Below are 61,085 nucleotides of genomic sequence, written 5' to 3'. Positions count from 1 at the left end.
ATCAGAAGAACTCTGCACTGTACATCCTAGTGGAATGGAACCTAAATATGAAAAGGACATCCATGCCAAGTTGATGTGCATTCAGAAAAAAGACTTTTACCATGCAAAGTTCCACATTGCCAGTTATTGGAGGGAGGTATCCATTTATGCTTTCTCACACAATTCCAATTTGCTCAGTTGGAAGCTCAATAATGCACAAAGGATATGCTATTGTTTTCATCCTTTGCAAAATAAAAAGAGATGGTCATCTTTTAATGAGAATTGACCTGTTCGGTTTGTGCTTAAATGTAACACATGAAAGCCGTACCAATATCGCTGATACTGAACTTTGGTTTCAAACCTAGGTGGCCAAATAAGTGCTGCCTTACCAAGATTTTCTCACTGAAACAAAGGTGACCAAATCTGATCAAAGTTGTCAAATTTTGTAAGGAAAGATATACAACTCTTGGGCATCAAACCAAATTGGCCATAGCTAGGGATAAAGAAAAGTTTTTATACCCTTGCGATTTTTTTGCGATGTGATAAACTACCCACTTCTAAATTTATTCCTATTTTTCTCAAAATATGTATTTAATTTACAAAAGTCTAAAGGATGATGGCATTGGTCCATGGCATCAGATCGGAGGCCTGCCATAATCTATAGGCCTTCTAGAAGCAGGAGAAGTGGATCTTCATCCAGAGATACTTATGGTGAAAGGTCGGTGATCTTGTATGGGTACAGAACTGAAGATGCAGTGCCTGAAAATCCATGAAGGCACAAGATGTACGCACTATTTGTAGAAATAAAATGTGTAGTCTCTTTCCTCCCATTTGTCCTATATCTTTATTTCTTTCGTTTGTTCATTCTTTATTTATTTATTTAGATGTTATAATCATGTGAACCATGCTAATTCTACAGTACTTTAATTTACACACTCTGAACCTCTAAGTTATCAGAGGCCAATGATTTTGAGTTCATATAAAAGATTTGAAGTGACACTGCTTGACTGAAAATCAGTTGAGAATGACTTGGTGACAGTTAGAAAGCTCCATTATATATGAATGGTTAGGCAATAGAGAGCAACCTTGTGTAATGGTAGGCTTGATAAGCATCAAGGCAACACCCGGCATGGTAGGTTGGGTGGTAGGGGATGAAAGGCAAGGCATATGCCATGCTCATTCAATAATTGAGCTCAACTCATGGCCCTGTATGAACTGAATGTAACTGTTTTGGGGGAACATCGCTTGATTGGCTTAGGTGGCATGACATTGCATGAACAGATGCAGATGCAGATGCTGGTGCCTAATTTATTTATTAATATCACTTTTTTGAGGAAATTTATCACTTTTGCTGGTCTTGTTTTTTCTGCCGGCCGGTGCCTAATTATTAGTGGTCGTTAAACCACTATTTATCACAATTGTTTGTGGTAGTTAAACAATTGCATGTTCTGGAGAATCTGATTTATCTGAAAAGTTGCAAGGTTTTGTGTTGGATTTATTATGACAAAATCCCATCATCAATCTAAGCGGTGCTAGGTATTCTTGATTGGACAAATCATATATCTATAATAAAGTTGGGTACAAAAGATGGCACTAGAAAGCGCCACATCATCATACCTTTTCATTCAGTGGACATAAGTATGATGAAGAAAAATACATGAAAGATTATTTAGCTAATTTGTACATTGCTAATCGTAAGCATTTCCGTCAATCGTAATGATACAAAATTTCCATTTCCATACTAGGCTCTAAGAATAGAATAGAAGTTTATGTGACAAACAATTGGTTCAATGCTACGTTCCTTGAAATTTCAAGTTAATTCCGATATTCAAGTGTGTATAGTTCACAAGGTAATCTTAGGCCATCTCAAGGAGTTCAGCTCCTTTCGATATTGCATTTGCTTTATTCTAATTCTAAATACGCTTACTATACGAAATAGTTTTCAAAACCAATAAAACTTTTTTATAAAAAGAGAGAATAGATTATCTTCTTTTTTTAGATTTCACAATGCAATTATACAAGTTGTAATAGAAGCATAGACACATGCCTAAATTTAGGAAACTTATCTTTCTTTCTTTTTCCCCTCGCAACAAGCATATACACTTTGTCAATTCGTCAGACAAGAAGGCGAGCATCTGAGTGAATCAGTCCCTATCGTCTCGTAGGTCAAAGATGATGACGACATATGTCAAGAGTTTCAAAGTCATTTCGATATCGCTGCCTTTTGAATTCAAAGATCAACACATCGTGTAGTGAGGATGTGGATAGGTGCTACGTTTTTTCTCCATCTCTACAATCGTATAGAAGAGTTGAGAAGGATCTTTGATAGCTGCACGGCCGAGATCATGTATGAAAAATTCTATGTAGGTTCCATGCAAAAAACAAATAAAAAAAATCTATGTAGGCAGACAAACGCCCGAGCACACAACACAACTAGCTTTATTTTTTTAATAATGGAATTCTTTATTCCGGTCTTTGCATAAGTCATGCACTCACTCAACCATACTACCATAGTAACCATGCACGTGTAAAGCTAAAGTGTGCCTGTCATCGTACCGTCATCGACAAAATGCATTGTTGCCGGTATGAGCTCATCCCAGCCAGCATCCGCTCACCCCCGTCTGTTAGTACTCTCTCTGATCCACCACAAGGACGCTGAGGTCACTTAGTTCATTCTCTAGCGTGGCGCATGTTAGGTTCAGTTTGTTGAATAGCCTCAAATGCTAAACGAGAAGTTTTATAGGGCTACTGATAGAAGCAAATACATGGCACAATAAACACGTACGAGTTATGACCACTCTTTAAGATTCTGGTTGTCATTCTTCATATCAAAATCCTCCGACCTTCCACCTTTTTCTACAAATGAACATAATCAATTGGGAGAGGCTACAGAAAACCATCTGGGGATGTAAAAGAATTATGGCACGGATGCTTTGTTTACATACTACAACAAAAACCTCTAAAAAGTGAAAGAAGAGGAAATCACGAACTCACCTGATGTAAGAACTTGGTTCTTTATGACCAGCGCTCAACTTTGTTCAGCTAATCTGCCTGAATTAAAATAGAAGTATACTGTAGCACCTAAAGATACGACACAAAAAGCAAACAGAAAGCAAGTGGAATACTTCAAGCTAGTATTGCGAAGACTAAATTTTGGTAGTGCCACCATTGAGTCCTTGCTTCAAGGCAAGCTCAGGAAATAGAGCTTGCATTGAATATGTGATGTGCCTCCCATGTTCCGTTAATATCGTGGGCACCTTGCCGCGTTGGTCACCTCACATCCAGTCGGTGTACTTGAATGGTGTTCCACATTTAGGAGGGAGAAGGGTCAATGCCGGCGATGACCACGACCGCCATCGGCATAGATGACTGTGAGCCGCCGAACTAGCTTGTCCACCAATGGATTTGTGCTGGCAATGACCGTGTGGGAAATATTTTATCCTAAGAAGCAATTGAACACTCAATTAGCTCATCACATACCTAGATCATTTGGTGAGGAGTCCACATTCGCGGTGAGCGGCAGCGAGAGGAGGCTAGGGTTGACGCATGCTGTGAAGCCCGCATCGTCCCAGGCGCCCACATGGAGAAATGAGGTCCAACTTTGCACGTGACTGTTCGATCAACTCAAGTGAACCCAATTAGCATAATAGTTGATGCAATTGACAGGTATGTGACCACTGTCCAACTTCTCTAACATGAACCCTGAACATACTCAAATAACTGAAATCTCTACACTGATGTATAATTCCAATTTTCAATCAATTGTCTGACAGTGTAATTGGAAATCAAATTGATGTGCCCCAATGTTTGCCGTGCCTTTGAGCAAACATTATAACCCAAGTCAAGCCATTTTCTTATGAAAACTTCAACAATTAAAAGAGATTTGCAACTTGATGAAGATTTCAAATTAATGTTAAGGCAAAGCTAAGACAAAATTAATGTCACAACTATAGAACAACAACATCACTGTCGACTCCAAAACCCCTTTCACTGCCGGTTTTGGAGCTGACAGTGGGTAACGGACAGTGATAGCCGAGGACTATCACTGTCGGCTTGGGAGACTAGTAGTGAAGTATTTATCACTGCTGACTGAAACCATCAGACGATAGTGATTCCTCCATCATCACTATCGGCTGGTAGTTTCAGCCAGTAGCTTTTTTCAAGGCATCACTGCTGGCTGAAGCATTCAGCCCGCAGTGTTTTGCCTCTCCTCCCTCCCTGTGCTCCCTCTCTGTCCTCTCTCTATCTCCTTAACCTCTCTGTCTCTCTCCCTCTCAATATATGCATACAATGAGATATATATTTAATGTAAATCAATAATAAAGGTGCATTCATTAATACATATTAATTCATGTCATATTCGAGTAAATACATATTACAAGTCATAGGCATTGACAAACACACATATATGCATAATAGTTCTCATAGGTCACCCCCCGAAAAGTCAGTTGAGTTAAGCCAATCCAGTATCACTCTATCTCTCCCGCGATGAGGACCGCGTCTCCGCACGGACGAATGATGGCATGTGTACGTTTGGGGACGTCAGGGGACCGATGGTGGTGGAGTGAGGGACCCGGCCACGCCTGATCAACCGCAGCATCGCCTAAGCTCCAGGCTCGCTGGCATGTCAAAGACATCGAAGTTCGACGCCTGAACGCCACAACGGTTTGATCCTTCAGCCTCCTTTGTAGCGTACTGACGGGCCACTCTCTCGTACTCATCCACAACGCACTGACGAGCCACCCCTTGTCCTCCTCCTCCTGGGCATGCTACTTCTTGCTCCTCCGCAACATACATCTGACGCGTCAGCCTCTCATCCTCCTCCTCCTAGGCACATTTACGGGTCGTTGCTTCTGGACCAAGTGCACTAATTTGCATACAATGAGAGATCTAGTTAATGTAAATCAATAATAAACACATATTCACTAATACATAGTAATTCATATCCTTTATTAATACATAGGAATTAACATCCTCCATTAAAATGGTGTCATTTTGCGATATATAAGTCGTCTAACCTCCTGGTAGCCTTCCACCTTGTCGCATACTCTCTACTAGAAGGTACGAAATCATTTGAAGATCTCTCACGCGTCGACATCACGATTGATTCATGAAACTCGCTGGTTGGGTTGGTAACATATTCCATGAAGAACCCGGTGACTTGTTCTTGAATGACATGTATTTCTGCAAGTTGTAACACACCTATGCGTTGTTTGGAGCGTTGTGTTTGAAGAATAAAAAGAATTATCCTTGAACACCTATAGAAATTGAAAAGAAGGCATCGATATGTAATTTCATACTCAAGATCATTGAACATGATAGCCTCATCGTCAGGGCTGAATCTGTGAATGAAAGTAAGAACATAGAACCCACAAAGATTGTTATCGGGTTTCAAGAGAAAAGAATTCGTCAGTAAAATGAATTGAACCTTTTTATTCAGTCGGAAGTGCAAATCATGAATATTCCCTACATACCAGAAAGTCGGTTTTTACATCATATTGCTTCCTGTATGAATGGTACATAATATTCTTTTTGCAGTATCTTGTGTATGCCCTGTACATAATATGAATACTAATTAAATTTAGATGCAATCGACATGAATAAATAAATGATTGAGTTTACATGTTTAGCATATCAATGAGGTCTTCGTAAGTTTTCTTATCTCTCTTTTGTGAGTCCAAGACAATGATCTTGCTCAAGCTTGGGTGGATGACAAGGAGGATCTAATGAAAACTGCAAGAATATGTCACCATAGCAAATTAGTACCAGAATCAAGTTGCTCATAAAAACAGAACACCTTGGCACGCAAACAAGTACTCAAAGTTGTAGGGTAAGAGTACAAAGGTCTTGTGTTGGTGATGAAGCAGACACTTCAATAAGTAGTCCTTGGTGAAATCTGGATTTGATCGTATACTTTTCTGGTTGACAAACCCAGGATCGATGAATCCTACTTTATTATCTAATTCTTCTCTACACGCTTGAATCTCTATTCTACGAAAGAGAGAAGTTAGCCATATGATTTCAATGTACAAGATCATATAACGTGAATTATATGCATAAGTCACTTATAGAGTCTACACTCTGATTGTGGCCTCGTCGAGGACATCTTCCTTGTACATTTTATACAAGCACTTGAACTTCACCCAGAAGTAGTCGTTCCCATTGAAGAAATATTCATCTCTATACCTTACATGGAACGCCTGTACACCCTGCCTGGACTGCTCCAAGTACCAATAATGTAACCGTCGTATTTGAGTTGTAAAGTTTCTTTCTATATCTAGTTTGACCAAAGGTTTGCCCAACTCAAATGGCCATATAACATCCGACTTTGATATATCCGCTCCCACAGTAAGCCATGCTATTTCTTCTGTTGTTAATCTAGAAGAAGGTAGGAAGTCCCCAATGCTTCGAGCATCCTGAATGATTAGACCTGATTTTCTCCCAGCCTGCTTCTTACTAATACGTTCATAGTCAGTCAGTGGCTTACTTGAAGCCGCTCCCGTCTGTTTAGTTTTGGCTATATTCATAAAAAAAATCATGGTATCTTCAGACACAACAGGCTTCAATGGATTTGGTGGAGGATGGAAATGAGCCGTGACACTGGCGTTCACATTCTTTTTGTTTTCCTCAGCGGTGAGTGAATAGACATCATTGGGTTCTGCCACCTTAGATGACACCGACTTCTTAGATGATGTTGTCTGCTTGGATGTTGTGGAACCTAATCGTGTTTTCTAAACTGATGACTGGCTTCTTGATGGTGCTGGCTTCTTGAGCGGTGGATCTCTTTGAGGTGATAGCTGAGGAGGTGTACTTCTTCTAGGAGATGGTTGACGAGAGGAAGATCTATGAGGCGACGATGACCCGAGGTGTCATGGAGAGTATAGGTTCTCGAGAGTTGTCCCTGGTGAAAACACTATGTAGGCCTTCTCCTACACGATGAATGTGCTCGTTCTCTCCTATACTGTTCACCCCTCCTCTGTGGGACAGTCCATCTCAACATGACGGTACTGATCAACTGCCTCATCTACTTCGACCATGACATAGCCCTTCGGTATGGACGTCCGTGCAAATGTTCATGGAAGCCACGGGGATAAGCCACGCTGGAAGCCACCTTGATGGCAATGTTTCTAGCACCAATATGTAATTCACACAGTGTACATGCTGTGATGAGGTCCACGGGATAAGTGACGGGGTCAGCTCTCGGAACTCTCATGGATAGCCACTCTGACGACCATGGGGGCTGGAGCGCACAACATTAGGAGACGCTGCTGACCGTTCCTTTTCACTCACAATGGCGCCCAGTTCACGCATGAGAGCTTGTTGTACTGCTTGTGCTATCTTTTTGTATGTATATTCCCTCTCCTTTTGTAGCGCTTGTTCCAGCATTTCCAACATCCTAGCTTGTTCTGCCTCTCATTCTGCATCTTGCACTGCTTAGGATCTCTTTCGACTCTTGTAACTATCAACGTCGCCTAGGAATTCATATTCCCAACCCATCACCCCAACGCTTCGTGTTCAACCACCATGCTCCTTGTTTCCCAGTGCTAAGATGAGCTCATCCCTATCTCTGTCTGACTGGAAAGAGCCTTGCGCAGACTACTCGTGGGCTTTTGCAAGCTTTTTTTGCAAGAGTTTGCGTCACTTCCTGGTCTTTGGAGGTCGTAAAGAATAAGCTTCCATCAGACGAGTAAGAAGCACCCCTCCCAAGAAAGAAGCGTATCAATCGTTCACTCCAGCCCTCCGTCTCAGGTTTGACACCTCTCTCTCGTAGTTCATCTTGCTATTGTTACCACTGTCGTTCTTTCCTCACGTACCCATGACTACCGACTTTGTGAGGGTAGAGTTTCTTCTTCGAGTTTGCTTTGTTCACCTCATTCGACCTTTGTGTTTCTTCTGACAACTTGTACTCAACAAAGGCTTGCCAATGATCTTCCAGTTGTGGCCATTTGTGAAAATCTGGCGTGTACCTTTCTACACATATGATCTGTTCAGTGTACCCTTCAAATTCTTAAATAAAAGGCCTATGATCATTAGCATCTTATGCTTAACTACTTCAATATCTGTCTCTTTAAGGAAATCAAACTTCTCTAATATCTTAGTCCACAAGATGTCGTTCTTGATTGAATCAGGAACCATGTGCAGATCACCTCGTTTGCCAATCCATAATCTGTAGTTGATAGGCATGTGATCCTTAACAACAATCTTATAGACTGACTTGTATGGCCCTATAACTCTTTCTGGTGCAATTGACTCCCCTGCTAGTGAGACCTCCGTGATCACAAATCATCTTGTAGGCATCTTTGAGGGGCCTCAGACACAAAGCCACTCCTGGGATTGCCTAGGCATCTATAAATAAGTGAAAAAGTATTGAAAACCTATATGATCATATATACAACATATGCATTTATCTACTTATGAAGTACCTCATCGCCTCCACTGGCATCTGTTTGGTCCAGGTTGAGGTAGGTACTTGGGCTACCATCTTCAATGTTTGATGGCGGCACATCTCCTTCATGCACCTAGGCTGGATCGGAGGATCCACCTTCCAAGTGTTTTCCATACGATCGCGACGAGCGGTTGGTGATGCCCTTCCTTCCTGAAAGTTCTGCATACGTTAGCAACAAGCAGTTGAGTATTATACGGATAGAGAGCTGAGGAAGGAAGGAAATAGAGAGAAAGCTAACGAGGGAGGGAAAGAGGTTGCCAAAATATTGTAACTAACTGGGAGGGAGTCGATAGATATAATGTAGAGAGATACAATATGACCATATTTAACAAAAAAGTACATTATCATGATTCATTTGTGTATGTACACGACTCGTAATACATAGTTGAATAATACAAAACTATTCAAATTATCATTAACTAGATAAAGACACATAATTAAATAATACAACCCCATTGCAAAAAAGGGAAAATATTATGATTACATAATTACAACTCATAGTACATAAAAAATAATTCAACACTTATAGTAAATAATTAAATAATACAAAATATTCAAATTTCTTGCAAAAAGTAAAAAATGTATGAAAATAGTATTAGCATCATATTATGGAGATAATTATATACGTCTGCAAGCTCGACTAGGATAGTGAAAAGACGTGCAAGATGCATGTGTAATAACCATCCCAGTCGAGCTTTGCAATTATATGTATGGTCTCCAATTTCATCATTTGCAAAAAGAAAAACAAGTATAAAAATAGTGTAATTTTTAATACAAAACATAACATGAGTAAAAAAGACATACAACCTCAGAACCGAAAATTTAGTTGGCTCTAGAGCTAAACTATGCCCTGCACCCTAACTAGATATTCTCGGATTATCATCAACCGGACGAAGGCACACAATTCAATAATTAGGGTGCACTTTGTCACCTAATTGGCCTATATGTTGTCCAAGATCGTGCTTTCAATGGAATTAATTCTCAACTAAGATTGCAGTATACCATTTCCTCAAAGACTGGAAGAGCCTTATGAAAAAATGCACAGATACTGGTAGAGCATGGCTAAGGTAATGCAGGAGAGAGGGGGAGCAGAGAGGTGGAGCAAGGGGGCAGCACAGATCAGAATAGAGGGAAAGGGAGAAGCAACCGAGTGGGTAGAGAGCACAATACAACACAACAGGGAAGAGGGCAGTCATGAGGGAGAGGGAGCAAAACAATAAAGGAGATCAGAACAGAGGGAGTGGCCGGAGAACCAACCAAGTGGGTAGAGAGCACAACATAGCAGGGAAGAGATAGACGTGCGAGAGAGGGAGCAGAACAATAGAGGAGACATATAAGAACTACTTTGAGATCTTAATTACTAGCTCATAGCATGCACGTCATCTCTAAGGTGGCAGACTGTAAAATCTTGGACAACGTATAGGCAGGACAAAGGTAGCAGACAGTGCAATCTTTGTTGCATTACTAGCTTAGAGCCCAGTTTCAAACTAACAGTTCATCATAGAGCATCTCAAATTAACATTTTATCATCGAGCATCTCAAACTAATGGTTCATCATCGACCATCTCAAATTAACAATTCATCATCGAGCATCTCAAACTAACAGTTCATCATCGACCATCTCAAAATAAGAATTCATTACACATGACCTTGGAACAAAACAACGGCAAAGTATCAAAAACAGATCTTGGCATCATGTGTATTTCAAAAATTAGAAAGAAAGAACAAAACATTTGCAATAGTGCTCTTATAAATTGTATAACAATTGGTCCAAGATAAAAGAAGTCATACTCCCTAATTGTTCTATTGGATACATCACCGATTTGGCAAATTTCTAAGTTTTCAGCTAGTAATTAGAACCTGACATAGTTCTGAAAGCACCATCATGGATAGTGCTATCATACCAAATCAGAGTACACAAGTTTCGAACAGAAGGATGCAAAAACAAGTATTGACAATCAGAAAGTATGCATGTTGGTGCAAGAGTTCATCTTGTCCCAGCAAGTACGGCGAGAGTTTGTTCTAAGGAGGAGACTCAAGCTTGGAGATGAAGTTTGAGAGGAAGGAACACCACAAATATATTGATAGTAAAAATATGGACTGAGCTAGGACGGGTATCACAGGAAGGCTTGGTGATTATGCTCCTCTGTGCTGTGTCGAGCGGGCTCTTTCTTACCTCCCTTTTCCAGTTGACCTTGACCCCGTATTTATAAGGTAGTACATAGTTTAGTGTACAAGTTATCACGATGTACAAATATCTAGAACCTGATCAAATTACTAGACCTTATTCTGGATAACTACCTTTTACCCTACATAGAAGATAAATATCTATCGTGGTAACTATTTTGGTGCCTGTCCCCTTGAGAGGTGAGCCGGTTGCCAATTACGGCCCAGCGCCGCTCTGTTGGGGGTGTCAGGATAAGCACCACTTGCACCGGTATTAATCTCTAGTCACCTCGCGTCAGGTCAGGTCTTCCCTGATATTATCTCTGGAGGCCAGTCACGCCCTTACGCTTCGGAAGGCAGCATGGGCACCGGATGGGTGGCCTGAAGGGGTCCGCAGCCTCCGGGGATAAGGCTTCCTGTTAAGTTCAAAGGACGAATGCTCTGGGGGTACTTGTTGTAGCTTCGAGTCTTCAGAAGGCTGGCCCGAAGGGATTCGCAGCCTCTGGGGATAGGGCTTCCTGCTGAGTCCGAAGGCCAAAGGCTCTGGAGGGACCTTTGATAACAATCGTCAACCATTATCCTCAGGCTAGTATATTTTCCCCCAACAATGCCCAATCTCAAACTGACATATACTAGGGATAAAAAAGACTAGCAGCCCATTGGAGAACCAACACACCAATCAGAATATATGCCAAATCTAAAAAAATAAGAATTCATTACACTTGACCTTGAACAAAACAATTCAAAAACAGGTTATGGCATCATGTGTATTTCAAGAAGTAGACAACAGGAACAAAACATGTGCAATAGGGCTCTTAGAAATTGTATAACAATTGGCCACATGAAAAAAGAAGTCCTACCCCCTAATTGTTCTATTGGATATATCATCAATTGGGCAAAATTCTAAGCTCTCAGCTAGTAATTAGAAATTGACAGAGTTCTAAAAGTATCATCATGGACAATGTTACCATACCAAATCAGAGTGCATAAATTCTGAACAAAAGGATGCAACAACAAGTATTGACAATCAGAAAATATACCCAATCTCAAACTGACATATACCAGGGATCAAAAAGACTAGCGGCCCACTGGAGAACTAATACACCAATAAAAAAATATGCCAATCTCAACGTATCTCAAACTACCAGTTCATCATTAAGCATTCTCAATTTACTTGAAAATCAAATCAATTTGCATAGCATCTGTGTACTCGCATAGCATTTGTTCTTATCAATTTGCATAGCATATATTCCCGAGCTCCGATTAGGAGGACATGGCGGCATACCTAGACCAAGGGGGAGGAGACAGAGGGGGACGAGATGGCAGGGTCGTCCGCGCAGGTGACGACGATGGAGGGGGAGGAGATGGTGGTGACTAGGTGCTTCTCCTCGGCCAAGGCCTCGGGGAGAGAGATGGGGACGATGTCGGGGTGGAGCACAGGGGTGGCATCGGGGAGGAGGATGTGGCCAGCGTCGGGGAGGAGGACGGGAATGACGTCAGGGACAAGAACAAGGCCGGCATCGGGGAGGAGGATGATGATGATGTCAAGGAGGAGGACGATGATGATGTTGAGGAGGATCGGGACAGTGGGCTCAGGGTCATCGGTGCAGGCTCATGGTCCTCCAGTGGCATGGGCGAGAACAAGGCAGAGGCAATAACGCTTGAGGGCGGTGTGGATGGAAATTCGGTGCGAAAGGGGAACATTTTTTCTAAGTCTGGAGGGAGAATGAGGTGCATCAGTTATATAGCGGGGCCCTTCATTGCCAACACACTGGCAATGAAGGGGGGATTCACTGCCAGACCATAAAGTCAGCCGATAGTGAACCCCGCAGGTGCGCTGCGAGGCAAAAAAATTTTTGTTCTGAGCACCAGCGTCGAACCTACGACGTCTGGCCCCAGCTAGAATGAACAAACTAACCGCCATGCTACTCAAGTGTATTTGATTGTGATCGTACTATCTACAATTATGAACATTATTTTGACCTCCAATCCTAATGCATATTTATTTTAATTTGAGCTTGCTATATACCAAAATTAAGTTTGCTATATACCTATATTTCATGGTTAACTTTTGTAATTCAATAAAAATGGAAAATAAATATTGTTTGAGCTTGCTAATTAATTACAAAATATAATTGGAACTTCCTATATATCTAATTTCATAGATAAATATTTTAAATCATTAAAAACTGAAAAGAAATATGCTTATAACTATAGCTAATGTAAATCAATAGTAAATAAACCTTTATTAATACATAGTAATACATAACAATTAATACAATTTAGCTACTTTGTCTTAACGATTCACCTTTATTATGATTACAACATACATAGGGGATTTATCGGTGTCTTCCATCAGACCTAAGTTGACGTCCTCTCCGAAAGAAGGTAGCGCGTCGAATTGATTGTAGTCTTCCTCGTCAATGACATTCTCCACTCTAACAATCATTCTTTTTTCCTTAAAGAACCACGTGGTGCTTCTCCTTGTTAGTCGGGTACGAGTTCTTTACATAGAAGACTTGCATAACATCATTCACAAGTACGAATGGTTCTTCGCTATATCCAACGAGTTTTTGGTCCACTGTAGTCATACCGTACTTGTCAATCTTTATATGCCCCGTGAGATTCTGACCCATTAGCACCGGAAAAGAGGAACCTTTAACACTCCATAGTCGAGCTCTCAGATCTCCTCTATGAATCCATAGTAGGTTTCCCTATTTCCATTGGAGTTGTACGCTTCTATACAGACACCGCTATTTTTATTGGCGCTCATATTATCCTTAGCTCTCGTATAAAATGTATAGCCATTTATGTCATATCCTTGGAATGTGAGGATTGTAGTTGATGGTCCGTGAGCCAACACATTCAATTTAGCACACTCTATCTGCTTATCCATCACATGTATACAAAACCAGGTGATAAAATGATCTCGGTGCTCTCATGCGATCCAAACATCAGACTTTCCTAGGTTTTTTGTGCGTAGCATCTTCTGGTGTTCTTCGACATACATGTCCACTACAACTGATTGTTACAGAACTATGAAATGTGCTTCTGTGAATGAAACAAAGTCATTAGTGTGGAATGAGTTTGCACATATCGTCTCTTTACCCTGTAGCCTCCCCTCATGGTGAGATACATGCACACCAATCGATTTGAGATTCATGTAGTTGACACAAAAATCAATGACCTCCTCGATTCCCCAACCTTCTGGCCGATTCCGGTTACAAATATATTTCTCCAGAACTCCCATGAACCTCTCAAAAGGGTACATCTGATACGGAAACACAAAGCCAAGAGTCTGTATCTCTTTCACAATGTGAACAACGAGATGCACCATTATATCAAAAAATGATAGAGGGAAACATGCCTCAAACTATGACAGAGTCCCAACCACGTCTTCCTGCAACTTATCTAGCTTTGTCAGATCGATGGCCTTCTGTGATATCGCGTTGAAGAATGAACATAACTTTATAATTGAGTTTTAGACCTTCGGTGGTACAATACCTCTAATTGCAATTGGAAGCATCTGTGTCATCATCACATGATAATCATGAGACTTCATGCCAGTTATTTTCAAATCTATCATGTTTACTAGTCTCTTTATGTTGGTGAAGTAACCAAATGGAACTTTGATTCCATGCAAGCACTTGCACATTGCAATTTTCTCCACCTTGCTCAAATTGTAGCTAGGGGGACCAAGAAATTTTTCGCCTTCTTGCATATCTTCGGGATGTGGATCCTTTTTGAGTTTCAAACATTTCAGGTCCTTTCGTGCTTGGAGTGTATCCTTTGTTTTGCCAGATATGTCTAGTAACGTACTAATTAAGCTATCACACACATTCTTCTCAATGTACATGACATCGATTGCGTGTCGAACCACCAAATCCAGCCAATAAGCTAAGTCATAAAAAATATATTTCTTTTTGAACATAGGATCTCTAAGATTAGATTTCACAATTGGTGCAGTCCCACTTCCCTTCCCAAGGATAACCCTAAGTCCCTTTACTATCTCATATACTTGTCTTCCAGTGCGATGCTAGGAGGTGATCGAGTCTCAACTTTCCCATCAAAAGCTCTCATGTTGCTACAGTACATATGATCCTTGCGAAGAAATTTACAATGACCTAGGTACACCATTTTCCAGCTGTTCTTCAGCCACAAGCTCTCTGTTTCATCCAAGCAATGCACACATGCATAATAGCCTTTGATATTCTGACCAGATAGGTTGCCAAGGGCTAGCCAATACTGGATTGTTACGAACAGCATTGCATATAGGGTGAAGTTCTCTCTTTTGTATGCATCACATACCTGTACACCATCGTTCCATGGTATTACAAGATCGTCCATTAATGGTTTCAAGTAGACATCGATATCTGCCAGGTTGCCTCAGCCCTGGTATCAGCACCGGCGTCATAATGTATTTTTGCTTCATACACATCTAAGGAGGAAGGTTGTAGATACATAGTCACAAGCCAAGTGCTATGACTATTGCTCATGTTGCCGAATGGATTTATCCCATCCGTACTCAACCCAAATCTTATATTCCTCACATGTTCTGCAAAGGGCTCCTGTATTTCCTATCGATGTTTCTCCAATGCATAGAATCAGCAGGATGTCTCAGCATTCCATCATCCTTACACTCCTCGGCGTGCCATCATATCAGTTCAGCATGTCTTTTGTTCATGAATAAACACTCCAAATAGCGGACTATAGGAAAATACCATATCACCTTGACAAGAGGCTCTTTCTTCTTTCCTTCACCATCCATATCATCACCGTCACACTTGTACCGTGCTGCACCACAGACGAGACATGCTTCCAAGTCTATATGTTCTTCTCTATACAACATGCAATCATTTGAAACATGCATTTATTTTCTACACTTTCAAGCCCAATGGGCACACAACCTGCTTGGTCTGGTACGTGTTTTTTGGCCTTCGAAAGTAATTTCTTCAAGAATAGTAACAACTCTATGAAGCTTGTATTAGACCACCTGTTGCTTGCCTTCAATTGTAGTAGTGAAAGCACGGTATGCAACTTTATGTGCTCCTTCTCGTAGCCCAAGAACAACAGTGTTTTAGTATCCTCTACCATACACTAGAACTTTTGAAACTCTCTTTCATTGGTGAAGTTTCAGTCCCTATCATGCAACATCTGCTCTAGATCATCATGGACCAACGTATCTCCGGCAGGCGGTATATCGGTGTATTCGTCAGCCGGCATATTGTGCATAATTCTTTGTCTTCTCTGCCATTGTATTGCCCTTCCTTTACGATCTCAGCTTCACCGTGCTCAGTACAATTGGTATAGCTAGGCATAAAGCCCCTTGGTATCAAGTGGGAATGTATTTGATAGGTGGTGGAAAACTGCTTCTTATCCTCACAATCGACGTATGGACAACACATGTATTGAGACCGTGTATTTGATTTGTGTGCCGCGGCTGCTATCAGGATATACTCCACACCATTCTTGTACTTTGCGCTCACACGGCTCGTATCGTGCATCCATTTCTATGAATCTACAATTATATCATTATTGTAAATCCAAATTCATAACATCTAGAAGATTTTGCAATCACCAACAAGTAAATTACCTTGCCATCTCCTACCGGCAATTGGCCCGGGTTGGAGGAGCTGTCTTTTGTATGCTTTCGCGTCTGTTTCCGATGAGTGTTTGTTGGTACCATCCTTAGAAATTTTCATTCTTATTTAACCCTTACATACATGACATACATATAGCTATAACTTATCAAAATTAAATAGCACATTCACCCTTGGGATCAACATTGTGACACTCTGTGACGCCGTTCTCTAAATAGTGATAAAGTGCATCGAAATGACAATGAATGAAATATCATGAGATGCGATCCAAACGACATGAAATTTCATAGAGATGTAGTTCATGAGGTTATGAATGTAGTAGAGGAAGAATTACATGAATTGGAGTTCATTTTCCCACTTAATTAACCAAATTACATGCTTGCTATTTTTAAATCCAAAATTAAATGAGGTAGTTCAAACAAATTCACATGAGAGAAGTACTCAACATGGCAAAAGGTATTTTTTACTGTTTAAGGTATACACAAATAAGACCTCAAAAAATTAGTTTAATTAATTCTCAAGGTATGTACAGAAATGCGGGAGCTCGCTGCCATCTTCGCTCACACCCGCTTCACGCTCCGGTTCTTCATTCACTAAAAGGAAGAGTGCGTGCAATGATGAGTATGAATGAAGTGCAAATATGTATGCTACAACACGCATATGAGGAAATGCCATAACAATATGCTTATAAAGCATGAAAACATTTTTCCTAGCTAGAACAAGTCAAAATGAGACTAGAAAAATTGGATTCACCAATTTTGGACTTGTAAAGGATTAACGGCGAATTAATGAAGCCTTAACATAATTAATTTAACTCAGAAATTTAAATAATTATTTAATGGCTTGGGATATTTTTAGAAGGTAGAGTATGTTATTATGAAACCAACAAAATTGGTTTCATAATTTTTGGAGCTACAAAGAATTTACTATGAATTTTACAAGTTTTAGCAAACAGTAAACTGTGCTGAAATGGTACTGTTTGAGTTAACCGCGGTCAGACCACCAGGAGTCGCGGTAAGACCGCCGGTGTGCAGAGAGGTTTGGGTTCTGGCAGACTGATCGGACCGGTCAGACCGCTGTGCTCGACCGGGGGCACTTGGTGAGCTCACCGGCGACGATTCCGGCGATTCTGGTGGCTTTTGGGGTGGATATTTTGGACCTAGAGCATCCTCTTGACCTCCTCTACTATGTAGAACAACAAGCACATGCTGAAAACGATCGAAACTCAGTCATTGCCTTCAATGCTCAAGAACACTAGAACTTCACAACCTTAGCTCCAACTTCGAAATCTATCCAACCAAAACACGGATTCTTGACATGCATACCTAAGGGACTTACCCAAGGTGCTTTGCCGCGGTTGGGGACCTGCGGGAGAAGGAGGAAATGGCAGGAAATCGAAGAACTCCGATGTTCCTTATGCTTCAACCAAGAACACCAAAAGACATCAAATCCGACTCGAATCCTTTGGGAAAGAGCAAACGAATTGGAGGGATAGGAAGCTTATGAGCTAAGGATCGCGATGGTACCATATACTCACCTCGAATCCAAGTTCTTGTGGGCGGATTTGAGGGAGGAGTGAGAGAGAGCTTGAGAGGGAGAGAGGGGTCTGCTCTCCTGTGCTTGACTGGTGGAGAGGGAGCACAGGAGAGTGAGGGAGGGCAGATGGGGACTACTCCAAAGAGAGATGGGGTGGTTGGCCCACCTGGTGGGGCCCACGTGCTAGAGAAACAAAGTATTTACAATGCAATTTCTATTCTTTTCTCTCTCAGATTAGTTTCTCTCATCGGAATGACTTTAAACGAATTTCTCTAGAGTTACAAAACAAAATCACATAAAATTAAAATAATGCTTAAGAGGCATAATTATACTTAATTATGTGATTACGGATTTGGGACGTGACAATACCCATAGCGCTCCTATTTTCGATGGCATTGATTTTTCCTGTTAAAAAATTCTAATGACTTGTTATTTGCAAGCTAAAGGTTTAGATGTTTCGAGAGTCACCGAAGAAGGGATGAGACCATGTGTCACCAACAAGGAGAGGTAATTAGATGCATTGGCAAAGAGAATCTTTTTTATCATCTTTATACGTTAATGCATCTAATCGTGTTTATTCTCTCACCAACGCACATAATATTTGGAATAGTCTCATTGAAACACATGAAGGCACAAAGGATATGCGTAATAAAAAATATCATGTGCTAGTTACTAAGCTCAATAGCATCAAACAATCACCCTATGAAAGTGCTAATGATATGTATTCTCGTTTGAATATTTTGGTTAATGAGATCAATGGGCTAGGTTTGACGTCAATTAAAGACGATCAAGTGGTGAGAAGAATACTTCAATCTCTTCTTCCAAAGTACAAGTTTATAGTCTCCATCATCTACGATAATAACGACATCAAGAAGATGACTCTAGGCCAAGTAATCGGCAAGATCACGGCCCATGAGATGACTATGAACATGAAGGTGGAAGCTTCTTCCTCATCTAACACCAAGAACCTTGCTCTCACAAGAAAGCAAGCTCAATGCCAACACATTAAGGCAAGGATGAGGAGACAAGATCAAGAGTCAAGCTCAAGCAAAGATGATGATGATCAAGATGAAAAGAGCAAAGAAGAGGATGATCAAAGCACATCAAGTGATGAAGAAATTGATCTCAAGACTGTTAAGCTCTTCTCAAAATAAGAAAAGAATATAAATAGGATCAATGCCAAGATTAATCATCCAATTTTCATTGAAAACTTGGTCCAAACAATTGATCATATCAAGAAGGAAGAAGACCAAGAACAAGAGGGAGACAAGGAGAAGAGCCAAAGCATTCGCAAGTATAGAAAGATGGGTAACCAAAGATGAAGAGTCAATCTCAAGTGATGAAAACCTTACCATCCACTTCTCTAAGAAAAGCTCTTCCTCAAAGTCATCATCACACAAATCGTCATGTAAACCATCTCACAAATGTCTTATGCCCAACGGTATAGATAGTAATGTAAGTGATGATGAATCTGATAAGGATTACCCCTCTTATGAGGAACTTCTTGAATTGATCTATGAGCAACAAAGTGCCTTAAATAATTAATCAAAAGAGCTTAAGAAATTCAATGCACTTAATGACATTCATGCTACCTTTGTTTCTAATTATAAATAATTATTTAGCAAATTTAATTTGCTAAATAAGGAGCATGAAGAGCTTAAAGCTAAATTTGAGTGCATTAAATCTCAAACTAAGATTCCTTTGAAGCAACCTACCTATCTATTTAATTTGAATCATATGATATATGCTTCCACTTGTTGTGATGATTTGATTGATTTTTCTAGCTCACCCCTTTACAATGAAATTTATGTCGAGAATGCTGTTATAGAACCACCTAACAACTTCATTGCACTAGAGAATGATAAGCTCAAACAAGAAGTGGAGAAGCTAAAGAAGAAGTTGGCAAGATTAAAGGGCAAAATACATGTTCAACCTCCTCAAGATAATCGTGATAGCATAATGAACAAGCTTGCGGAGAGATCCACTATGACATGCTTCAAATGTCATCAAGAATGCCACAAGTCCTTCCAATGCAAGCAAGTCAAGAAGGATTACCAAGGAGAATAAGAAGATGATAAATCTCTCCAACAAGACCTTCAACCTCTACACCAAACTTAACTATAAGATCAAGATCAAGAGCAATCACTACAAGCTCAAAAAGAAGGACAATTTCAAGGTGGTTGCACACATGGTTGGGAGAAAGGACCAGAAGTGGAACTAACCTATCTGGGTGCCTAAGGAAGTCATCAATAACATGAAGGAGCCCTAATTGGTTTGGGTTCCAAAAAAGACTTAAAACTCGAGGCGGCTATAGAGATTTGGCTCATAAAATGAAATAAAGGTTCAAGCAAATAAGTCAAGTGTACAAGATTGGGCGTATTGATAAAGATCATTATCATCATATACCTAAATTTCTATCCAAAGGTAAAAGAGGTAATGGTACTAGATGCAAAATCCTTTCAATTGATGTATATCTTTACCGTGTCTAGGATTGCATATGCATACTAAATTTATTGCAGTGCCTAGTGTAAGTTTTTCTTTTAGTATGCTGCTTGTGTTTCTCTCTTTCTTATGAGCAACCTACATGGTTTATTAGTTGTATGATCTTTACATGGCATATTTCTTCAATTGATAGTCTTTATGTGCCATGAGTCCAATCTATAGGATAAATTTCTTATTGTTATCAATGATAAGTGCATGTCTCTCACAAGTATTCTACTTGTATGCACTCATTTAGAGGGAACATATCATATATGTTGTGATTTTTAGACTAACATGTGATGCAAGTAATATCTTTTATAGTCTCATAGAGTAATTTACAAGTTCCCAGATGTATGCAATGTTTATTCATCAATTGGTGTCATTGTTAATTTATTCGTACATTTAAGCTACCTCCATGCATAAAATGGCTTAAACATCATATCTCTACATATTGTCTAAGTTGTACGTATGTTTCACCCTTATCATATGTATGCACACATATAGGGGAAGTTTAAACTATATTATTGATTTTTATTAGTTGTGATCCATGTGTTTTCATTTCAAATGGTATCCACATAATTCATTCTAACTCAATTGGTACCATATTTTTGAATCGAATCCCTACAATTGGTATCATTTTATTGATCATAGCTCATGAATCTCTCTCTTATGTGCTCTAACGTTTTCCCTTGAGTTCACAAAATGAACATGCCGGACCATTTTTTACAAAGAGGTTGCAAATGGCTCGGTTAGCATTGGATGCACGCCGGATGCTTCCACGTTCATATTAGGACATCACGCCGGACCTTCCGACGCTCACAATGAATCTGAGTGGGTTTCCAATGGCTAGTTCGTGGATAATGTACACGCCGGATGGTCCGGTGAGTACAATCTATTTACACCGGATCATGTGACGTTTACAAAAATTTTGAATCATTGAGGCAACAGCTAGTCCACAGGATTGAAACTATAAATACCCCTCCACTCAGTCATTCGAAGGTGCTGGAGTCCAGAGAAGCTCATATACACTTGAGGAGACATCCAAGCCATCAAAGTACTAAAAGTGATCATCCAAGATGATTAAGCACAAGATTAGAAAGTAATTAGTGCTTATAGGCCTAGAGAGAAGTATTGTTAGGTGCTGCAACCTAGAGAATGGATCAAGGAGTGATCTAACCTTGTACTGAGAGATACGTCAGTGCCTTAGAGTCTTGGTGACTCGTCAGCACCTTGAGCCTTGGTGGCTCAAGCTTGTTGACCCTCCGACTTGATGTGGAGCAACGGTAAGAAGCGTGTCCTCGACTTGGTGGCTGAAACTCCGAAGTGAAGACGACGTACAATTGACCAAAAGAGAGGTTAGTGGTGAGACCTCGCCATGGTGGCTTCATTACTCATCGTACTTGAAACCTTGCCTTGGTGGTTTGGTAGTTCAAGAGTCGTGACCGAAAGTCTTGGCGACTGGGAGTATATCCTTTATGGAGCTCCAATGAGGACTAGGGGTGGCTTGTGTGCCACCGATACCACAGGATAAAAATCTCTTGTGCCGAGTTTACTCTCTCTATCTTATTTCCATTTCTGTATTTACATACTTGTAATTTACATTCCTAGTGTAGGTAACAAACCTTTTGAACGGTAGAGTAGACACACTAGATAAACCTAGAGTACATTTAGATGGAAATTTATATAGGTTTATCTTGTGAAGTTTATGAAGCCATTAGTTTTTAAGTATCCTAATTCATCCCTCCCCCCTCTTAGAACATCACGATTCCTCACAGAGACCCATCACTAATGCTAGGTCATAAGTGACAAGTCATAACATGACCCGTCACTAATATGTTATGTATTAGTGACAGGTGTAGTTACGATCCGTCACTAATGTCATAAGTGACGAGTAACTTTATGACTCGTTATTGATGACTTGCCATCAATAACAGGTTATGGTCCGGTTCCGACCCAAGGCTATATAAGACCTATCACTAAATATTCTTTAGTAACAGGTCCTGACTACAACCCGTTACTAATTTTATATCTATTTTATCTGTTTTTCATGTAGTGATGTGAAACTCACACCAAATTAGAGCTTGAAATGAAGTAGGCTCGAATGGAAAGCCAATGGTGTGTTTGTGGGTTGATGTTTGCAATATGGTACTCATGATGACCAACAGTTTCTTGGTGCACTAATCACATATCTTCACTCTTTGCTTTGCTATAATACTATAAGGAGTAGGTTTCTGATCTAGCTCAAAACTAAGACTAAGGGAAGGGATAAAGCAAGGTTTTTTCTTGAGAAAAAAGCTTTATTAATTTGGTATCATCATAACAAGAAGATATAACCATATAATAGTTTGTTGTTAGTCTCTGCATGACTAAAGATGCACGCAGCCTGAAAGGAAAAAAAAACAAGGAAAGGGATATCTTTGCTTTGCTATAATACTATAAGGAGTAGGTTCCTGATCTAGCTCAAAAGTAAGACTAAGGGAAGGGATAAAGCAAGGTGAGAGGCTATTCAATTCTTTGCACGTGCATTGGACATATATTAGTTAGTATTCAATTATTTATCATACAATCTTTGCCTCATGTCCCTACAGCCTTTTCTTTTTTTCCCCAGTAAATTAATGGCTAGTAGGACTTTCATTTCTCTTGCTTTTCTTTACGACAATAGAGAGAATGGTTTTGCATTTTACCAAGACAAGAAATGGCAAAAATTCTCGACGAGATTTCTTCCTGGAAGCACAATGTTATAAGACATTGCACCGGCTCTTCCAGACTTTGATGAGTTATGTTTAGATTTACTTGGTTGAGAAGACAAGAAAACGAATATTACCTTGTTCTTTGGTCTACTATCGCTCTTTTTTATTATTTGTTGTGTGGTGACCGAAGCTGATGCTGAAGTTGGATAGCCTATTTTGTTGGTTCAGTAGATCTTTATAAAAATATGGTTCAGTGCGTATGGATGGGTATTTTTATACATCTCTTTAGAAGGACGATTCTGCCGTCTGTTTAGAAATATTCAATTCAAAATTTTCTTTCAGGGCACGACCAACGCCACACACTGGCTGGTAGCCCCAGCCTCCACATCCTCACCATGCAGACTGTCAGAGTGACCTGCAGAGAAGCAGCAGCCTGAGCAATATGGATTCCTCGGGACCACGTCCGATTGAGATAGAAACGAGGCCACTGAGAAGCAGCAGCAGCTGCCGCCGCCGCCGCACGATGGCCATCGCTGCACCCACGAACAGGGGCGAAACTTGAGCCAAAATGATTAGGTCTCGAATCTAAATCATACTCGACTGACGTTAGCATTGTGAGAGGCTTGACCACTTTAAAATGCATCTAATAACATATACATTTATATACTCTATATGAACAGATTATTAATAAAAAAATTCTTCGTTCCAATACCAGTGCACCACTCAAGCTCTATGCAGCTTCGCCTTGCCCACGAGGTTGGGACCGCGCGAAGTCGACGACGCCGGGCGAGACGAGGTCAAAGGCGACCAATCAGGGAGAGCAAGGTACAGGCATCGGCGGGACAGATCCATGCAGGGACGATTGGATTCAGGCGCTTCCGACCTGAGCTCACGACGACGGTGGCACGGGGTGTAAGGAAGTCGGCGACGGTGTCCCGCGACAGGGGGCGGGCAGCATCGCCGGCTTTGGATAGCAACAACCCACGGTGGGAGCGGGAGGCATGGTGTCCACCATCCAGCAGCAGTGCAAGGAGGTGGGATTGCGGGCAGGTGAGGTTGTCGGCCAGTTTTGGGTTGTTCTGGGAAGAAGAGGAGGGAGGGAAATATGATGGACTGACAATGGGCCAGTGGTTCTCTTTGTAATTCCTTTTCTACTTGTAGGGCTTTAACCGGTAAAATATTGAATGAAACATAACTGAAGGGTTGAAATATAAATATGTAGGGTCTGAACCTCAAATACTCCACTATGGGCCCAATAATCAACCACGCGTTGTACCTCGTCTACGTGGAGCTCTCTCTTCAGACCACCAATTTTTGCAATTTTAAGATAAGTATGATAATACATGTTGCAAAAGGCAAAAGCACATCATCTCAAAATAAAATAACACGGAAGTAACTGTTGATGGCGCCAAAATATGGATCCTCACACCAACACACGAGCACCTCATGTGCAATCCGTAGCACCACGCAGAGAAGGAAGGATAACTAAACAAGCGAGTAGCACCTAGGAAACCCAGTCTGGCACTACAGCAACAGATGTTCGTCAGCAAATCGCATCCGAGAGGAACCCCATCAGGGACGGTCAGCCAATGGCTTGTCCTTGGTCGTCAAGATCAAGAACGAGTAGCAGGAGAAGAAAGAAGGAGGATTAGGACTACAAGAAGTATGTACAAAACTGGTAGATACATATTAGTATTTGATCGATTGCTGGATATTTCAATCGACCATGACCCTCTCATATTTAAATAACGGTAGATCTTTATCGTATAAGATTAAGACTCCTAATTCAAACCGAATAAGACTTACATATATAATTTGATTTATAACACATGAGTCTAAACTTTCTATAACTAACATATCTTTCCTATTCAACCACATAAATTCCTATATATCTACCGAGTATCTTTTATTGCAGTTCAATCTTCTTCTATTGACTACGTTTCTTATTCGAACATCTATCTGTATTGCCTAGTCGTAGTTGCGGCTACTGTTTGGTATTGTTCATCTAATCGGATGTGCTGTTCATCTGGTCAGGTGGTCGAGCTGCTGTGGTCGAGCGCCTGGTCAAGTGCTGTGGCCAGGCTGCTGTGGTCAAGCGCCCACCTGCATGTGCTCCAACATCACGTGTCAGCCGCCGCTTGAACCAATATGTTGATGCCCGTTCAGTGCTAGCTTGTTGCAGCATAGCAGCGTTGCTCTCTTTTATGTTTATCAATATCATCTAATTAATCGGCCACATTAACACTTTAATCCATCGTTAGGTCAAGTATTGCACTAGCAACTCAATTAGCAAGCCGATTACTTAATAAAATCAACTAATCAACCGAGTTAGCTAATAAATGCATGAGTACTTCTTTTATTCAGTTAATGATCCATATAAGTGCCGAATTAAACTACACAATATCTAGTGAAGACTAATCATGAATTTGACAATCGAATTAAATCAGCTAATAAATAATTTGGCCAATTAATCACCTAACTATCAAACCAAATTAATTAATCACAAGCCAAATTAATTAATCACGATGTCTAATAATTCAACTAATCGAGCACCTAAAAACATAACTATACCCAAATTACTTCAAAATATCAATTTTAGTCGTCAACACATGCACCTATTTTTTGGTAAAGTTTACTTACAATAAAACACTTGCATAGCCAAATAACCATGAGCAATACATTAATGACATTTTATCTTTCTTGGGGTTGTATTGCTATTGTCGGCCTTCCCATATGACGCAATAATTTAGTCAACAAATCCCACAGCGATTCTACTATCCTTACTCACGAATTTTGCAATTTCTAGCACTTTAAAACCCCGTGGATATATGACCACATTATCATATTCAAAATATGATCTTCTATATACAGATATTGCACTATCAAATTCTATTTCAAATTTCCCTTGCGACACATTATCAATTTGTTTATTAGCATCCCTACATTCTATACAAGGTTTGACCTCAAGCAACAAGGGTATTTTTTTTCTTAATAGTTTCTAATATTTTTCCTTCTTTATTATTCGACTGTTTGTATGCAATAGTAGTCGATTTTTCGATATTCATACTTAAACTTAATTGTTTGCTTACATTATCCTCTTTACCCAATCTTTTGAAATCATAAAGTATAGAGTCTATAATATCAGATTGGGAAACAGATAACGTAATTTCAGATCGTATCTCTTTTAACAGGGCATCAATGGATAGAATCTCCTTTATCTTAACAACGCCTTGCTTTATCTTTCAATAGCATGAAATAAACTTCTTTTGCAATTCTACCTTAATTGTGATACAGTCTTCCTCAAACTGTTCATCAATTGTTTTAGACCTTTGTTTCTTTGAGTTTGAATTTGACTCCCTATAAGATGAATTCCGAATTCCTTTTCTCACATCAAATTGATCGCCAATTGTTTTAACGTGGAATTCAAGTGGTAACACTATAGCCTCGACTGTGTTCGACCATTCAACAGAAGTCAGGCTTTGTTCTTTTTCCATATCAGATTGTCCCCCGATGCTTTTAGACCCATATGACGCCCGGCTATGAGCCGAGTAACGTAGAATCAACTCATCGTTCCGGGCTAAAAATACATGGCCAGAATATGACATTGTGGGATATACATATGGTATATCTTGTTAAGGGACACTAAAATAAGTTTCCGACAATAATTGCAAGGAATACTAGAACTTTAGGGTAGTGTGAAAAATACACTATATGCCATAATGTTGTATAGAGGTACATGCGTACTTGCTGAATTCTCATCTATTCGGCCATAATCATCAGTGGTGTATGGAGCCAAACTATACGCATTAGATGTTGCATATGATATTGAAAAAGTATAGAGTGTAACCTCCGTTCTAGTGACATGTGGTGTAGCATATGGTGGTTCAAAATAATTAGCCGAATGATTAACATTACCTAGCCATATATATCATTCATCGGCATAACTTGTGGTGTAACCATAGGTGGCGAAATCATTGCCGATGTATTAATATGTACAATTTTTTGTTGTGCACTACTAGAACTATTATCATATAATGGCTCATAATAATTAGTTGAACCTATTATATCAATTCAGCTGTAATGATTGTTCATCGACATGCTAGTTTGTAATACACTAGGCGATACAAATATTGTCGATGAATTAGTAGGTACAAATTCTTGCTACATGCTAATAACTTTAAAATCCGATGTGCGGGCATTATTTAACATGGAATATTGTATGTCATTACTACCATATAATCTTTTACACAGTACTTACATAACTAAAGAACACATGCATAGCAGCATTAACATGTCTATTTAATGTACTTGCAAATTATACCTTAGGCTTAGCATAGATGGATGGCGTAATGAAGTTGTTAGAGTTGATCTCGAGTCCATATTACGTCATGGCTGAAGAAGTCAATTCCCCAACGAAGTCACCAAAATATGTTGGCGCCAAAATATGAATCCTCATGCCAACACACGAGCACCTCATGTGCAATCCGTAGCACCACGCGCAAGGCGTTCAGCAACGGAGATAACTATTGCGTTTTCGCGGCAACGAGCGACCGATTTACGAGCAAATCGGTAAAAGATACCTAACCCGACGAGTAACACCTGGGAAACCCAGTCTGACACTATGACAACGGATCTTTGTCAGCAAATCGCACCCAGGAGGGACCCATCAAGGCACGGTCAGCCAACAGCTTGCCCTTGGTTGTCGAAATCAAGAATAGGTAGCAGCAGGAGAAGGAAGGAGGAGGAATAGGACTACATGAGCTATGTAGAAAAATAGTAGATACAGACTAGTATTTGATCGATTGTTGGATATTTCAATCGATCATGACCTCTCATATTTAAAGAGCGACAGGTCTTAGCCATACAAGATTAAGACTCCTAATTCAAACCGAATAAAACTTACAGATATGATTCGACTATAATACATGAGTCTAAACTTTCTATAACTAACACATCTTTCCTATTCAACCACGTAAATTCTCATATATCTACCTGAGTATCATTTATTACAGTTCGTTCTTCTTCGATTTGACTACGCTTCTAATTCGAATATCTATCCGTATCGCCTGGTCATGGGCACAGTTACTGTTCACTGATCAGGTACTGTTATCTAGTCAAAAATATTGTTCATCTAGTAAAAATACTATTTATCTGGTCGAAAGTACTATTTATCTGGTCGGGTGGTCGAGTGCTATGATTGAGCTATTGTGGTCGAGCGCCTAGTCAAGTGTTGTGACCGAGCTGCTATGGTCGAGTGCCCACCTGCATATGCTCCAGCATCACGCGTCAGCCACCGCTTGGGCCAAGACGTTGATACCCATTCTGCTCTGCTGATTGTCTGCATGCGCTGCTAGCTTATTGCCTGCATGCACCTTGCTTTCGCAAAACAAATGCTCTCTCTCTTTTATGTTTATCAATATCATCTAATTAACTGGACACATTAACACATTAATCCATCATTAGCTCAACTATTGCACTAACAACTCAATTAGTAAACCGATTACTAATGGAATCAACTAATCAATCGAATTAGCTAATAAATGCATGAGTACTTCTTTTATTCGGCTAATGATCCATATAAGAGCCGAATTAAACTACACAATATCTGATGAAGACTAATCATGAATTTGACAACCGAATTAAACCAACTAGTAAATAATCTGGCCAATTAATCACTTAACTATCAAACCAAATTAATTAATCACGATGTCTAATAATTCGGCTAATCGAGCACCTAAAAACATAACCATACCAAAATTACTTCAAAATATCAATTTTTGTCGTCAACAGTAACATTGGCATGCAAATGGCGTTAGTCATATTGCTATACAAAATTGGCACATAGCCTGCACTAGGAGGGAAGACCATATCGCAGACAAGCTTTCAAGCTATAGCCGTCACACAGCACTACAGATGACAGTCGGCTTTGGGAAAACTAAGTTCAGATAAGTGGCTTCATTTGCCAAGATGAGTCAAGATCCTACTGATAAGTGCCTCTTTCTTACCAGAGACTGGAAGGTCATGTGCAGTGAGGTAGGATTTCAGCTCCACTACCGTCAAATCCTTCAGCTGCAAATGACAAACACAGAATTTAGAAAACAATCATCGTTATGGTCAGTAAAGAGTATTATATGAACGGCGTGCTTCAGAATTCAGAGGATAGACCAATGAAAATCCAACGGAGGTAAACAAGGCATATCTCACTAACACGCTATATGTTGACTCTAGTTGCACATATGATGTTGGAAGACAAATTTCTAATCAACTTTAGCTTGTGGATTAAGAAGATTTTCATGACATGTAGTGCTTAAAGAAAAACATCATTGCCTTCCTCTATGGAGATATGATCGCGTGGTGAGAGGACTTGACTACTCACCTTTCCATTATCTGCAAGTTCTGCCCAATCATAAGCTGCACTTTTCTGCGAAGCAGCATCAGTGATTGCCTTCCGCTTCTTGGAAGCCTCACCACGGGAAGCTTTTGCTGCTGCTGCTTCGGCCTCCTCTTGGTCATAATTTTCACCATAGACTGAAGCCTTGAATTCCTCAATAGCTTTAACTACTCCTGGCCTGGGATAAGAGTGGCAAAGGAACATCCCACACAAGACACAAATAAGATAAGAGGTGACCATTGCATATTGGTTTTATATGACCGACAGGTATATTTTCAGCTTATTTGAGCATGCAGACTGATCATGTTTTTATCTTCTGTATCCTGTTTGGGTAGAGTCACGTCACCAACACGCTGCCTATAGTTATTCAAGAATTTGCATTTGCAAGGAAAAGGGGTATATAGTTTAGCACACACAAATAGACAAATAAAAGTACCTAGCCAAGCCTTCTTCGTCAGGCAGGGTCTCATCCTTTATATCAGGCATCTCATCCTCGCCTAAAGCTAAGGCCTCCAAGATTCCATAGTGTCTTTGCAAAGCTGTTTTACGTTGGAGAACAGAAGCCGTATCAGAGCATTTAGAAGGCACTGAATTCGTGTAATTATGCAAGTGAATGAAGTGCTTATAATAACATGTTGATGCTCATTGACATGTTAGCCCAACAAAGTAATAAGGCATGTACAATAAGCACTCTTTGTCTATAGAACATTTATGTAAACTAGAATAAAATCAGTCCTTTGCAACAGATCTACTGGTCAAGATTAGAGTGACATCTGGTATGTGTAAATACTTTCAAAAATATAGAGGAAGTTCATAGTGGAGCCCAGACAAGAGATAATTCTAGAAGTTGTGGGCTTATAGTTGAGCCTAGACTTTAAAGGCGAACTCCAAAGAAGTTTATGGCAAGGTTTCTCTATATCAGAAGAAGACTTTTGGACTATTTGATGGTTTTCTAACGGCACCAAGTATTTGAGATGATGCAGCACTCTCTTGTACTTCTTTTTGCACTCAGCTTTAATATGGATTAAGATAGGGGCAAATACAGGATTTGAACAAAAGCTTAAAAGTAGCATTGTCAATATGATTTAAGATAGGGGCAAATACCTGGGTTAGCAAATTGGCATACAGAGAAATTCTTCAGATCAATGCGTTTCAATAGATTCGAAGCTTTCTTGATTTGTTCATCTGTTGCACGCGGCGCGTCATCAGAAGTCACATGTACCTGCAAATCAAGGTAAGACAATTAGCTTACAGTGATGGTAAAGTATAAATACAGTGCCAGTCTTTACCTCCTCAGGATATCTAATATCATCAGAGTATGGAAGATAGATCATGTGCATGCCAGGCGGCTCAACTTGACTACCAGAGGAAGCAACCTCTTCCTGTTTTCCCCCAGAGTTCATTTTGGAAAGCATATTAGACATAGCTCTATACAAGCTAATCCCAGACAAAAAAAAAAATCAGAAAAAAGTGTCATCTTATAAAAGAAATATTAGCATAAGGATCTTTCTTTTGCAAGACCCCTACTCATTTTGGGTTTATTATAGATAATCTGACATACAGAGATACATACAGGTAAATGGTTGAACCATGATTGAAGCAAGAAAATTATGTGGTCATTGCATACTAAAACGCAAATCTTCCAGACAAATATGGTGCCAGGATATAAGCTCAAGCAAAGAAGCAAGCCATTCAAACTGACAGAGGTGAAAAGCAAATTTTGTTGTTGCACTTGCAAGGCGTGCATCATGTGAGCTAACTACTCATACTGTGCAGATATTATTTTGCAGTAACATAGACATGGGAGGAAAGCATCCCTCACTTGAGCAACAAGGGCTACAAGCTGTGGTCGAGTTGGATTCCCATAAAATGCAAGCGCAAACCTGAAATCATACACATACTTTATGTTGGTAACATGGATCGTGTAACCGTGCAAACCTGAAATTTACATATATGGTACTTTTAGCATGTGATAGAACACTTCCGCGTGTTTGGTTCTCTAGTCTCACCTTGCCTAGCATAATTAGTAGGCAAGAAGTGTATTTGGCTCCTCCACTAGATGAATTTCCTTGCTCACTAGCAAAGGTAGGCTAGGCAAGGAAAGGCATGGAAACTAAACATGCCCAACCACTTATGTCCTGAGACTCATGAATTGCAGTGGCATGTTATTGCACAGCATAGTACCAACCATAGCTGCTGATGTGACATGTTTTACTGTGTGTATTACATGATTCAAAGCTACAGCTATCACATGAGATCTAATAACAGTTCACAATGCAGTTTTATGATTCAAGGTAGCTTTATTTACATTCATAAAATCATAACTGTTAATATTTCCTTGGATTATATTTTCTTTATACAGAGGTGATAAAAAAGTTCAGGCGAAACTAGGTGATGGTGACTAACCTTCCAAGACGCAACATTGAGCTATGTAAAGCAACAAAAACACGAGTGCTTCCAAATATATGCTGCATCAGAGCATACGGGGTAAGTCTGAGATATCTGACAAATGCATCCTAGAATAAAATATTAATACTTAGAAGTTCTAAGCAAGTGATAAAGAAAGAAACATTCATAACATAACAATCCTAGGAAATAGCCTCTAGGAAGTTCTTACCTCATCTAGAGTTAAATTCGAATAACATTAGTTGATTTATAGCATTAGTTCTATAGTGTAATCAGGTCCTGTAGTCAGGTCTTGTGAACCTTGTAATTTTGGTCATGTAGACTTCTTGCGCATTTGCCATTTATACAACAATAATCTACAGGCAGGGTCCCTACCCCCCCCCCCCCCCAAAAAAAAAACGTCATAGATATGACCAGAGATTTAATTAGGTTTAAATTAATAATTTACATGATGCAGACAACGTGCTAACTGATCGTAGAAGGAAACGTTGAAATTTTACTATGAGAACAAATCACTAAAAGTGGACGAGTAATATGCACCATATCACGTTGAGACCATATTCTTCTTATCTCATGATGATGAAAATATCTTCATCAAAAAAATATTTGAAGTTTTCAACTGTTATATTATCTGCTTCAAGGTAGAGAAGTGAGATGGCATGGAGAAAAATAACAAAGACATTCTCAGAATGAACGAGATAACTGCAGTACTGCCCGTTCAAACTCCAACTGGGCGTTGAAGCAATTCCAGAAGCATAAAAAGTAGTGTTACTACCTCATCGCTGGGATAAATAAATGTTGATGGTCGTAAGTTATGATAATCCTTCAAGCAATCCAATGGCTTGAAGCCTAAAAGGCGAAGATGATGACTTGAAACCCTTTTAACCTCAGAGAGTTCACGAACGGAAAATTTGACGACCTTGCTGCATGACAAAAATGCATGAATAGATGAGTAAGTACTTAACACCACAAATATATAACAGTGAAACCCAACACAAAGGAAATCCATGATAAGTTGATAACACTAGCACAGCCAAAACTATCTTTCTAGGCATGCATAACTAAAATAAGCTCCTGGTATCTTGCAATTGGTACTACTTTGTTGAACATACAAAGGTGTTATCAGTGCACAGTTATCAATATAAGCGTTGAGGATGGATTGAGCTTTGGAAGTGGTTTCAGTATCACCCATGTCTGCAAACCCTTTGTACTTCATACCAGTGTTACCAGGACACGGGTGCGGGTGTCGGTGTCCGACTCGGGTGCGTGTGTCTAATTCGGCAAACTCTGAAAAATAGGATTCAAGGATTCATCTAATATATACTATTTTTTAATATATAAAATACAAAATTAGAAATTTGTATATAAATTTTCTTTTTTGAGTGAGCATTAGAAACTTTAGTGTGCAACAATTTACTATTGTGTCACATTCTAGATTGTGTCACATGATGGATCACAAACAAATGCATCACATGTTTAAAAAAAAAAAAGTAAATAAAAGAAGAGATGGGCTACTATGGCTGCCATTGGATGGCCCACTCAGCCCACTAAGCCCACTACATGCCCTAACCTCTCCCAACTCAGTGCACACGTACACAGGCAAGCCGCTGCCGCATCATTTCTTCCTGTAGCTGCTTCTCTCTCCTCCCACAACACATGGCCGCCGCTGCAACGGATATCCCACTGCCAGCCGCCATCTAGCATCAGGACTTAGTGAAATCGGCAGTACGCATCCTTCTCTCCTCTCCAGTGTCCTCGGTTTCACTGGAATACATCTCTACTGATATGACTGCCACTCGGATTGAGCTGCTGCCGCGGCCATGGCCTCTCCGCCGACGATGCTGGCTATCTCTCTCAGGTCTCCTCCGTCTTTTTGTCCTCTCCTAACTCGCCGCCGGCCCTCATATGTCTCGTCGAAGGTGACCTTTCTCCCTTCGACACGGCTTCGACGTATCCGATGAGTGTTGCAGCGTGTCTGCAAAAAAATTTCGGACACGCGAGTCCCGGTAACACAGCTTCATACTAATCCATTTCTTCCATCTGAAAACTTGCGCACATGCCAGCTCCCCAAGGCTTTTCGCAAAATAATGGTTCATAATGGCAGGTTTAAAGGGAATTAGAAACGATAAGTTGTTTGTGAAAGAAATAAGGATCCCACTTTTCAATTACGTTCATGTAGTCAGCAAGCAGATCATACAATTCAACAGTGAAACACCACCCAAAAATCAAATAAATGTATGACAGTGCCGGTGTCATGTGCCTACTTACTCATTGTACAGCTGGAAACGCTTCTGTGGATCCTGAAGAAGAGCCCCAGTATCATTGCAAATGAAAGACCTCTCAGCCTGTATAAAGGTTATCGTTATATGTTGAAGAATTATATAAGTAAGCATACAGCAACTGCAGAAAAAAGAGCTGCATCACGATCTTCCCCTAGAAGAAATTTAAATAATGCGAACCCTGATTGCCACTGGAGATGTAAAATTTATATATGCTGGTACTTTCAGGGACAGTAACCATGGAACAGACAATATGGTTTGAAAATGATTTTAAAGTCACTATGCCATGGCAAATCAGTTTTGACAAGAGGGGTGACTATGGTAGTCACTTCTGAATGTAATACCTAATGTAACAATTGCATATGGTTGCGAACGCATGCGATCATATGAATAGATTTTTGTGTTAAGTCACAATAATAGTTCACAAAGAAGTGCAACTTTATGAGTTTTGAACCTACTTCTTTTTTGGTGTGGCAGAAATATCTCATCTCAACATAGTAGCCTTATGTATCCAATCATATCTCTGATAAATCCCTGCTCTACAATCATATGTCTAACTATTCCTTCACATCCTATTTCCACCCATTAGTTCAATACAATTTTCTCCAGATCCTAGCATATGTGCCTGTGCAATTTTCAGTTTGTCTGTTACTAGTTTTGTATATTATTGATTATCAAAATGTGAAAGAAATGTTGTTCCGCAATTTCTAAGAAATTCACAACAATATATACAGCAGTGCATATTTGTCCCACTCGACCGACATGCTTGCGAGCTGTGGTAATGTACAGCTGAACTGTAAAAGAGTAAATGAATAATGTAAAACAATTTTTTTGACATTCCTTTCTTGATGTGTATGGAGTACAAACGGACTGTTCAGCAGGTTTATATGCCTTGTCTGCATTAAGGGATAAAGGCGTTCAAGATTCAAACAGAAGAAATATCATTTTGCAGCAGGGGGACTGGGGCACAATGTACTCAAACTCATAGAGACAGCAGCATAAGGGTGTCCACCTGCGACTTAAAGCCCTTGAGGTGATTTCACTAATGCTGTTGGGTCATCTGCACCACACCAAACTATGTTTCCACCTCTGGATACTTTGGTAGACACCAATGAAACATTTGAAAACGAAGGCATAATGGATAACCAAAACCTAACAAGGGAAGCAATATAGGGAAATTTCACGAACATCTGACATTTATATGAGCAATTTTGCTTCCACCATCTTCTTTCCCCCTCGTTACAACTTAAGGCAGTTCATAATATGAATTTATGAGCAACACAATATCGTACTTTTACTGTAGAGGATGCTGTAATGTCAACAATGACAGCATTCCCAGAGAAGCAAACTAACAGCCTTAGAAGTAGAGCATTATGCCAGGAATAATATTGCATGCCCAGCATGTTCTGTATTGCTGCGGCTGGTGAATTGGTGACAACTTTTGTCATGAAAGATAGTAACCAAAAGTAACAAAGCTTCAATGGTGCAGAGGCTGAAATTTCACCAAACAAAAGGCAACACGAAACTGATCTTTAAATCATAGGCCCACCTTTAATGGAAGGTTACTGAGTGAATCAAGCCATGTGATTGTCCCTACAAAAAGAAGTAACAAGCATATACTTAGATATTCTCACAACAACATTGTGTAAAGAAGCATAGAATAGACCAAAGTCAGTATGCCTGGAGTAGTAGGACGGATCAGCGCATATGTATTCACTTCTATGCATACATCATTTGTAATTGCAAATGAAAGAGTTTTGACTCTGCGCTTCTTCATCATTCGTTTTCTCAATTGATCAGTCATATCCTCCAGCCTTCAAAGACAACAATAAGAAATTATTTAAAGTGAGGGGGTTTAAACTGAAATGTGCATTCAAAGGAAGTACAACCTTCCCAAATGATTAGAGATCAACAGACCAGTAGCATAACAAAAAATAAAGATCAAGCACACTACCAACGGATGGTATGCTTTTTAACGTACTTCAGCGTACCTGGAGTCAACCTCTATAGTATCAAACAATCATTTTTCATAGATGCACGACGTAGAAACAAGTAACACAACTATTGGATTAGTTCATACAAGAAACCGACGAAACTTTATGAAAGCATATGCATGCTAGAATACAGCTAATGAGTGTTGGTGGTCTTCGTATCGTATACTCCCAAAACACATGGAGAACTCTGAACAAAAGTGTCCTCCATGACAGATTTCTTCGTGCAGTTCAAGGACAAGTCTACATGAGATGCTTGCTATGAAGGTGTAGTACTGTAATGCATAGTGTTTTTGGTGTCTATTCTCTCTCAGTGTGTACACCGGGGATGGGTGTTGTAATTTAAAATTCTGTCCCTTCCTTCAATAAACTGGCAAAGCTCTTGCCATCCATTCAAAAAAGAACAGGACAAGTCACATGGAAACAAAAGACAAGTTAATTGGGATTATGTAAAACATGCTATGTCCATTCACAACTCAAGTCTGAACATTTGATTTATTTGTGCGAGATGATATTAATGAAAGGCACAAGCCAATTTCATCCTTGAATTTTGCTGAGAGGCTCAAATTAGTCCATAAACTTCCAATCGGCCAGTTTAGTCCATGAACTTTGCTCAGAGGCTCAAATTAGTCATTGTCCTTGAACTATCAAATCAGCCAGTTTAGTCTCTAAAGTATCTATTTCCGACCGAAAATGTCCTTCCTCTTACGTGAAATGTCCATTATACCCTTGCTTCATTGGAACCCACCGTATTTGGTCTGACCTTACACAACAAACTCGCTCCTTCTAATGTAGATATGAAAACGTGCGAACTAAGTGCAAATTATATTGTCCATGCGAACATGTGTGTTTTCAAACTGATCCTGAATTCTCCTAGCTGATGGTTTGCTTTACTGAATTCAGGATCAGTTTACAAACATACATGTTCACATGGACAATATAATTTTCATATCTACATCAGAAGGAGTGAGTTTCGTTGTATGCAGTCGGATCAGATACGGTGGGTTCCAATGAAACAAGGGTATAATGGGCATTTCACGTAGGAGGAAGGATGTTTTTGGCCAAAAATAGATACTTTAGGGACTAAACTAGCTGATTTGATAGTTCAAGGACTAATTTGAGCCTCTGAGCAAAGTTCAAGGACTAAACTGGCCGATTTGATAGTTCAAGGACTAATTTGAGCCTCTGAGCAAAGTTCGGGGACAAAATTGGCTATTGTACCTTACTGAAATGCCAATCAAATATGTATCGCCTATTCCAAAAAATCAACAAGTAACATTGATGCTTCAAGAAGAGTACTTTTCACCAGCAGATGGCAGATACTCGGTTATCTCATCTCCGTCCAGACCAATCAAATCCTGGGCAATTGGAGGCTACTTAGCAGTTAGCACTTAGAGAAGAGAAGAAGCAATAATGGGGACTTACTGCATAAAACAGGGACATGTTGAACTCCTCATCAGGCCGGCTCAATGGAAGAAGTTCAATAGACAGGCCAAGATCTTGTGCATCCTGGAGAAAAACAATTACTGATCGGTAAACAAAGGATAAAAAAGAACACACTATTTCGTTTTGAATATGTGGGTGGCTTGCAGTATGAAATATACTATATATCCGTGATACAGACATTTTGAATATGTGGGTGGCATGCAGTATGAAATATAATATATATCCATGATAGAGACATACCTTTGCACGTTGAACTGTTGTCCTAATCATATCAGTCTTCACTGCTCCTGTAATAGCACCAAAAGGGTCATCTTCGTTGGTGAATATAAGAATTCGTTTACTGACAGTCTTCACAGATCTGAAAATTTTCAAATGAGCAATGTGGAATCACTAAGTCCAGATGAGCATTAAGCAGAGCACTAAAAGGAAGCCAAAACACTCGTGGCATGCCACATTCATTTTATTACAGAAATATCAACATCAACATTCAAAATGAACTGATGCAAACTAGATTAGTTTGCACAATGTGCACAAATTTTAGCTTCACTGAGTGAACCTCCAAGGTAAGGTAGAGGTACAAAGGCTACAGAACATGTTAATAGCCCACAGGAATTTGTTATTGGAGACAAACTATGACACTGCACGGGAAGTGGCCATACCCTTTGCGCAGCAGCGCCTGCGCGACCCAAATAGCATTGTACAGGGTATTCTCCCGAGATCCAGCAGTTATTCCATATCGACTTCCAATGTTGCTCATGAAAGAATCTGCCATTAGTTGAAACAAGCTTTAGCGCCAGAAAATAAAAAACAGGACTTCCAATGTTTTTTCTACTCAAACATTTCATATAGTTCTTAGCTTCTTATCATCTTATCCACCAAGTCTGTTTGCCCAGGCCAAAACAAAATTAATTAGAATACCTGATGATTTTGATAATAGTCAGGACGTAATGCTTAGCCACCGCCCACCGCACTACATTAACTTTCTAAGAGAACATGAAACCAATAACCAACCCGATATAGAGACTATAATGATATTTGAGAATTATTTTTTATTGTCTTCTCGCTTGATTTTTAGGCAGCAGACTTTCTCTACTTGAGAAAGTGGGTGGAAGCAATATTAGTAACATGGGGAAAACAGGAAGACCCAATCAAAGACTTTTGTATAGAGAAGATAGCATAACGACAACTAATCAGAAAACTCTTGCAAAACCAGCTCTAGCGAAACAAAACTCATAAAAGTAAATCAGGCATTCCATTGGACAATTTATATTTTGAGCAATACTTATTACCTATGAACCACGTTCTACAAAACATTTGGTAGATGAAAGAAGTTGAGCATGCATATCCTCCAAACTTTGACCATGTGTGTGACCAAGGAACAATTCATAGAGTGGGTATTACCTTCTATGGAAGAAAAATCTTTAATCAATTTTGCAGTGGGTCTATCGAGTGGATCTCTGTCACCAACATTATAAGTATAAACACCAGCCAAGTCCTGTAAATTCTTCTTCTCTTTCTGCAAGAGTTGTGAGTAAGCTGGATCAAGGCACTGGGCAGTATACTTTGCAATATCAGTGCATTGGTTCTACTTTATAATGCTATCATGCATAAAGTTATTGAATAGTACAAGGAATTTAAGCAGGCAATGCTGCATATTTGTTGAGAAATGACTAATAATTTAATATAAATTGTGAATACATACGCATAGTTAGGTCGGTCTTTCACCTTTAAGAAAACAACAAAAATAGAGCAATGTGTCTATCTTACAGAACCTGTCATTCCCGACTCTGATCCTATAGTTCTATACTGAATGCAACTGCACTTTAACTGTACTCTTTTAGTGTTCAAGTTCACTTCTTATTCATTAGGCTTAGTAAGTGCTCCATGCAGTAAAAAGAATGTAATGTTGGGGGTCACTGGGAAACATGCATTCAAGCTTTTAAACTTTGGCTATCTGTACTTTTCTGTTAATATTTAAACTGGATACCTAAAACTATGTGTAGAACTGTAGATTTATAACAAAAATACAATATCGTAATATTATATTAGTAGGTTTATAAATATAGGTTACAATAGAAACTAGTAGTCAAATTTGTGTTTTGCCCTTTAGGGGGACCACGTTGATGCCCAAAATCACTTAGTTGTGGGCTAGAGGTGGAATACTGAGTTCTGACACCATGAAAATAGAAGAATTAACTATTAGGCCAAAACTGAGTCTTCCCTGTACTCCCCAAAAATGCTTACGATAAAATCATACAGAAAAATAAATTAGCTAGCTAATTCACTAGAACCTGAAACAATAAGAGAAATCTTATGAATTTCAGTAAGAGCTTACAGTGTTAAAGAAACATATTGCAACTTCATCGTAGGATCTACTGATAATTTGTGTCTTAAGAGACTGCGTGATGCAGTTCACAATGGTATGAAAATGTGTCTCCTGCTTTTCATCTGCCTGGAAGAAATGATAAGAAAATAATGCTACATTATGTAGTAAAACCGTGAAAGAATGTTACGATGAAACTTAACCACACGAATGTTAAACAAAACAAATATGGGCAAACAGGCGAATCATACTTTTACAATTGCATTCCCGCCGCAATCACTAAACCATAATCTAGTCCAGAAGATACCAAGATCAGCTTCCTACTCCCCATTTGTCATATTTTTAAAACCCCAGAACCTATGTAAATTGACTGTAACACGAACAAACTACTTGCAACACTCCAGGAAAAAACTTATGATCAAGTCATCAAACTCCACACTAACATCCAGCTTGTCAAATTAGATGGGTAAGCTAGGATTAGGGGCTCGCCTAAGCGCCTTCCCGAGATCGGACTCGAGGGAAGGTAAGACCGGAACGAGGGACGAGTGGAGGCAGCCTCGGATAAAAGCACGGACGAGCCACATGCAGGGAAACTTGCACGTGTGGTGCTGATGCCTCACCTGGGTGGTGGTGGCGGCAGGGGTAAACATTTTGGGCGAGGCATCGACGAGGTAGACGACCATCTCCTTGTTGGCCTCCCTCTCCTGCTTCCCCGAGCAAGCAATCCAGCATCCACGAACCGAACCAGAGGGAGTCACATCAGAGAAGGATCAAGTCACGTCACAGTAATATCAAGCCAAAAAAACGAGAGAGAGAAACACGGAGCAAAGAGCAGGGACCGGCCTGGGTATTGTCATCGTCCTCGTCGCTGTCGTCTCGGAAGATGCCCTCGGGGTCCAGATCCATGACGCCGGCTGCCGAGCGAGGGTTTGGACCTTTGGAGCGGAGAGAGGATTCTGGAAGCTTCTAGAAACTCGCTAGGGTTTAGGGCGCAAGAGGGGGGACCGACGACCGAGAGAGGGCACGGGAGGGGAAGGAGGAGGGAGGCGAAATGGGGCTGGGCCCACAGCATCCAGACGCAACAGCATCGTGTGCCGTCAAAATCACTAACACAGCCAGATGTCCTGCCACCCCTCCCCGTGCTCTGACAGCGGTCCCTCCACTCCCGTCTCCGCACGTCGCCTCCAGATCCCCCCTCACCGCTGTGCTCCGCGCTCGCCTCTCGCCCCACATCTCCTCCCTCCTCGCCGCCGACCTCGCGCTCCGCACCTCCAGATTCCCCCTCGCCGCTCCGCGCTCCGCTCCCGCACGCGCCTTTGGGAGCTCGTCGACGCACTCTGCCCGCTCGCCACCGACCTCCTCGCGCCCGCGCCTCCAGATCCCCCCCTCGCCGCCGACCTCCTCGCGCTCCAGGTGAGGGGATCCACGGCGGGCTCGAATCCACCAATCCCCCAGCCTCCCCGCTGACCACGAGCGGTTCCTCCATTAGAACCACTCCCCATGACCTCTCTGTGATCTCCCCTCACCTACCCCTGGATTCGATCCCACCCAACCCCGCCGTCCCCCCCCCCCCCCCTTCTCTCTTCAGATCTGTCTCCGCTGGCCTGACCTGAGCCTCACCTTGACCCCATGACCAGTAGGCCCCGACGCCCACGCGGGGGGAGCAGCAGCACTATACCACCACCACTGTCGTGCTTCCACCCTGCACCGCCGCCGCCGCTCCCCATGGCTCTGTCCCGCTGCGCTGACTGCCCACACGCCACGGAGGAGATGGCCGTGCCCGCGCCCGTCGTTAGCTCCGTGGCCGCGGGGCTCACTCTCTTCGCCGCTGTCGCTGAGGTCATGGAGGAGGAGGCTGCTGCCGCCGCCGCCGCGGCGATCGGTATCGGCGCCGCGCTACCCCCGCCGCCGGTCAGGATGGCTGGATGGCACGAGGGAGCAGATGGGAGCGCATCCGTGGCCGGGAGCCCGTGATCCGTCACAAGCGACTGCAGCAGCGTCGCCACCGCAGACTTCGAGGGATTTGTCGAGGTGGCCTCATCGCTGCTACTCGATGACCTCACCGCCGTTGCGGCGGCGTCGGTCCCTGTGCCGGAGGCCGCTGAGCCGAGGGTCACGGGGGCGATCGCCAGGAGCATCTTCGTCGTGGACTGCGTGCTGCTCTAGGGGCTTGAGTCCATATGCGGGCGCCGCCCTGAGATGAAAGACGCGGCCATCGTGGTGACACGCGTCTTCGATGTCCCGCTCTGGATGGTTGCCGGCGATGCGCCAATCCACGGCCTCAACCGGGAATCGTTCCGCCTCCCCTCGCTCTTCTTCGGTGTCTACGACAGCCACGGTGGCGTTCAGGTGCGTACCCCCGTCGTCTCAATCACTCCACGGTTGCGTTTCTCAACACGCAGAACGATCTCAGCATTGCCCACACGCTGTCTGTATATCAAATTATCAATCGATTCCAACCCCTGAGTCTTTGGTCTCCCGTTGCAGGTTGCAAATTACTGACGGGAGAGAATCCACTCAGTACTGGTAGAGGAGCTGGGTAGAGCAGAGGAGGCAATGTGCGGTACTGACTTAAGCATCCTGGAGTCCAAGAAGCAGCGGGAGAAGGCCTTTGTGAACTGCTTCAGTCGTATTGATGCAGAGGTGGGAGGAAATGCAGCAACCACAGCCTAGCCTGTTGCTCCAGACACTGTGGGTTCAACGGCTGTGGTCGCCGTCGTTTGCTCATCGCATGTCATCGTTTCCAACTACAAGGACTCACGAGCAGTGCTCTGCCGGGGCAAGCAGCCCTTGGCGCTATCATGGGACCATAAAGTAAGCCATGAATCCTCGTTGGGTCTACTGTGATATTTGTTTCAACTAACCGTGTAATGGGTCCTGAATTCCTGGGTTAAATTCAAAGCACCATTGGTTTGCCTTTCATACGTGAAGTGCAAAAATCTGCAGCATGATGTAGCTTTCATGTGTAGAAGTAGCACTGAGCATACATAGTTAATTTTAAGTTTGTTCAACAGGTTATGTTCTTTTCCCTCAGTGCTCATATAATTTACAATTAAAGTGTTTAGAGATACCTTCTGGATGTTAGCTAACACCGAATTTGAGGTAGCTTAGGTATAGTTTGTACGCTCTGTAGCATGATGTAGCTTTCATGTGTAGAACTAGCACTGAGCATACAGTTAATGTTGATTTTTTTCAACATGTAGCAATGTGCGGTACTGACTTAAGCATCCTGGAGTCCAAGAAGCAGTGGGAGAAGGCCTTTGTGAACTGCTTCAGTCGTATTGACGCAGAGGTGGGAGGAAATGCAGCAACCACAGCCTAGCCTGTTGCTCCAGACACTGTGGGTTCAACGGCTGTGGTCGCCGTCGTTTGCTCATTGCATGTCATCATTTCCAACTACAAGGACTCACGAGCAGTGCTCTGCCAGGGCAAGCAGCCCTTGGCGCTATCATTGGACCATAAAGTAAGCCATGAATCCTCGTTGGGTCTACTATGATATTTGTTTCAACTAACCGTGTAATGGGTCCTGAATTCCTGGGTTAAATTCAAAGCACCATTGGTTTGCCTTTCATACGTGAAGTGCAAAAATCTACAGCATGATGTAGCTTTCATGTGTAGAAGTAGCACTGAGCATACATAGTTAATTTTAAGTTTGTTCAATAGGTTATGTTCTTTTCCCTCAATGCTCATATAATTTACGATTAAAGTGTTTAGAGATACCTTCTGGATGTTAGCTAACACCGAATTTGAGGTAGTTTAGGTATAGTTTGTACGCTCTGTAGCTTGATGTAGCTTTCATGTGTAGAACTAGCACTGAGCATACAGTTAATGTTGATTTTTTTCAACATGTTATGTTCTTTTCTGAACTCAATGTACATAATTTACTATTAAAGTGTTTGGAAATACTTTCTGGATGTTAGCTGACACCTAATTTGAGGTAGCTTAGGTATAGTTTGTATGCTATTATGCAGGAAGAAAGATAACTATGCACTTAGGCTATGGTGATGTTGTAGTTAACTGAAGTGCTGGGTTATATCATGACCTGAAAGCTTCCAAATGCAATTATAGTTTAAAAGTATTGGATGGTATGGTATCAAACTCAGCATCAAGAAGACCAGCTTCCTCCAAACTTTCTAGATCACTTAGCTCTTTTCTCAACTCTACTTTCCTTTTTTTTCGAACTACCAGCAAGATTATAACCTCGGCATTTAAAATATTTTTTTCACTTTCTTAATTTTACTTTGCAAGATATCAATGCTATTTTGTTCATAAGTCGGTTCATTCCAAATTTTCTCCACTTTTTGGAAGAAATCTGGTTGGTGTAGCCAGAACAATTCAAACTTGAATTGTCTGGGCATCTTTTTCCTAGAGGTTTCAGTAGATAACAAAAGAAGATTGTGATCTGAAATCTCTCTGGTGATTTTTTAATATTTAACCATGGGATAGGAATTAACTTAGGACAGCACAATGGAAGACTGTTGCTGATGATCACCGTTCAGGCAAGATTGTTGTTGAGCTTGATGGAAGACTGATCAAGTGTGGCATCATAAGCCCACACTTTGAGGTTGGGGTGAAGGAAATAGAGTCCTGGACTGTGAGGCTGCTTCCTCACGTCAGGTTAGTTCATAGAAAGAAGCTAATAGTTTATGTGGTGGAACATCAGTTATGTAATATGTCTTAATCTTTCGAGCCATGTTTCCTGAGAACTTCATTTTGTGTTTTGCAATTTGGTTACATCGTTCTCACCACCTCTGCTCATATCATGGACCAGGAAGAGGTGAGGAGGAATAATTTCGAAGGAAAGGTTCTCGGCTTATTTTACTAGACAATCCATCATCCAATTATTAGATTATCCCAGTAACTGTTAAGTGAAAGAGTGTAGTTTCGTAGCTATGTAGAAGCTAAAAACATGCTGAGATTACCTATGCCTGCATTACCTCTTTCTGGATTGTGTTGACTTTCGGTGCTTGGTCACTGACTTCCCGGTTGCCACCATTCTGGCTCTTGCATCAGTCGGATGTCAGCTGCTGTGTACTTTCATATGTTGGTTCTGATGCTGCATACTATGATAGGCTTACTGGAAACTGCCTAAAAGCTGTTCTGCTAATGGATTTTCTGAAATTTTGGGATGCGTCATGTATGTCTCTATGCAAAGGTACCAGTGGGAGATGATTGATGTTTCTATTTGTTCATGTATATTAGCACTGAGATAGCTGGGCTTTGTTCTTTGTGCTGCTGCTGCTGCTTGATCATATCATCATATAACTTAGGCTATGCAGTAACAGACTACCAGTTAGGCGTTCTATTTGCCTATGAGAACGTAGCATGGCTGATATGATCGGGATTCAGGAACCAGGAGCTCTCGTGCAATATATTAAACTGTTTGGGCAGCAGCTGGGTAACCAAAAACAGATATACCGTATCTTTTTATTGCCCCTGGTCTTTCGATCAGTTGCAAGCCTCGTGAACTAAACAAAGACAAGCTGATAGTAATCAGATAGAAGTACCTCTGGTTATTTTTCTTGCATGCTAAACTAAATTTGAACATCAATTTGAGATGTAATGTTAAGCTGTTACACATACAGCTTGTTTTTGTAACATGTTTATATGAGCTGTTTTCTATTTTCGTACTATTTGTCCATGACCGATGGTAATGTTAGTTGATTGGTGTGACTGATGGTAATGTTAGTTGATTGATGTAAAACACACTATTTTCATAAGTTCATTATTAACGTTCAGTGCCTAATATTTATCTATATATCGTGATTGAATATTTTTGGAGTGATTTTTATGCCTATAACAATTGCTCCTAGATGAACTACTAAAGTTTTTAAAGTTGAGTTGCTCGCTTTGGTTGCATGTCTTGATGAACGAGTTTGCCTATCTGTGCATGTGGTACAAGCTCGATGTATTGTTCCTGAAATTTGGTGAGTTAGGTACTGCCTTTCGAGGTATCTTTCTCTTATCGCTTTTCCTTTGAATTGTGTAAGGCTATGACTATGAAAAACTGAGTGACACTTGATACTGCAATATGAAGTCGATGGCGACATATGTTATCTCGCAAAATTTTCGGTTGCTGTTGCAACGCATGGGCAATTAACTAGTGAGTCTAAAATATTCACCCCTCCTTCCCACGCCCACCCACGTGGGTCTCGTGTGCTTTGAGTCTCACTTGCTCTTACGACTTCACGCGTCCTTCCATGTGGATCTCGGGCCCTTCCACGTGCTTTGAGTCCTGCACCCACATGATGAGTCTCGCCTTTTTTTTCGTTTTTTTCCGCCCGCACCAACGTGAGTCTTGCATTTTTTTTTGTTTGTTTTTTTAAGATTTCCTCAATGAAGTTTTTATAGCTCCCGTTGCAACGCATTGGTATGTAACTAGTCTAAAAAAATTGATCTCCATGCTCCTACCCTGGAACAATCAATTTTGTATGATTGGAACAATTGATTCCTGTGCTTGAACCTTTTGATTCTATATTTCAAAACAATTTGAAATGTATGGTCTATGGTGGTGCTCGCTGGAGGAACAGCCGGAAGTCATGTTCGTCGATTGAGTTCAAGTTATACATATATATGGGTTCGGGCGTGGTTTGTTCGATTGCAGCATATTCAATCCATCCATCATGTAGCTAGGGTTGTTAAAAAAAAGCTATCAGCTCGCGAGCTACTCGAACTCAGCTCGCTAAAAGCTCAATTCAATATCGGCTCGTCTAAGATTTGAACTGAGCTTGAGTCTGGCTCAAAGCTCGTGAGCCTAAACAAGCCTGGCCATCTTCGGCAACTTGGTCGGCCTTGTTCGGCCAACGATGAGGAAGGTGAAGGAAAGGGGGATTCGGCCGGAAAAAGGGTGGCTGCGGTTCAGTGCAACATAGGGAATTCGGCCAGGGGGTCCAAGGGTCGAGGGCCTGGTCGTGGTCCGGCTGGCGGCGTGCGGCTGGAGGTGGCGGCGCTCGGTCATCGTGGTCGACCACACCGATGACGGGCTGGGGCCAATCTAGCACACGCAAAAGCTTCATGAGGGTACATGGAAGTTCACCAAGCTCTTGGTTGGGACGAAGATGGCTCGGAGCTGAGGGTCACCGGCAGAGTAGTGGAGCTCGGCGCCAGAGCTAGAGAAGAGAGGCCTGGCGCACGAAATCTGGCCGGAAAACCAAGGGATTTGCGCAGGAATAAGTGGAGATGGATTGGAGGACCTCCCCACTCTCTTCTCGAGGCTCGGCTTGGGTGGATTTGGCTCAGAGGCGTGAGATTTGGCCGGTGGTTGTAGCATCTATGCTCCTAGGTAAGTGGTAAGTGTTTTGGTGATTATTGACAACCGTATCATTGTGACTAACAAGTTTGTTTTGAATGGTATAAAAAATTTAGTTCACAATGATGTTTGGGTATTCTTGATCCCTAAGGTGTTCTCTATGGACGATCAAATGATATGTTCATTAAGATTAAGGACTTTCTAGTTCTAAGTGTCACATAGAAATGAAGGTCACTTAGAGTAGTATATGCCTCTTTCTTTGTCTTTTGATCGTAATATAAAGAAGGACTAAGAATAGTAGCTTGACCTAGTTGAGTTTAGACTTTGTTGGATGCACACTTATGAAATTCTAGCACTAGGTAGCTCAGAGAAGTCCATAGATAAGTTGTCGGGAAGTTAGAGCTCAAGAAAGTTTAAATTGGACGAGTGTCGGTGACACAGGAACTAGGGTCCCCGAGTCCTGAGGCCAGATCAGCAGTTTGCCACGTGGCGCCCTCCTACGGGGATTATCTCCCCGAGGTGCGAGAAGACTAAGTCCCGGGAGAGGGTGCTCGGGGCCATGAACAGTGGTCCCCGAGTACCCGAGTTCCCCGATGACCCGAGAAGACCAAGTGCCGGGAAGAGTGTTCGGGGCTGCGAACAGTGGCCCCCGAGCACTCAAGTCCCCCGACGACCAGAAAAGCCAAGTACCGGGAAGAGGGAGCTCGGGGCCGCGAACAGTGGCCCCCGAGCACTCGGTTCCCCGAGGACCCGAACAGCCAGCTCCGGGAGAGAGTGCTCAGGGCCGTGAACAGTGGCCCTCGAGCACTCGGTTCCCCGAGGACCAAGAAAGGGCATATCCGGAAGAGAGTGCTCGGGGCTGTTAACAGTGGCCCCCGATGTCACGTCCTGAAATCCGTAATTGTGTGTTTTAATCCTAAAACATGCAATTTCAGCTTCATGTTCCAGTTTGGGTCACTGGAGCACCTCACTTTGAAGGAGAAGGAAAAACTAAGAGAAATAAAGGAGCTAGAAGCAAGTCTGAATTTTCCTCTAGGTAAATGGGGCCCACTTAGGTGGAAAAATATCTCTCTATAGGTGGGCAACAACGCTCTCTCTCTCCTTCTAAAAAGCTTGTCCATACGTACTACTCACCCACTCCACCAGGTAAGGCTTTTTGAGGAAGCAAGTTGGAGTTGGCTGTCTCTCACTCTCTCTCTTAGGCTCCTTTTTTCCCCTTTGGATCCCTACCTCTGGGAGCAAGATCAAAGTACGTATGTGGTACTCACGTGACCACCAGCTCAAGGATTACTCGTCCATCTAATTCGTTTTCAGTTTCCCCGAAGGAATTCGAGCTGGTTCTGAACTTGTTTGGTGTTCTTTGGGAGAAGCAAGGAAGCAGCAGTTTTTCCTCTCTTCTTCAAGCCACTTTCCGTCGTTTCCTCCTTCAACTGGCGGTCACCAACCTCAGCAAAGGACCTTGGGTGAGTCTGCTAGGCTTCCATGGCAAGTATGCTCATTTTTGGTTGGATAGATCTTGAATCTGGAACTAGGGTGGCAAAGTTCTTAAAGTTCTTCAGTCTGGGAACAAATGAGGATTTATGTGGATTTGAGTTAGGAATCATGTTGCTAGGCGGTTGAGCAAAGTCTAGACCCTGTACATCCTTCTAGGCATTTTTACTTTTGATTTAGAGAGACTCCAAGGTTAGTTTAGCCCAGTTTTTCCCTTCGTAATGGCTGCTGTTCTTATATGGTCGCATTTCATACATGCTCATTACATTGCACGCGTTGCTCTCTATAGTGAATGCCGATCCATCGATCCCGGAGGCCGTGGGCGATCGTGAGGCGTCCCACCTTTCTGATCCAGGGCAGCAAGGCAAGCATCGTTCATATTGCCCCGTGTCTACTTAAAAATTTAATATGTTATCTACGCTTATGTATACATTGCATGTGTCGGGTACCGAGTTGGGTAGAACCTATGTCGATGCATTATCCCATTTCGGTCACGTGTCATGTGTTGTTCCTAGGAGCCTAGTGGTGTCGTCGCGGTCTAATTTTAGTTTGCTATGCTTAGTGGTACTTAGGCTTTCCGGTAGAAGTCGACGACGACGTCCACCGTTGTCGCGAGCCTAGGGCTTATTACTTGTTCACACTTATGGTTGTATTGATGATGAGTCGGTTTGGTGAGTGGTGAGTTGAGACGAGGTGTGGGCGGTGTTAGGGGTGTCATCTGCACACGAGGAGTCCTCAGGCAGTTCGGGGAGGGAACCCGGACACCGTAGACCGCTTGCACCGGTTAAGCACCGACCGTCGGTGTAGTCGGCTTTAGCACATACCTTACTCACCACATGCTGATATAATGGTAGGCGAGCTGATTACCTTCGCAGACGTGGTCATGTGGGCCTCGTCATAGACAGTGTGAGTCCGGTTTGAGTCCGGGCTTTTAGCGGTATTAGTTTGCTCGGGGAGTAGTTCTAATACCGCTGTGCCGAGCTATGGTTGATCCACATGGTTGGGCCTGGTTGGGAAAGGTTGTCACGGGTACCCCCTTGTGTGCATCTTAGCGGGTGGCACAAGCCGTATGGTCCCTGTGTCGTGTGGGTCCAGGAGTATCCCCTGCAGGGTGTATAATCAGTTCGAACTGCCGCGCTCTCGGTCATGAGCATCGCTATCGCTTATCTCCACCGAGCGATCATGTTTTGGTCGTAGAGTTTCGATGTGGGTTGTGGTATGGTTGGATTGGGTTGGTTTGGTCGGTATGTGGTTGGTGGTTTGGTGGGAATGGTTTGCTTTTATACACTTGGTGTTCATATATCTGTTCTGATCAGTTGGTTGGCAGGGTTTGAGTCGGTGGTTGGTTAAGTCAGTTGCTTACACCTAGAGTCTAGGTTGCTTACTGCTTAATGAACTTAAACATGTCTTAATCCTTGCTACAGCTTCAAATGCATGATCCTTGGAGTCGAGAATATATATACTCATACTGTGTAAGTCTTGCTAGTACCTTCGTACTAAGGGGTGCTGCCCTTAAGTTGCTTTAAGGTTCGCAGGTTGGCGAGGGAGAGGCTGTGTTCGGCTACTTTGTGCCTGCCGATCAGGGTGGCGGGCAGGAGTAGCACCTTCTACTCCGAACTCCGGCGCTTTTGGTATGGAGCCTAAGGGCATACGGCTCCATACTCTTTTGTTGTATAGGTTTTTCTTCCGCTGCATAGTTGTTGTTGTTCCTCTTTTGTTGTAAATTGTGGAAGCAGTTGCATGTTTAATAATGGTAATCCAGTTTAATTATTTGCTCTCTATTAAACTGTGTTGTGATATTTGAGTTGGAAGGCATGTGTTCCGATCCTGGGCACAAAACACGTGCCGGGACTACCGGAATGGTATTCTGGTTAATCGTCGAGGTTGCGATTATGAATAATGATCCTCCTGATGATTAATTAGAATACTATTTGGACGGTTCCTCACAGCTTGGTATCAGAGCCTGGTTTAATTTAGTAGCCTAAATATAATTAGTGCGTTGTTTAGTAAGTCGACAACTTCACCTAAACAACCCATAATTTATGTTTATGCCTCTTCATGTTTAATATGTATTAAACTGCTATCGTTTATGCCCCTAAGTTAAAATGCGTATTATGAGTGACGTTTATATGTCTTATACCACATTGTTTTGCTTTCGACCCTGCATTGATTTTTGTTGAGCATTGCATCTTCGGCTTTGCATCGTCGGAAGGTAAGGTACGACGCTCGGTGGCGGTTAATCACCGAGGGCTCAGCCGGATGCGAGGCAGGGGCCCGGCATGTTCCGTACGGTGATCCGTACGGGAAGTGAATACGCTAGCAATAGCGTATGAACATCCACCATGCGATGGGAGACATGGTCGTCTACTCGTGTGGCGTTTACACGAGATGTCCCGTAGGGTCTACGGGAAGTGAATACGTCGTTGTCGACGTATGGATTGTCGCTTGTACGGCATGTGGTACAAGGGCCGTTCGCGCTCTTACTCTTTCTAGCGCGAAGGGTACGTTCTGGATGTTATAAACTGCATGTGATTTTGATGCTTGCAGGTGCGGTTCTTATTTTGAGAAAGAAGCGGTAGCTAGGTTCGAGCATGCATCATTTCATGGCATTTATGCATGCATTCATATTTATACATGTATACGGGATTCTAACAATATATCCGGCGAATGCATTGTGCTGAGTCGGAATTTGACGTTTCCCCTTATAGACGCCCCAGGGGCCAAAGTTTTAATCAACCAGTGTGTGAATAAAGCAACGGTAATTGTCAACGGAGTTCCCTTCTTTGTCAATCTGTTAGTGATGAACTCGAAGGGAATTGATGTTATTCTGGGAATGAATTGGCTCTCCAAGAACAAGGCTGTGTTGGACTGTGCTCGGCGGACCGTCACCCTCAATGGTCTGTCAGGTACTCGGGTCCAGTTAAAGCTAGAGGATGTCAAATCCTGCCTGTTCGCCGTAAAGGCTGTCCCCACCAGGATTATGGAGACCATTCCTGTGGTGTGGGAATTTCCGGATGTCTTTCCGGATGAGTTGCCTGGAATGCCGCCTGGTAGGGCAGTGGAGTTCTCTATTGATCTCGTGCCCGGTGCGGCCCCGGTTTCGAAGAAGATGTACAAAATGTCGCCAGTTGAGCTAGTTGAGCTGAAGAAGCAGATCCAGGAGCTGCTGGCGAAGGGTTTCATTCGTCCTAGTTCCTCACCTTGGGGATGCTCAGCTCTATTCGTGAAGAAGAAGGACGACACTCTCCGGATGTGTGTTGATTACCGTCCGCTGAATGCAGTCACGGTGAAGAATGTGTATCCGCTTCCTAGGATTGACATCTTGTTTGATCAGTTGACTGGAGCCCGAGTCTTCTCAAAGATTGACTTGAGGCTGGGCTATCACCAGATCAAGGTCCGACCAGAGGATATTCCAAAGACAGCGTTCTCTACTCGATACGGCTTGTATGAGTTCACCGTTATGTCGTTTGGCTTGACTAATGCGCCGGCTTTCTTTATGTACCTCATGAACTCGGTATTCATGGAGGAGTTGGACAAGTTTGTCATTGTCTTCATCGACGACATTCTGATATACTCCAAGACTGAACAAGAGCACATTGGGCACCTCCGTATTGTTCTGGGCAGGCTCCGAGAGCATCAGCTGTATGCCAAGTTCAGCAAGTGTGAGTTCTGGCTCAGGGAGGTGGCTTTTCTGGGACATGTTCTATCAGAGAACGGGGTGGCAGTTGACCCGAGCAAGGTGCAGGATGTGCTCGACTGGGTTCAGCCCTAAAATGTCAGTGAGATCCGGAGTTTTCTTGGACTTGCAGGCTATTACCGTCGGTTCATCGAGAACTTCTCCAAGGTTGCGAAGCCGATGACTGAGTTGTTGAAGCAAGGCAGCGTGTTTGAGTGGTCAGATGCCTGTGAGTGTGCCTTCCAGACATTGAAGAAGCTGCTCACGACCGCTCCAGTGCTTGCTCAGCCTGATGTGACCAGAGGGTTTGATGTGTATTGCGACGCGTCCGGCATCGATCTCGGCTGTGTTTTGATGCAGGAGGACCGAGTCGTTGCATATGCATCCCGACAGCTGAAGCGTCACGAGGAGAACTATCCGACACATGATCTTGAACTTGCAGCTGTCGTGCACGCTCTGAAGATGTGGCGCCACTACTTGATGGGAAACTTGTGCCGTATCTACACGGATCACAAGAGCCTGAAGTACATCTTCACGCAGTCAAATTTGAACATGAGGCAGCGCAGGTGGCTTGAGTTGATCAAAGACTACGAACTGGAGGTTCACTACCATCCTGGCAAGGCGAATGTGGTCGCCGATGCTTTGAGTCGAAGGGCTCATTGTCACTGTCTTGTAGCCTCGCCGATGGATTCCACGTTATGCGACGATTTCCGGCGTCTTGGGCTTGATATGGTGCCGGATGGTTTTATTGCCAATCTTGAAATCAAGTCCACGCTCATTGATGAGATTGAGGCTGCACAGAGGGATGATAAGGGTATGGCCCGAATTCGAGAGAAGAGGAAGATCGGGCAGGCCTAAGAAGTCCTTCGCCGGTGGCCCCCACAAAGGTCCAGCGGTGAGGTGTCAACTAGTGAAGGGCCCGATGCTACATTTAAGAGGGCGCGTGGCCTATCACTTCCAACTGCTCTCCCCATGCTTTCTGTCAGTCCCTGCCACGGCCTGGCAGGGAGGCGTGGGGACATTTAATGCACAGGTCCCATCGCGGGACATCCGGCGCGCCTCGGCATAACATCGCGAAGCCCAAGGCGCCCCGCCTGCCGCCCTGCTGTGTCAGACTCGCTCTGACCGAGCGGGCACGCCGGGCTGCTCAGTGGCTGCCCGGTGGGCCCTCCCCGCGGCGCCCGTTGAAGAACGGCATGATGACGAACAAGACTGGACGGGAGCGCGTTTTCAACCCTCCCCGTCACTTCGCGGAGCAGCCCATGATGGTTGCTTTCCATTTATGGCTCCTTGGAACTCACACCCTCCCTTTCTGGGCACGCCACCACCCCGGCGGGTACTTAAGGCGGGGCGGGCTCCCCGGAGAAGACAAGTGAAGTTAGACGACTTCAGAAGATGGTAGCCAGGACAAGTCGAAGAAAAGACAAGCACAGAAGCTCAGATCACCGAAGAACAAGGAGCCCGAAGCTCTAGGCTAGACAAATATTCTTGTAACCCAGCAGAACCTCTGAGAGACATTCTCAGAGCATTTATAGCATACACATAGGAGTAGCGTATTACGCTCAGTGCGACCCGAACCTGTCTAAAAACCTCCTGTGCATTACTCCTTTCTGCATCCGATCATTCCATTCCACCTCCATCGCATTTACGCCCATTTATTTCACCCGCAAAATAGATTCAGAATCATCCCCCCGGCCGAATCTCAAAGGGGTCCCTCCGGATCCCTGCTTGAGGAGTTCTCCCTCCAACAGCTGGCGCGCCAGGTAGGGAATTGCATCCCTGAATTTGTTTTGTTTTCCTGCAGAAAAAATGCAGGTGGCCATCGTCTCCGACGCACTGGCTCCACCTCTAGTGAAGAAATTGAGCCCCTTGCGCAGGAGGCCCCAGTCTCTGCTGCTCCTCAGCAGCAGCCATGGTCCGCCCGCGCGGCGCTCCCCTCTCATGGGGACCATGGCGTTGGGCCCAGCAGGGCCGCCGCCGTCGTTGCAAGCGCACCGCCTAACCCTCAGCAAGCGGCAGAAACTCTTGCCGCGAGGTCCACGTCTGGACAGCGCTGGGCGCCGCTGCGGCGCAGGCTCGCCTTCGGCGACGCCAGTCCTGGGAGTGCGGCGCAAGCGCTCCTAAGGCACCCACCTATGTAGGCGGCGGGGGAAACCCCAGTAGGCCGTTGGCTCTAGGAGGTGGCCGCTCTGGTGGGCACGGCTCACCGTCAGGTGCTGGCCGAAAGCTCCAGGGCTACCTCCCACCGTGGCGCAACCAAGGCCAGTCCATCTTCAGGTGGCGGCCGAACCGGCCGGGGGGCCTCCAAGCGGAGTGCCGCCCCCCTGGCCACTACCGGAGCACAGGACCTCCGCTTGCATCTCAACGAGCGGAGGGCCATTGAAGATGCGCACGTCACCCTTGAGCACCAACGGGAGTCTCGGCACGAGGCCGAGGCAGAGGACCAAGCCTCCTCTATGCCGGCCCATGACCGCCGGGGTTCCCCGGCTCGCCGGCGTTCACCGCCCAAGGGGGCTGCCCGCGCAGCAGGGTACGGCACAGGCTGCCGCGCCTTCACCAGTGAGCTCCGTCGGGTCAACTGGCCCACGAAGTTCCGACCAGAACTGCCGGAGAAGTATGACGGGTCCATCGACCCCGTCGAGTTCCTCCAAATCTACACCACCGCCGTCCAGGCGGCAGGCGGCAGTGAAAAGGTGATGACCTATTATTTCCATGTAGCCTTGAGGGGCTCTGCCCGTTCTTGGCTTATGAACTTACCCCCAGGATCCATCGGCTCCTGGGATGATCTCTGCCACCAGTTTGTGGCAAACTTTCAGGGCATATTCACGCGCCCCGGCCTGGAGTGCAACCTCCACGCCGTAAAATAGCAGGAGGGGGAGACGTTGCGGCGCTTCATACAGCGCTTCAGCCAGGTCCACAACACCATCCCGCGGATAACCCCCCACGCCATTATCGTCGCGTTCCGGCAGGGTGTCCGCGATGAGTGGATGCTCGAAAAGCTGGGCACGCACGAAGTCGAGACCACCGCGGAGCTCTTCGCGTTGGTCGACAAGTGCGCCAAGGCGGCGGAGGCTCGGGCGTGGCATGTTCCGCGCCCTGAGCAACCCACCGCTGATCAACCAGGTCCTTCCCGCTCTGACAGACGGGAAAAGAAAAAGAGAAGAAGGCGCGAGCCTATCCCTGTCGTGTCAGCTCAGGGCCCTGCCTGTAGGCCAGCGGAGGAACCTGACGGCCGGCCGGCGCGCCGGGCGGCTGCCGACAGAATGCCGGCTCCCGCGAGGGCTCCTGCTCCCGCAAGGGCCCCCGCTCCTGCAAGGCCCGAGCCGGAGAAGTGGTGCCAGATCCACCAGACCGAGTGGCATGACCTCACGGAGTGCCGCTCAGTCAAAGGCCTCATCGAGCGGCGTCAGAAGGACCGCAAGGAGCATCGAAGGGACGACGGCGACAGAGCCGCCCCTAACAACCAAGAGCTCGGGTTCCAGGAGCCTGAGCACACCGTAGCCTTCATCGACGGAGGCGCGTACACGCCCTCCTCCCGCCGCTGTGTCAAGACCATGCGGCGCGAGGTGTGCTCGGCGACCCCGAGCACGGAGGCCGCAAGGCCCCTGAAGTGGTCGGACTCCCCGATCACGTTCAGTCTGGCCGACCACCCCGCGAGTACTGCAGGCGTGGGGCGACTACCCCTGGTAGTGTCCCCCACCATCTGCAATGTAAAGGTCAGCAGAGTGCTGATCGACGGGGGTGCAGGCCTGAACCTCCTCTCCCGAGAGGCCTTCGAGAAGCTGCAGGTGCCTTCTAGGCGCCTAAAGCCGTCGCTCCCCTTCTATGGGGTGACGCCCGGGCACACCCTGCCCCTCGGGTAGGTCAAGTTGCCCGTGACATTCGGGAGCCAGGACAACTTCCGGACGGAGAACGTCATCTTTGATGTCGCGGAAGTCCCCCTCCCCTACAACGCCATTCTCGGGCACCTGGCGCTCGCTCGGTTCATGGTGGTCATGCACTATGCATACCTCACGGTCAAGATGTCGATCCCTGCGGGCCCCATCTCCGTGCCCGCCGAGACCGGCAGCGCCGTCTCCTCCGCCAAGCAGCTATACTCGGCCTTGGTCTCTGCTCGGGCCGAGGTTGAAGGACACCCAGGGGGCCCGGGACCCTCTTCATCCAAACTCCGACTCGCTGCCGACACCTCCGTTCCTACGAAGGAGGTCGTGGTGGGCGAAGACGCTTCCCAGGTCATTCGAATCGGCGGTGACCTGGGCGGCAAATAGGAAAGCGCGCTCGTCGCCTTCCTCCGGGCTAATGTCGACGTATTTGCATGGCAGCCGTCCGATATGCCCGGGATCCCTAGGGAGATGATCGAGCACCACCTTGCTGTGCGCCCGGACGCACGGCCGGTGAGATAGAAAGTCCGGCGACAGGCGCCCGAGCGCCAGGAGTTCATCCGGGAGCAAGTGAGCAAGCTCCTCGACGCCGGCTTCATCCGAGAAGTCCTCCACCCCGAGTGGCTGGCAAACCCAGTCATCGTCCCGAAGGCCAACGGCAAGCTCCGCATGTGCGTCGACTACATCGACCTAAACAAGGCTTGCCCAAAAGATCCTTTTCCTTTACCCCGCATAGATCAAATTGTAGATGCAACCACGGGGTGTGATCTTTTATGTTTTCTAGATGCAAATTCTGGTTATCATTAAATTCGCATGGCCGTATAGGACGAAGAAAAAACTTCTTTTACCACTCCGGTGGGGACTTATTGTTATGTGTCAATGCCATTTGGTTTACGCAACGCTGGGTCGTCTTTCCAGCGTGCTGTGCGCATTACCCTTGATTCGCAGGTTGGCCGCAATGTCGAGGCTTACATCGACGATCTCGTGGTCAAATCCCGAGACCGCGTCACCTTGCTGGAAGATCTGGCCGAGACTTTCAACAGTCTCCGCACTACCCGCTTGAAGCTCAACCCCGAGAAGTGTGTCTTCGGGGTGCCCGCGGGCAAGCTCCTCGGTTTCTTGGTCTCTAGCCCAGGAATCGAGGCCAACCCAGAGAAGATCCGGGCCATCGAGCAGATGCGACCTCCGGCTCGACTCAAGGAAGTCCAGCGCCTCGCCGGCTGCATGGCGGCCCTGGGGCGCTTTATCTCCAAGCTCGGGGAGCGAGGACTCCCCTTCTTCAAACTCCTGAAGAAGACCGGTCACTTTGACTGGACGCCGGAGGCCGAGCAGGCCTTCCACAACTTGAAGAAAAACCTCACCTCACCGCCCGTACTGGTGGCCCCCTCCGTGGGTGAGCCTTTACTGCTCTACGTCTCGGCCACCCCCCAGGTCGTGAGCATGATACTGGTGGTGGAGCGTGATGAGTGCTCGAGGCAAGGTGCTGGGTCCCAGCTCCCGGCCGCCCCCGAGCAGTCTCCAGTTCTCGCGGCTCCTCCCGAGCAGGGGGTCGAGCCTGAGCACTCGGTTCCTCCCGACCAGGGAGTCGAGCCCGAGCACCTGGCTCCTCCCGACCAGGGAGTCGAGCCCGAGCACTCGGCCAGCCTTGACCACGGCGCTGAGCTCGGGGGCTATGACAAGCCCTCGGGTGAAGCCACAATCCGGGCCTGCCGTGTACAGCGACCGGTGTACTTCGTCAGCGAAGTCCTCCGGGACGCCAAGACAAGATATCCCCAAGCCCAGAAGCTGCTCTATGCCGTACTCGTCGCTTCCCGAAAGCTGCGCCACTACTTCTAGGCGCACAAGGTCTCGGTGGTTACCACGTATCCGCTGAGGCCGATCCTCCGGAACCGAGAAGGCACTGGGCGCATCGTCAAGTGGGCGGTGGAACTGGCGGAGTTCGATCTGCACTTTGTTAGCCGCCAGGCGATCAAAAGCCAGGCGTTGTCTAACTTCGTGGTAGAGTGGACGCCCGTCCCCGAGATCGACCATGAAGAAATTTCCGCATATCCCGGGCACGATGCGCCCGAGTACTGGGTTATACACTTCAACGGATACCTCACGCTGAAAGGCGCGGGGGATGGAGTGGTTCTCACCTCTCCAACGGGTGAAGAACTCCGGTACGTCGTGCAGCTGCAATTCCGAGCAACGAACAACATGGCAGAGTATGAGGGTCTCATCGCTGGCCTCCGTGCCGCGGTGGGCCTTGGGATTCGTCGCCTGCTGATCAAGGGAGACTCCCAGCTAGTGGTCAACCAAGTGTCCAAGGAATACCAGTGCACGGATCCTCAGATGGCGGGGTACGTGGCAGAAGCCAGGAGGCTGGAGAGGCACTTCGACGGCCTGGAGCTGCGGTACATATCTCGCCGCGACAACGCTCTGGCCGATGACCTCTCTCGCCTGGCCTCTTCCCGTGCGCGCATCCCTGCCGGAGCCTTTGAAGAAAGGCTCACACGGCCTTCCATCTTGCCTGCCGACCAGGATGAAGGGGAACCCTTGAGCCTAGTTGAGGGGACCCAGGCGGCTCCCTCAGTGGGGAATCCCGTCAGGGTGCCGTCGCCCGGTGAGTGCGCTGCGCTTGTCGGCGGTTTTAAAGATGCCTCGTGGATCGACGAGATCCGAGGGTACTTGAAAGAAAATATCCTCCCTGGGGATGATACCTCTGCCGAGAGGATTGCACGGCAGTCCAAACGCTATGCCATAGTAGACGGGGGTCTCTACCGGCGCGGCACGGACGGTGTCCTCCTGAAATGCATCACCCGGGCAGAAGGCGGTGAGCTTCTCACTGAGATCCACGAGGCCGAGTGCGGTGACCATGCATCGTTCCGCACGCTGGTCGGGAAGGCCTTCCGGCAAGGTTTCTACTGGCCTACAGCTCTCCAGGACGCTTCCGAGTTGGTTCGGCGCTGCACGGCGTGCCAGTTCCACGCAAAGCAGATTCACCAGCCAGCTCAGGCTCTTCATACCATCCCCCTGTCATGGCCCTTCGCGGTCTGGGGGCTGGACATCCTGGGTCCATTCCCCCGAGCAATCGGGGGCTATGAGTACCTCTACGTCGCCATCGGCAAGTTCACCAAGTGGCCGGAGGTGGTTCCAGTCATCAAGGTTACCAAGAACACGGCGCTTCAGTTCATCCGCGGTATCACAAGTCGCTTCGGCGTCCCGAACAGAATCATCACCGACAATGGCACTCAGTTCACAAGTGCCCTGTTCGGGGACTACTACGAGGACCTCGGCATCAAGCTCTGCTTCGCCTTTGTCGCCCATCCTCGGAGCAATGGGCAGGTCGAGCGTGCCAATGCTGAGATACTGAAGGGGCTCAAAACCCGAACCTACGACGTGCTCGCAAAGCACGGGAAAAGGGTGGATCGACGAGCTACCTGCTGTGTTATGGGCCAACCACGCCAAGCCGCGCCACCGGGGAGACGTCATTCTTCCTCGTGTACGGCGCTGAGGCGGTCCTTCACTCCGAGCTCACTCTTGGCTCCCCTCGAGTGCATGCCTACTTCGAAGGCGAACAGGAACAGCGAAGGCGCGACGACATCGACTACCTGGAGGAGCGCCGGTGACGTGACGCCGTCCGAGCAGCTAGATACCAGCAAAGCCTGCGGTGCAATCATCAGCGTCACGTCCGAGCCTGGTCACTCGAGGTTGGGGATCTAGTTCTCCGACGCGTTCAATCGCGCGAAGGAAGGAATAAACAGTCCGCCATGTGGGAAGACCCCTTTACCGTGATCGGTGTCCCGCGACAAGGCTCGTTTCGGCTGGCTGCGGAGGATGGGCAGCCTCTCCCAAACGCGTGGAACATCGAGCATCTGGGCAAGTTCTATCCCTAGGTGGACATGTTTGTGCTCGGGCCAATCAGGCCGGGGGTTCCCCCACGCCCAAGTTGGCCGGGGACTACCACCAACCATGTAAGTCACCCGATCTTGTACAAAATTGTCAATACATACTCTCATTTTCCAGTTCTTATTTCAAATTTTATTGCAAATTTTCTCTCTGGAATCCATATGTTTAATCTGTCTAGTGAGATGCTCGATTGTGCGAGAAAAACACGCTCTCTCATTTTTCCTGTTGATAAAAGAATCCCGATCGGTATGCGCGCAGACATTGCCGCTGACCTAAGTCCGTTGTGGTAGGCTGTGGTGTCCGGTGCCATGGCAGTACCCCGAGCATCACCGAGCCTCTGGGTTCTCGGGTAATCCTACCGCTTAAGCAAAGAGTTGTCGGGACCGCCTAGACACTGGGGGCGGGCTGTCGGTGCTCGGTCTGGTCCGTCCTAGCTCGGACACCACCAAACCGTGGGGACTCTTGGTCGCATTTCCGCCCGCACATGTCTCCGGTCTGCTTGTTTGAGTGGTCGCAAAGTGGAAAAGTGTTCACTGGTCGTGGCGTGCTCCGTGCTGGATCGACCTATCTCCCGAGCAAGGAAGTTCGTGCCTTTGTCTCTTGACTTAGCCGTTGCAGACTCACGAGGGCTCGGGGGCTGAACACGCGGATTGGTCTCACTACTCGGACGATGAGTGGTCGGGGCGACTTCGCTCTCGGGGAAGGAAGGTCGGACTCGGTCCGGCTAAGTACTTCTCGGGACATCAAGTGAAAAGCGAAAAGACATCATCAAGCATCAAGACAAACATTGGAGTTGCAATTCCGAAGAAAGGCTTCTATTATATTCAAAAAGAACCATTCAGAGGGGATCACTCCCATATTTACAACAAGTCAAAAAACAAAAGCCTAATCTAGGTCGGCGGGCTCTGAAGGCGGCGAGGAGTCTTCGCTACTGCTGCCGCTGCTCGGTACCGGCAGTGGCTCCCGCGTGAAGCATGCCGCCACCTCGGCGGCGACGCCCCGGACAGCCTCCCAGGCGGCCCCTTCCTCGGCCTCGACCACCCCCTGCCGGACCGGCTCCAGCGAGAAGTTGGGGTCTCGGCTCCGGTAGCAGGCCAGGACGTGCTCGGCCACCGCTTGGGCTAGAGCGCGCCCCTCCCGGGATGCCAACTCCTGCACAGCCCGGG

At 44.4% G+C, this 61,085-nt stretch overlaps 1 protein-coding gene and 1 pseudogene across 2 annotated transcripts; one reads left to right on the top strand and one right to left on the bottom strand.

Moving 5' to 3' along the window:
• Window positions 1–28,641: 28,641 nt before the first annotated feature.
• On the bottom strand, window positions 28,642–40,720 carry LOC133890961 (ATP-dependent DNA helicase 2 subunit KU70). Of its 2 annotated transcripts, XM_062331625.1 has the most exons (19): window positions 40,578–40,720; window positions 40,355–40,438; window positions 39,747–39,863; window positions 38,813–38,927; window positions 38,071–38,176; window positions 37,652–37,769; window positions 37,391–37,474; window positions 37,265–37,323; window positions 35,655–35,788; window positions 35,524–35,567; window positions 33,964–34,040; window positions 32,471–32,618; window positions 31,696–31,757; window positions 31,112–31,172; window positions 30,579–30,671; window positions 30,394–30,511; window positions 29,726–29,828; window positions 29,275–29,467; window positions 28,642–28,967 (listed from the first exon to the last, which is right to left on the bottom strand). In XM_062331625.1, the coding sequence occupies exons 1-19, from the start codon at window positions 40,638–40,640 to the stop codon at window positions 28,854–28,856; spliced, it is 1,893 nt and encodes a 630-aa protein (XP_062187609.1). In that variant the 5' UTR covers window positions 40,641–40,720; the 3' UTR covers window positions 28,642–28,853. The 2 variants fall into 2 exon arrangements, with proteins under 2 accessions (XP_062187609.1, XP_062187610.1); XM_062331626.1 differs by lacking the exon at window positions 39,747–39,863.
• Window positions 40,721–40,921: 201 nt separating this feature from the next.
• Window positions 40,922–44,932, top strand: LOC133890963 (protein phosphatase 2C 53-like; annotated as a pseudogene).
• Window positions 44,933–61,085: the final 16,153 nt, after the last annotated feature.

This window comes from Phragmites australis, chromosome 14, assembly GCF_958298935.1.
Source record: "Phragmites australis chromosome 14, lpPhrAust1.1, whole genome shotgun sequence".
NCBI lineage: Eukaryota > Viridiplantae > Streptophyta > Magnoliopsida > Poales > Poaceae > Phragmites > Phragmites australis.
This window is presented reverse-complemented; position numbering and strand designations above follow the sequence as displayed.

Excerpts from the sequence above, each read along its gene's own strand:
- LOC133890961 (XM_062331625.1), bottom strand. The coding sequence starts at position 40,640 with ATGGATCTGGACCCCGAGGGCATCTTCCGAGACGACAGCGACGAGGAC. Across the intron at positions 35,568-35,654 it reads GATCCGTCCTACTACTCCAG|GGACAATCACATGGCTTGAT; the intron begins GCATACTGACTT and ends TTCTTTTTGTAG. Across the intron at positions 29,468-29,725 it reads GACGAAGAAGGCTTGGCTAG|GCCAGGAGTAGTTAAAGCTA; the intron begins GTACTTTTATTT and ends CTCTTATCCCAG.